Consider the following 72,089-nt stretch of genomic DNA (forward strand, 5'->3'; position numbering starts at 1 on the left):
GTTGAATTTAACGGTTTGTGAGAGAGCTAGCTTTGCTGATGGGCATTGCTAGCCCTGTGAATTTTGAAGATCTCATACTATGTAACTCGTTTCAGAAGGTTTAATTTTAAACGATATGATCCTGTCATTCTCATACATCTTACATAGTGAAATATTACATCATCTTATTCGACAGGTACTTGTGAGTCGTGAATCATACACACTCTTGATGTTGGTTCAGATGTGATGCCGTTTATAGTATCACGCAATCTCTCTATTGATTTACCTAAAGTCGATGTTGCTCGTCTACCGCATTCCTCCAGCATTTTCTTGGTGGCTTTACTTCATCTCCGTATCATCGTCATCTTCTTCTTCAGCTTTCAGTATTTTCTTCCCATTTCTTCGCCTAGAATTCAGCAAACAGAGATCTTGTGAAATTCATCTCGCTCTGCTACACCATGAGATCCACAGTGCTGCAGACATCGGAGCTCAGGTTGTTGCTGTGTTCCTCGACTTTCGAAAGGCATGTGATACTGTCCCACACTGAGAAAAATTCGAGCATATCGAGTATCGGACCAGATAGAACTCAACTTGTCGCTCCTAACAGAACCGTATTGATTTGTGTAAAGTCAAATTCGTTGGTGCCCCAAGGAAGTATGAAAGGACCCTTACTGTTTACAGTTTTTGTAAATAATGTAGTAGAAAGCGTCGGGTGCTCTTTAAGACTGTTCGCAGAGGATGTGGTTGTCTATTAGAAATAGCACTGCGAGAAGACAGTAATGATTTGCAGAATGACCTACAGAGGATTAATGAATGGTGTTGGTTCTGGCAGTTGACTTGAGTGTAAGCGAATGTAGCTTATTGCGCATGCATAGCAAAAGAAATCACTACCGTATAACTACAGTATCAATACAAACTGCTGGAAACAGTATGTAGCGTAAAAATATCTAAAAGGAACTATCCAGAGCGACCTCGAATGGAATGATTATATAAAACAAACAGTAGGAGAAGCAGATGCGAGACTGAGATTCAAAGGGAGAGTTTTAAGGAAATGTAACTCATCCACGAAAGAAGTGGCTTACAAGGCGGTAGTTCGACCGATTCTTGAGTATTATTCATCAATCTGAGACCATTACCAAGTATATCTAATAGGAGAGACAGAGAAAATCCAACGAAGAGCGATGAGTTTTGTCACGCTATCGTTTGGTCGTCGCGAGGGCATTACGGAGATGCTCAACAAACTCCAGTGCTGAAGCTACAAGAGAGGCGTCGTGTATCACAGAGAGGTTTGCTATAGATATGTCGAGACAGCACCTTCCGGAAGGACTCGGACAGCGTATTACTTCCTCCAACATACATCTCGTAAAATGAGCAAGACGAGAATTTTCTAGAAAATAGAGCCAATACAGAGGCTTGCCGACAATCATTCTTCCCATGCGCCATTCAAGAGTGGAACAGGTAAAGGGGGGAGGGGGGATCGGTAAGCGGTAGCAAAAGTATCTGCCGACACACACTGTGGGATGGCTTGCGGAGTACTGATGCACATGCAGATGCCTTATTCTCCTGTCGGAACGGTTCTCCCAGTCTCTCTAGTAGTTGAGATACGGGTCTAAATGCTCTTTCCAGTGTAGAGTCAGGAGCTTTAGCTTGTGTTTTTTAAGCAATGCCAATTGCCTGAAGACATTTCAACACCTGACTAAAGACTACTCTTCCGTCCAGTCGATCTGAGGGTGGCAACCTGGCCACCGCATTGCTCAGTCACAATAAGCAAACGTCAGCCTTTATAACGATACTTCAGCGTTAGGCGTTAGGTGTTACTGCGTCTTAAGTAGACTAACACCAGATGGACTAAGGTACTGTAGTTGGGAAACTGGTCATGCAAATATTGTTGCCTGGACGCGCTATGCACACAGCTGTACTACCTCTGTAATTACATTACACTGGTATTGGCTGGAGATGCAGTGTGCTATACGTTATATGTAGATGTTAGGTGTTAGTGGATCTTATTAAGTGTTCTAATACCAGATGGATGCCAGTTACTGGAAGGGGGAAGGCAGTACTCCCTCTGTAATAGATTTTATATTTCTCGCCAAGAGGCGAAATGTATTATGCGTTAAGCATTAGGTGTTACTGGCCCTTACACAGTGTTCTAACAGTAGATGGATTCCAGTTACAGGAGAGGGAGGTGAGAGCTGTATAACGTAATGTGGAGGGAAGATATAACGCATCATGTGTTAGCCATTAATCATGAGGCGTTACTGGTACATCATATGCTTTTTAGTTAGCTGAGGCGGGGGGGGGGGGGGGGGGGGTGTGGCCTGGAGACACTATATATTAACAGTTACAGACTATAATTAATACTGTGGGAAGACACAGCATGTTGTAATATTTCCTCCGCCATGATAGGAGGATGTATTTCTACGCCAGTCAACTTTTTGTGCGTTCTTATTACTACAGAATGACAATAGTGCCACATATGGTGAGTGATCAGTGATGGTCAGTGATCGATTTGCGTTATGCATTATACATTAGCCTTAAGGTGTTAGGCAATTAGCGTTACGCGTAATGCGTTACTTTGTAGAAAGCAAGTGATCACATAGGGGAAAAGATGACAACCCAATTCGACTTTCACAGAAATAATTTAACTTCACATTCATTTTTATGCATCTTGAATTCTCATAGAAATCTGTAATAATTGTACTTGCATGTTGAGACAGTATTTAGCGTGTTCAATTTAGCCTTTAGTATTTACTCGAGCGGGTGGAATATAAAGCTCATAACTGGTCTACTTCCATTATCTTGAATTTTTTATTCTGTACTATGGTTAGTTGGAGAAAAGGGGAGGGGGATTATAAAGCACACAATTCTTCTGTACGTAAATAATATATCATGACACCATATTTATGCTGGAAATAACATATGCCGACAATAATGCATATTTTTGAATTTCAAGCAAATAATCTTTGACTTTCAAGTGAAGGTTACGTAATTTCTACTGCATATCTGGTAGATCATTGAAGTACTACGTTCTGATTAGTTGCAAAGAAGAGAGGTAGAAGCGCGTAAAAGCACACAAAATAATGAATATATTTGATATTCAAGGAAATAATGAGACTTTCAAATTGGAGTTTCGTAATTTTTACGACATATATAGTGCCATTTTCTAATATTATACCTTGATTTGTTCGACAAAGAGGGGAGGGTGGAGTGGATTTGTATCCAAACAAGGAGAGGAGGACTTAAATTTTCATTGAGATAATTGGGCTATTTCCACCACCTTGGATTTTTAATACTACTCTGTGATTGGCTGGATATAAGGAGAGGGAAGACGACGGGAAGTGCGTGTAGCTTTCCCATTGACAAGGATGATGATGTAACTGATGACATCATGAGATCAAGGTCACTGATGAAGGCATTCATGACCTTGAGAAAGGGTCAGTGACTGTGTTCAAGATCAAATTGCACCAGAATGCCCAGGTAGTGTGTCTGTATGGATTCGAGTTGCAGCAGAGGTGGCGAAGCCTTATTACTGGCGTTGTAGATTAATTGTCTGGTAAGGTGACACATATTAGCTGTCGCCGATACCTCAGCTGATCCTAATCAGAGCAGAAACACGTTTTAAATGTCACTTGTCTCAGATAACGCGTTTTCGGTTACAGACAATATGGTGATACTAACTTCTACCGCAGTTCGAAGTATTCTTGAACGAAAAAATGTTTTCCGTTCGTCTATAAGCTATCGTTCCATTGTCAAGCAGTTTTGCATACACAGCGTAAAAAAGTAACCTGTTACATAAACCGCATTTATGCACATGAACAATTATACGAAATCTTCAATGTCAGTTATTCATAACGAGCAGTTTTTGAGGCTGATTTTGCAAGCATGTGTTTCGTTCCACCTTTTCCTCTTCGATCTGATAGTGTCTGCTTTCATGTCGATGACAGGGGACAAGTGTCTCATTATTAATTTCATTGGGATCTTGATGGCACGGGACTTCAAAAAGCTAGCAATTCATCAATAGGTATTTCTGCATATTTTCGTAGTTCAAATGAAATGACGAATCCTTTTGTTTTGGGTCTGTAATAAACAACTGTATCTATAGTCATTCATATCTCATTAATAAGGCTAGTGAATGTTTAAACGTGAAAGACATGAAGTTTTTGTACAAGACTGAGATTTGAACCCAAGTATGTGTTCTTCAGAGTTACCTTGAGAAATTAGGAATCTTGAGGAAAACAACTCAGTGATAGAACTTAACCGTTCCTGGAGGAACAAATCCTGTGAAATAGAAGATCCAAGTATTGAATCCCAGTCTGGCGCCAACAACTTCAACACCACAGGATCAAATAAAATAATTGTTTTGTTCAGTGATCTCGTATTTGATTGGTTCATAAAATAAAATAAAATTCGTTCTGTAAGCTACTCTAATTGGTCACGTAGTATCTGCGCCCCAGTCGATCTTCGAAGCATGCCGCGACTAGGCGTTCTTCACTTGGCTTTATCAGGTGTCCACTTCTACATCTTCCCTTGGCGTTATCAGGAGTCCATATCAACATCTCTACTCTGCAATCCACTGTGAATTCCACGGCAGAGAGGTACGTCCCATTGTACCCATTGTTAGAGCTTCTTCTCTTTCCTTTCAAGTGTGGGCTGCAGGAGGAATGATTGTTTAAATGTCTCCGTGGGCGCTGTAATTAATATAATCTTACCCTCACGATACCTATGTGAGCGACGTGTGGGGGATTTTAGGTAAGCTTTCCCGGCATAACTGAACTAACAACCTTCAAGAGTCTGCCAGTTGAGTTCTTTTAGCATCTCTGCAATACTCACCCATGAGTGAAACAAACCTGTGACAATTCGTACTGCCTTTCTCTGTACATAACCAGTATCCCCTATAAGTGTCGTTTGGTAAACGTCCCACACAACTGAACAATATCCTAGGATAGATTGCATGAGTGATTTGTAGAAAATCTCCTTTGTAGACTGATTGGATTTCCCTAGTATTCTATCAATAAACCGAAGTTTGCCACCTGCTTCACCCACGACCGAGCCTTCGTTATCGTTCCATTTCATATCCCTACAAAGTGTTACATCCAGGTATTCATATGACTTGACCGATTCCAACTGCGGATCATTGGTATTATAGCCATAGGATACTACATTTTTACATTTCGTGAAGTGCATAATTTAATATTTGTGAGCATTTGAAGCAAGCTGAAATCCTGTCAACATCTGACTGAATTTTTGTACAGATTCCTTCTTACAGTGCCTCAATATAGATGATAACATCAATGCGGAAAGTCTCAGGTAACTATTCATATTCTCCACAAGGACATTAATGTGCAACATGAACAGCAAGGATTCCAAAACATTTCCCTAGTGCGCTACCAATATTACTTCTACATCTGTTGATGACTCTCTGTACAAGATAACATGCTGTGTCCTCCCCACGAAGAAGTCCTCAACCCTGTCACAAATTTCGCTTGATTCTCCATATAATGGTACTTTTGATTACAACCGTAGTTTTGACACTGACTCAGATGCTTTACGGCAGTCTAGAAATATTGTATCTCCCTGACTACCTCGGTCCACGGCTTTCATTACGTTATGTGAGAAGAGTGTGAGTTGGATTTCACATGTTCGACGCTTTCGAACTTCATGCTGGTTGCCATGGAGGAGGTCATTCCGTTATGTTTGAAATCAGAATGTGTTCTCAGATTCTACAACAAACGGATGTCAAGGCTACTGGATGGTAATTTTTCGGATCGCTTCAGCTACTCCTCTTGTAGACAGGTGTCACTTGCGCTGTCCTCCAGCTACTGAGATCTACGATGATCGTAATTAGAAGAGGTGCTATCTCGGTCGCAAATTGAGTATAGAATCTGACAGTGATTCCATTGCGTTCTGGGGCTTTATTTAGTTTCAGTGATTTCAGTTTTTCTCAACACCAACGACACTAATAACTATTTCACTAATCCTTTCAGTGGTATGAAGATAAAGTTGAGGCAATGCTCCTATGTTTTCCTTTACAAAGGAACATTATCAAATGAAGTTAAGGATTTCAGTTTTTGCATTTATACCCTTAATATCAGCTCCTGTTTCGTCCGTGAGTGGCTGAACGCTGACTTTGGTGGCACTAATACCCTTTGCACAAAACCAGTATTTATTTCCTTTTTGCGAGAGATCTTTCGGGAGTATTGTGTTATGGTAATCAGTGAATGCTTCACGCATTACTCTCTTAACAGTCAAATGTTTTTCATTCAGCATCTGTTTATCTATAAACCTATGCTTTGTTTTACACCTATTAAGCAGTAATCTCTGTTTCTTCAGAAGTTCCTTTACAGTGACTGTATAATACGAAGGGTCCGTTTCATAATCAACTGTTCTACTGGGCACTTATCTACCCAGTGCATGGTCAACTATCCTTTTAAACATAAGCCAAAATTACTGTATATGTTCCTGTACTGGGCTAAGAGTTTCAAGTTCCTCATTGAGATATGACACTATTGCTTCTTTATTTAGTTTATTCCGACAGCTGTCGTCATCTGAACGGGACGGAGGATCGTGTAACTTAAGCACACCAGTCAGCTACCTGTGTAGTAGCCCTGATGTTAAGTTCACGCCTGACCTGTTTAGGGGCGACTTGACATTTTTCAATTTGTATGGAGCAAGACAACGAGATCATAGTCTAACTTGCCACAGAATTTTCGCAGTGCCTGCTTCAAGCCTTAAACTTGATTTAGAAACAGAGGGCCACGATCTGTTCTGTTGAAAATGCTGCATATTGTGTGCTTTGTTGAAGTCCTGCGAGCAAGGCTGGTCTTCTTAGCCTTCTCTGTCCGTCCATGAATGACTTCGGATTACAGACGACAGGCATCGTTTGTTCGAACGTGTCCCACAATCTGAAGTTGCTTACAATATGCTCTCTGAGTGGCAGCCGTGATAGTCTTTTCAATATGTTGAAAGATCAAGCATACACACTCAGTGCACATGCTGTTCCCTCCCATCCAGTGCTGTCATTTCCCTAAGGATTAGCATGATTCGCCGTACGTTTCAACTGCCGACGATCAGTAGACCCCAACCCTTTTGTGTTTGCCCCCGTCGACGCGGGACACTACACGTTTCTCAACAGGTGAACTGAGTCTCACTGGCTCATTTTTGGTTTAAGTGCAAGGCAGCACCTCGAACTTGCTGGCTGGAAGTTTTCCTTGGGCCCTAGCTACCCTGTGCAGGACGCCTGGAACTACCACTGAAACACCACTCACAGTAAAATGGGCGTGTCGTGAAAAATCCTGTACTTTCCGCAGAAGAGATCGCATCTTCAGGAGAGGATGATACCTGATGTACTTTTGTTATCTCTGGCACACGACCTTTGCTAGCTCTTCCCATACACACAGCATCCTCCTGTCGCTTAACAGTAGTCAGGTGGATCTGCAGCTGCTTACGGACAGCATTTAATAAATCCCGTGCACGACAACAGAAAACACGGTTGGGCTTCAGTGCGCTTGGTGAAATATTTCAATAAACAGAATTTGAATATAAACTAGACTTGTTCATTCTTTTTCATTTTTGGTTTCGATATGCTACAGTATTTTGGGGAACAATGATTAAATAACTTTCAACTGAGCTGCTTTATTTTATTTTAATTTGTGGATTCAATATGCTACAAGTATTACCAGTACCCTTTTAGAACTGAAGCGATTTACAGCCAAGACGAGAGGTCTTTTACGAGAACAGTGAAGCTTTGTATAAAACTTATTGTATCCCTGAAACGTTTTCCAGGTTAAAATACCTAAAAAATACTACAACAAATGTAGACAAAATACACTCGTTTTAAAAGAGGAAACTAATGTGACATGATATCGTAGATATTTACAGTAACTACGAATCATAAACACCTATTTACCACAAAGTAACTTATTCCCAACATTAGAAACATTCAAAAAGACACTTTTGCAAACGCACCCAGAAGTCTCAGAAATATACCAAATATGTAATGAAATTCTGGAACTAACGGTTTTGGACTGGGATATTGTGGAAAAAAGTTTCTAAAGCGCACAGGCTATGTTTACTATTGACGATTTGGTATTAAAAAGTATAGCACGAGTTTTGGTACGATACAATCAACAAGAAATACACGTTCAAATTCTACATCACTTTCGACCTATGTTTTTAGCACAATTTTATGTGATACATGTCATTTTATACCAAAGCAATGAAAATATCAAAAGTAGACTCTTGTACTTAAGTATAAGTAAACGAACCGTCGAATTAGTCTTCTTCTGCACTTACCTGATATTTGATGCCTTTTACGCTAGCGTTCCAAAGCTTCATTATGTCTCACTATATGCTGGTGTTTGTTGAAAGTGGCCGCTTCAGGTGACAACTAAACCCACGCGTTCACTAAACCAATATGGAATGTCAGTTTACATTTTTAGCCGACCGCGGTGGCCGAGCGGTTCTAGGAGCTTCAGTCTGGAACCGCGCGACTGCTACGGTCGCTGGTTCTAATCCTGCCTCAGACATGGATGGGCGTGCTGTCCTTAGGTTAGTTAGGTTTAAGTAGTTCTAAATTCTAGGGGACTGATGACCTCAGATGTTAAGTCCCATAGTGCTCAGAGCCATTTACATTTTTATTTTTATTTTATAAGGAGAAGCGTGTTAAGTAGGGAGCGAATGATGGCAACGACAAATTCCTTCGAAAGTTAGAAACAGTTAAACCAATCAGAATGCTAGATTCACATGTCGACATAATGATATACAGGTGGTAGGTAAAAAAACAAGTGTTCTATTCACTTCCTACTACAGATATTAGCAGGCATCTTACAACATTGAAAGTAGACAGTTGCATTCATCACGACAGCGAAAAGTTGTGAAAAGCGTCCTTATACACTGATGTGAATAAGTCGTATGATAGCGATATGCACATATGCAGATGGTGGTAGTATCGCGTATACAAGGTATAAAAGGGGAATTGATTGACAAAGCTTCCATCTGTACTCAGGTGATTCATGTGAAAAGGTTTCCGATGTTATTATGGCCGCACGAGGGGAATAAATAGACTCTGAACGCGGAATGGTAATTGGAGCTAACATAAGGGACATTCGATCCCAAAAATTGTTAGGGAATTCAATATTTCGAGATCCACAATGTCAAGAGTGTGCCGAGAATACCAAGTGTCAAGGATTGCCTCTCACCACGGACAAAGTAGTGGCCAATGGTCTTCACTTGACTACCTAGTGGAGCGCCGCTTGAATAGAGATGTTAGCGCAAACTGACAAGCAATACTGTGTGAAATAACTGCAGAAATCAAATTGGAATGTACGACGATCGTATCTGTTACGACAGTGCAGCGACTCCTGAATGTGCTTCCCGTGGCAGTTGTGGGAGCCCACCATGATCCACCAATCTACACCACCAATCCAACGCTCCGTGAGGTATGGATTCAGCCAACTCGTACTTCCGCCGCTCTGTCCGCCCAAAGCTGGTACAACCAACTCTTCCATCATGAAGAAAGGTCCCGCAGAAGACCAGACTTTGGAGGACAATACGCCAGTCTGTTCTCGCTGCTGACGCCCTAGATGCATAGTGCGCTATTGCAGAGAAAGAAAGCTGTCGAGGACAATTACTCCAAAAGACATCAAACATCACAACAGTCCATTTCAGGCCATTTAAATGCTGACTATTATAGTCGACTTGTGGACCGGAGCTCCTTACCAAATCCTGGACGAGATCGCTCCCCAACATGCCGCAGCCATTCCCCGTCGTCTACAGAGGTACCAGCAGCTAGTCTACTCGATAAATTCAGAAAAACTAAGCGAGGCGAAAGTCTATGAAGATGATGTCAGCACAGACGAAAATCCTACATGGACGACAGCTACTAAGAAGGCAAGAAACCTCAGTGTCTTTATCGACGAGCAGTCAGTTATTATTGCCAGCAAAAAGATGTTGCGTGATTCGAAAGCGATTTTGCTGGAGGCCGCAGATGGGAATTATGTCCAGTCGACGTGTGTTGCAGGAATAACTAACAATGGCAGAACACAGTCCTTCGAATTTGTCGTTTTAACAGAATGTAGTGATGATGCTGTTCTTCATAAGGACTTCTTGCTGTCATCACAAGGAATCGTGTACTGAGGAAGATCAACTGATGAAGTTATTCCGACAAGTGACTGTAACAGAGTTTGCTGTGCGTAGTTGTTAGCATTGAAGACGTTGTTATCCAGCCATCAACAAAGAGGTGAATTCCAGTAGTTAATCGGGATGCACAGTTAAGCTGTGAAACTTAAGTAGATTGCGTAAAGCTCTTCAGGCTCACAAAAGAAATCTAAATGCCAATGACATCGGTAGTTAAAGACAGCTTTGAATCACTAATTGTCACGAGCAGCCACAACTCATCCATAAAGGTATGTGGACAGGGACAGCCGAACGAGTACATCAAGGGCTGGTTGGTGTCACTGACGAAGAATGGTGCTCAGCTACCAACACAGACAATGAGGGAAAGAGGCTACTACCGAACTGCCTGGTCTGCTCGAGGAATAACGTTAGTCAGTAATAGCCATTCTGCACCAATTTTCGGATGTTTTCAAATCTGGAGTGATGAAAAGACAGACCAAGTGGTCCACGATAGAACACTGTGTCAAGACAAATCTAAAGACTTTAAATTCAACTAAATTATTCGGAATTACAATTACGAATGATTTCAATTGGAAAGATCACATACACAATGTTGTGGATAAAGCATACCAAAGACTACGATTTACTGCCACAACGCTTAGAAAATGCAACAGATCGACTAAAGAGACTGCGTACACCTCGCTTGTCTGCCCTCTTCTGGAGTACTGCTGAAACTAAAAATTTTTGTCTAGAGCAACATATGGAAGCATGTGCCACTGAACTTAAACTAAATGATGGCACTTTCATAATTGTAATAGTGTACAGGTCCCCCTCAGGGAATTTCCAGCGATTTCTAGAAAACTTGGATGCTTTGTTGTGCTATCTGTCAGACAAGGGGAAGAAAATTATCATTTGTGGGGATTTCAATGTTGATTCCCTGAAAGAGTGTAATAGGAAGAATGACCTTGTAGTATTACTCAGTTCTTTCAATTTGAGCTCCGTCATTGATTTTCCTACAAGGATAACAAAGAACAGCAGTACATTGATAGATAACTTTTTTATAGACCAAGTTAAGTTTAAGGACATAAATGCTTGTCCTGTTGAGAATGGTCTTTCAGATCATGGTGCACAGCTAGTTATAGTACATGACATAGCTCCATGAAGTATATCAAATCAGACTTTCAAAGCAGTGCGTTCAATTAACAATATAAACATTGCAAACTTTAGGGAAAGCCTACAGCAGCTAGACTGGGATGAAGTGTCTAAGGAACCCGATGCAAACTTGAAATATAACTTATTTCATGATACATTTTTAAGGGTATTTGAAAATTGTTTTCCCAAGAAAATAGTTAAACATAATTCCAAGAAAACATATAAAAAACCTTGGCTAACTAAAGTAATGAGAATAACTTGCAACCATAAAAGAGAACTGCATCTAACAGCAAGAGGGAGAACTGACCCCGAAATTGTTCAATATTATAAAAACTATTGGGCGGTACTAAGAAAAGTTATTAAAAAATCCGGAAGCATGTGTATCATGTCTGAGATCAGTAAATCTGATAATAAAATTAAAGCAATTTGGAATATTACTGAAAGGGAAACAGGGCAACCAAGAGCACAGGAAGACTTTAGTGCCATAAAACTGAATGACAAGTGTACTAACAAACAATCAGAAACTGAAAATATTTTCAATAATCATTTTTTAAATGTTGTGGAGAAAATAGGATCTAGATCTTCACTAGAAGAGGCAAGGCTACTAATAGAAGAGGCCATACCTGTGCAGTTTGAAACAACTGTAATTCCACCAACCTCTCCCTCTGAAATCAGTAAAATAATAAACTCACTGAAAAGTAAAAGCTCTTACGGAATTGATGGCATTTCCAGCAAGGTGCTTAAAGCTTGTTCCCCGCAGATAAGTAGGATTCTCAGCCACGTATGTAATAGCTCTTTGCAGCAGGGTGTTTTCCCCGACAGACTGAAATATGCCATTGTAAAACCATTGCATAAAAAGGGGGATACGTCGGATGTCAACAACTACCGCCCAACATCTCTTCTGACAGTTCTATCAAAAATTTTTGAGAAAGTAATGTATTCAAGAGTAGCCTCCCATATTTGTAAGAATAAAGTACCAACAAAATGTCAGTTTGGTTTTCAGAAAGGCTTTTCAATCGAAAATGCTATATATGTTTTCACTGATCAAATATTAAATGCTCTGAATAGCCGGACATCACCCATTGGTATTTTTTGTGATCTCTCAAAGGCCTTTGATTGTGTAAATCATGGAATTCTTTTAGGTAAGCTAAATCATTATGGTTTGAAGGGGGCAGTGCAGAAATGGTTTAATTCATACTTAACTGGAAGAATGCAGAAAGTTGAAATAAGTGGTTCATATAATGTTAAAACAACAGCTGATTCCTCAAACTAGGGGGGGGGGGGGGTCTATCAAGTACGGGGTCCCACAGGGTTCGGTCTTAGGTCCTTTACTGTTCTTGATATACATCAATGACTTACCATTCCACATTGATGAAGATGCAAAGTTAGTTCTTTTTGCTGATGATACAAGTATAGTAATAACATCCAGAAACCAAGAACTAAGTGATGTAATTGTAAATGATGTTTTTCAAAAAATTATTAAGTGGTTCTCAGCAAACGGACTCTCTTTAAATTTTGATAAAACACAGTATATACAGTTCTGTACAGTAAATGGCACAACTCCCGTAATAAATATAGACTTTGAACAGAAGTCTGTAGCTAAGGTAGAATTTTCAAAATTTTTAGGTGTGTCCATTGATGAGAGGTTAAACTGGAAGCAAGACATTGATGGTCTGCTGAAACGTATGAGTTCAGCTATGTGTACTATTAGGGTAATTGCAAATTTTGGTGATAAGAATCACAGTAAATTAGCTTACTATGCCTACTTTCATTCACTGCTTTCGTATGGCATCGTATTCTGGGGCAATTCATCGTTGAGTAGAAAAGTATTCATTGCTCAAAAACGTGTAATCAGAATAATTGCTGGAGCCCACCCATGGTCATCTTGCAGACATCTATTTAAGGATCTAGGGATCCTCACAGTAACCTCACAGTATATATATATTCACTTATGAAATTTGTTGTTAATAATACAACCCAGTTCAAAAGTAATAGCAGTGTGCATAGCTGTAACACCAGGAGAAAGGATGATCTTCACTATGCAGGGTTAAATCTGACTTTGGCAGAGAAAGGGGTAAATTATGCTGAAACAAAAGTCTTTGGTCACCTACCAAACAGCATCAAAAGCCTGACAGATAGCCAACTAACATTTAAAAATAAATTAAAAGAATTTCTAGATGACAACTCCTTCTACTCATTGGCTGAATTTTTAGATATAAATTAAAGGCGGAGGGGGGGGGGGGGGGAACAACTTAAACATTAGTGTGTCATGCAATATTTTGTGTAATGTAATATCTTGTACAGACATCTTTTATTAACCTGACACGTTCCACATCATTACGAAATGTCGTATCATGATCTGTGGAACAAGTATTAATTTAATCTAATCTAATATCTAATCTAATCTGTTGTGTGTGGGATCCGAATCAGATGGGACTGAGGAAGGACCTCTAAATATTTCACAGAAGGGCAGCGAAATAGAGGAGAGAGTGCAATGGACATGATGCGTGAATTGGGGTGGCGGTTCTAGGCAACCACTCTAATCCTGCCTCGGGCATGGATGTGTGTGATGTCCTTAGGTTAGTTAGGTTCAAGTAGTTCTAAGTTCTAGGGGACTGATGACCTCAGATGTAAAGTCCTATAGTGCTCAGAGCCATTTGAACCATTTGCAGTCATTAAAACGAAGGCGTTTTTTGTTGCGGCAGTATCTTCTTGCGAAATTTCAATATCCAACTTTCTCGTCAGAAAGCGAAAATATTCTGTTGGCTCCCACCTATATACCAAGAAATGATCATCATGATAAAATAAGAGAAACCCCCATAGAAAGATGTAAGTGCTCGTTTTTCCTGCGCTCTGTTAGAGGGTTGAAAGTTGAACCATAGAGAAATAGCTTGAAGTTGGTTCGATGAACCCTCTGGCATTCACTTAATTGTGAATTGCAGATTAATCATGCAGATGTAGATGTAGATCCCCGGCAGTTAGCCAGCGCCCACATAGACTGTCGCTGGCTGAACGAAGGATAGTGCAGGAGAAAGTGAAGAAGATTCTCTAAGGTGTCTTCGTTAAAGCATCAGAGAGTCCTTGCTCCTCTTCAGATGTCCTTGTGAACAAGAAGGACGGCACATGGAGTTTCTGCCTCGACTACTGAATACTCAACAAAATCGCGAAGGAAAATTTCTATCCATGGCCTCACAAGAAAGGCACCCTGGACTACTTCAAAGGAGCCAACTATGCCTATAATGACAAGCTGCTGGCGAAACGATGTTGACGGGAGTGACAGGGAAAGAATGCCTTCATAACTCCTGATGGACTCTGTGAAATTAGAGTTACGCCGTTTGGTCTATGTAATGCTCCAATCACCTTCGAACATATAATGAACACCCTGTTTCAATGCCTGAAATTTACAGTTTTTCTGTGCTAATTGGATGACATTTCCGTTTTTTGAATACATCTGAAGAACATCTAAGCCCACTAGCAACAATGTTGAAATGTGTTCAGACTTTAGTCCTTGTCTGAATGTGAGAAAATATTTCTTTTTCCAAAAATTAAAACGTTGTGGCACCTGTTGAATACCGACAGAGTTTATCTTGATCCAAAGAAAATATCAGAAGTCACAGGCTTTCAGTCTCCCTGCTATGTTCATGACGTAAACGTTTTCTCGGTGTGTGCTAGTAGTGCTGGCGATTTATAAAAGACTTGCGTATCAGTGTACATCCATTGCAAGAACTACTGCAAGGAGACGCCAAATTTTCCTGGAAAGACACACACGAAAGATATTTTCTTGTTCTTAAGGGGGTGCTAACATCTTCCCTGGTTCTAGCATTATAAGACTAAAATTTTGAGAAAGAGGTTCATATTGACCATATCAGTTTTGGGATACTAGCAGTACTTTTACTAGTTCAGGAAGGTGCGTAAAAGGTGATAACTTCAGTTCTAAGTGTTTTACTTCACTGACGAGTCTGCCTTCACACTTGAACTTGATAGTGTAACACCGTAAGTTACGTATCTTGGCGCCAACTCTGATACGCGATTTACTACACATATCAAAAAAAAGTCTTCTATCAACTCGGTTCCGCGAGTACTGGAACCTGCACAGAAAAGTTGAACAGAGATCAACAAAAACATCATTTCCGCCCTTTTTATTGCTCATGAAAACCACAAATTGCAAGTTGTACCACCATACCTCTAATTCCCAGTAGCACGTCCTCTTACATTAATGCATGCCTCTATTCGTCGTGGCATACTACCCACGAGTTTATCAAGGCACTGTTGGTCCAAATTGCCCCACTCCTCAACGGCGATTCGGCGTAGATCCCTCAGAGTGGTTGGTAGGTCACGTCGTTCATAATCAGCCCTTTCCAAACTATCCCAGTCATGTTCGATAGGGTTCGTGTCTGGAGAACATGCTGGCCACACTAGTCGAGCGATGTCGTTACCCTGAAGGAAGTCATTCACAAGATGTGAGCAATGGTGGCGCGAATTGTCGTCCATGAACACGAAAGCCTCGCCAATATGTTGCCGATATGGTTGCACTATCGGATGGGGTATGGCCTTCACTTATCGTACGACCGTCGGCGCCTTCCATGACCACCAGCGGCGTACGTCGGCCCCATATACTGCCACCCCAAAACAGCAGCGAACCTCCACCTTGCTGCACTACCTGGACGGTGTGCCTACGGCGTTCAGCCTGACCAGGTTGCCTCCAAATAGGTCTCCAACGATTGTCTGCTTGAAGGCATATGCGACACTCATAGGTGAAGAGAACGTGATGCCAATCCTGAGCGGTCCATTCGGTATGTTGTTGGGCCCATCTGTACCGCGCTGCATGGTGTCGTGGTTGCAAAGATGGACTTCGCCAAGGACGCCAGGAGGGACGATGCACATCATGCAGCCTATTGCGTACAATTTGAGTCGTAACACGACGTCCTGTGGCTGCACGAAAAGCATTATTCAACATGGTGGCGTTGCTGTCAGGGTTCCTCCGAGCCATAGTCTACATCTAAATCTACTTTTATACTCCGCAAGCCACCCAACGGTGTGTGGCGGACGGCACTTCACGTTCCACTGTCATTACCATCCTTTCCTGTTCCAGTCGTGTATGGTTCGCGGGAAGAACGACTGCTGGAAAGCCTCTGTACGCGCTCGAATCTCCCTAATTTTACATTCGTGATCTCCTCGGGACGTATAAGCAGGGGGAAGCAATATATTCGATACCTCATCCAGAAACGCACACTGTCGAAACCTGGGAGCAAGTCACACCGCGATGCAGAGTGCCTCTCTTGCAGACTCTGTCACTTGAGTTTGCTAAACGTATCCGTAACGCTATCACGCTTACCAAATAACCCTGTGACGAAACGCGCCGCTCTTCTTTGGATCTTCTCTATCTCCTCTGTTAACCCGACCTGATACGGATCCCACACTGATGAGCAATACTCAAATATAGGTCGAACGATTTGTTTTGTAAGCCACCTCCTTTGTTGATGGACTACATTTTCTAAGGACTCTTTCAGTGAATCTCAACCTGGTACCCGCCTTACCAACAATTAATTTTATATGATCATTCCACTTCAAATCGTTCCGCATGCATACTCCCAGATATTTTACAGAAGTAACTGCTACCAGTGTCTGTTCCGCTATCATATAATTATACAACTAAGGATCCTTCTTTCTATGTATTCTCAATACATTACATTTGTCTATGTTAAGGGTCAGTTGCCACTCCCTGCACCAAGTGCCTATCCGCGGCAGATCTTCTTGCATTTCGCTGCAATTTTCTAACGCTGCAACATGTCTGTATACTACAGCATCATCCGCGAAAAGCCGCATGGAACTCCCGACACTATCTACTAGGTCATATATATGTATTGTGAAAAGCAACGCTCCCATAACACTCCCCTGTGGCACGCCAGAGGTTACTTTAATGTCTGTAGACGTCTCTCCATTGAGAACAACTTGCTGTGTTCTGTTTGCTAAAAACTCTTCAATCCAGCCACACAGCTGGTCTGATAACCCGTAGGCTCTTACTTTGTGTATCAGGCGACAGTGCGGGAATGTATCGAACGCCTTCCGGAAGTCAAGGAAAATGGCATCTACCTGGGAGCCTGTATCTAATATTTTCTGGGTCTCATGAACAAATAAAGCGAGTTGGGTCTCACACGATCGCTGTTTCCGGAATCCATGTTGATTCCTACAGAGTAGATTCTGGGTGTCCAGAAATGACACGATACACGACCAAAAAACATGTTCTAAAATTCTACAACAGATTGATATCAGAGATATAGGTCTATAGTTTTGCGCATCTGTTCGACGACCCTTCTTGAAGACTGGGATTACCTGTGCCCTTTTTCAATCATTTGGAACCTTCCGTTCCTCTAGAGACTTTCGGTACACGGCTGTTACAAGGGGGCAAGTTCTTTCGCGTACTCTGTGTAGAATCGAATTGGTATCCCGTCAGGTCCAGTGGACTTTCCTCTGTTGAGGGATTTCAGTTGTTTTTCTATTCCTTGCACACTTATTTCGATGTCAGCCATTTTTTTCGTTTGTGCGAGGATTTAGGGGAGGAACTGCAGTGCGGTCTTCCTCCGTGAAACAGCTTTGGAAAAAGGTGTTTAGTATATAAGCTTTACGCGTGTCATTCTCTGTTTCAATGCCATAATCATCCCAGAGTGTCTGGATATGCTGTTTCGAGCCACTTACTGATTTAACGTAAGACCAGAACTTCCTAGGATTTACTGTCAAGTCGGTACATAGAATTTTACTTCCGAATTCACTGAACGCTTCACGCATAGCCCTCATTACGCTAACTTTGACATCGTTTAGCTTCTGTTTGTCTGAGAGGTTTTGGCTGCGTTTAAACTTTTTTGTTGAACCACGGTGGGTTTTTCCCGTCCCTCACAATTTTACTCGGCACGTACCTGTCTAAAACGCATTTTACGATTGCCTTGAACTTTTTCCATAAACACTCAACATTGTCAGTGTCGGAACAGAAATTTTCGTTTTGATCTGTTAGGTAGTCTGAAATCTGCCTTCTATTACTCTTGCTAAACAGATAAAACTTCCTCCCTTTTTTTATATTCCTATTTACTTCCATATTCAGGGATGCTGCAATGGCCTTATGATCATTGATTCCCTGTTCTGCACTTACAGAGTCGAAAAGTTCGGGTCTGTTTGTTATCAGTAGGTCCAAGATGATATCTCCACGAGTCGGTTCTCTGTTTAGTTGCTGGAGGTAATTTTCGGATAGTGCACTCAGTATAATGTCACGCGATGCTCTGTCCCTACCACCCGTCCTAAACATCTGAGTGTCCCAGTCTATATCTGGTAAATTAAAATCTCCACCTAAGACTATAACGTGCTGAGAAAATTTATGTGAAATGTATTCCAGATTTTCTCTCAGTTGTTCTGCCACTAATGCTGCTGAGTCGGGAGGTCGGTAAAAGGAGCCAATTATTAACCTAGCTCGGTTGTTGAGTGTAACCTCCACCCATAATAATTCACAGGAACTATCCACTTCTACTTCACTACACGATAAACTACTACTAACAGCGACAAACACGCCACCACCGGTTGCATGCAATCTATCCTTTCTAAGCACCGTCTGTGCCTTTGTAAAAATTTCGGCAGAATTTATCTCTGGCTTCACCCAGCTTTCCGTACCTATAACGATTTCAGCTTCGGTGCTTTCTATCAGCGCTTGAAGTTCCGGTGCATTACCAACGCAGCTTCGACAGTTTACAATTACAATACCGATTGCTGCTTGGTCCCCGCACCCTTTGAGGCTGTTGCCTTTTCTGTACTTGCCCGAGGCCATCTAACCTAAGAAAAACCCCAGTCCACGCCACACAACCCCTGCTACCCGTGTAGCCGCCTGCTGTGTGTAGTGGACTCCTGATCTATCCAGCGGAACCCGAAACCCCACCACCCTACGGCGCATGTCGAGGAAACTGCAGCCCACACGGTCGCAGAACCGTCTCAGCCTCTGATTCAGACCCTCCATCCATAGGTAGAAGTGATCCACTGCCGCAGTAGCCTTGGGCGGCCTGAGCGAGGCATGCCTTCGACAGTTTATGTCTCTGTGTCTCCTCCATGTCCGAACAACAATGCTTTGGTTCACTCCGAGACGCCTGGACATTTCGCTTGCTTAGAGCCCTTCCTGGCACAAAGTAACAATACGGACGCGATTGAACTGCGGTATTGACCGTCTAGGCATCGTTGAACTAGAGACAACACTAGCCGTGTACCTCATTCCTGGTGGAATGACTGGATCTGATTGGCTGTCGGACTCCCTCCGTCTAATAGGCGCTGCTCATGCATGGTTGTTTACATCTTTGGGCGGGTTTAGTGGCATCACTGAAGAGCCAAGGGACTGTGTCTGCGATACAATACCCACAGTCAACGTCTATCTTCAGGAGTTCTGAGAAAATGGTTGATGCAAAACTTTTTTTGATGCATGTATAATCTGTCTATGCTCAGGAACAACTTATGAGGAGTCGTCGCCTACCCGTCATCACCGGTTTCGTCCAAATTTATGATAAATGTAGGGCTTGGCTAGAAATGAAAGTGACAGGTGTGGGACTTCAAGATGGCCGAGCGTTTAAAACAAATCTTATGTTTGAAGATAGTCGGGAGAGACATGTGCTATTTATGGTAGCATAGTTTACAGGGAATGGTGTGCGCAGAGGAAAGATCGCAGAATGCTAATCAGAGGGTCGTGGGGTCCAGTTCTTGCTCGGATAACTATTTATCTTTTTACTTTCAATTTTTGCATTTTTTACACTGAAAAGAAGACAAATAATGCTGAGTTTATTTTATTTTTCGATATTTTCTCAAGAGGCATAAATGGAAAGGCAAACGAAATTTGAGACTGCAAATAAATTCCCAAGAAGTGATTGTACTTACAGCGTCCACGAGGACTTCGTAAAAAATATTTCATGAAGGGATTGTAATTAAAGAGTACAAGACTTCGTATTCTGTTAGTTTTATTTCGACCTTGGAGAAGACTGCACCAGATAGTCCATTGTAGATCACCAAGCTATCCTCCCAATGTTAGGCGAAATTTTGCATTGTGAGTGGTTTGCTGCAAACTGAGATGAGAGAGAGATCCTATTACAAATGTCAACCAAGTCTGCTTTTCTACAGAAACTTCAAAACAAGCACGTGTGGTGGTGCTAAGTTCCTATGGGACCAGACTACTGAGGTCATCGGTCCCTAGGTTTACACACTACTTAATCTAAATGAAACTAACTTACGCTAAGGACAACACCTGAGGACAACCCACGCCTGAGGGAGGATCCGAACCTCCGATTAGGGAGAGGGGGGAGGGGGGGGGAGCAACTTCACTTCATCAGATTTATAAAGTAGAGTTTCAGCAAGTTAAAGTATATAACAATAATTACTTACCAAATACCTGCTGTTATAATTTTACGAAAGCTGATGAAACGATTTTTGAAACTCTTACTGCTCGCAGCTCACCATGAAATCTGGAACGCTCTCGAATGGGCAGTGGGGGCCAGGTTGACTACCACTGAGCTAGGGTATCTTGAAGACGGGTTTACAACTATCTTCGTATATCACAAGAGTGTTTTGATAAACTGGAAACTAACCAAAGGGGGCACTGTCAAGTTCGCAGGGAAATGGGGAAAAACTGTAAAAGGACATTAGCGACTTTCTGAGATATTTTTCACTGTTAGTGGTTTCTTTCTGCATCTCGTAGAGGTCAAGTAAATTTTTCTATCTCAATGTTGCTGCCACATTTGAAGCAAACGACTAAATATATTAGTTACAAACATTAGGTATAAACAGTGACATAATTGAGTTTTGGATTAGTTTCCTTGTATCTCATCAAACTCTTCTCCTCTTCTTTCTTTCTCTGGCCTTTATCATGTACCCTCAATCTCTTCATCAGCTAACTTCTGTACAGCTTCTCGTAAACCTACCTGTGATGGCTTTTATGGCAAAAATTCAGATGATGATTCTTTTGCAGCAACTTCTCCAAACATAGCGTTCTGTTACTGAAAAATTCTTCTCATTTCTGACCCCACCGCGTTCTGATGTTGCGAAATTTCGGTCACCAGAGCCTCGTGGTTCTGGGAAATTTCAGTTTGCTGTAAGGACATATCATGTTTTTGTAAAATTTCAGTCTGCGCTGCAGACATAGTCACTTGCGCTGACGAAGTTTCGCCTGTGCATTGTAAAGCTACGGACACTGTTTTTACCTTTTTTTTATAATTTTCTTAGAAATTCAGTCAAGAGATCTGTCGTTTAACTTTCCTGAGTGGTGGATTATTCCACTGCAGGATTAAGGTCGACTGTGCTAGTCCAATTACGATGCACGTCAAGTTGTTTAGCTATTTTTACCATTACGGCAATTTAATAAATCGCTTTAAAATAAAGCTTTCCTCACTATTGGAATAACTAATAACAGTACTTATTCCAACGTATGTCCAATGACTGCCAACAATGATGGTTGCTTCGTAATAAGCCTGCAAAGGAAAACAATGTTTCAGTGCCTATGTCTGTCGTCACAGAGGACGCATTTAACTATCTAAGTACATAAAATCGTTAGTTACAGAGTATTTTTACACTAATATTTGCTTGAAGCTACCAGTCTGAACTTTGAATTACTCTGCTTGGTAACAAAAAAGTCGGTGTGAGGATATATAAACTTTCAAACTTGCGATTCCGCTCCACCGACGAAAATTCTTCTCCTTTCGGCGTGACACTCCTTTTGTTATTCTACTTCTACTCACAGTTATACGTATCACATCATTTATGAAACGATAAAATACATACACATTTAGTAAAAAAATACGTTAACAACTGTCAGTGGTCACCGGTTATAATGTGTAATGCATTTTTGCAAACAGAGTAAATGATATTACATTTGTCCCGATGGATAAGTGGGATAGGTTAGGGACACGAAAGTCGGCGAAGCGAAGTTGAACAAGTATAATTATTTACGTTTCCAAGAAATATTTTATTTTATTTTATAAAGAACATCGTCTTTTAGTTTCAGACAATACAATTTTTTATTTGTTTTGCCCTGTTACCGAATAGGTTGTAGTCAACCTTCAGAAAATCAGAATTCTCTTTCAGCCTGGAGCTTCCTTAATTACCAGGAACCAATCCTCTCTGTAGATTGGTGGTCTGTTGGAATGATTCTAGCTGTGTATGTTCACATACACATCAGACAACCATTTTCCACAAGCACACACAGACGCTCGAAACCCTAGTTGAAAAATGTAGGGTATGCAATGTAGTTCCTAATCCACATTAATTATGACGTCCCTCTGCTACCGAGTTTAGAGAAATCGATGTAGGTTAGGCTAGGGCAGAGGCGACATTTACTCGTGTAGTAAATTTGTGACGAGTTAGCTTTCTTACAGGAGAAATAGTCAAGTAGGCCAAAGGCACTTATTTCTCATTGTATCCGAACACGAGATGCTGAAAATATTGATGCTGGAGCGGGATTCGAACTCACATCTCTCTTTTCGCCGGGTTTGACCCCACTGACACGATGCAGTTTCATCGTTTCATTGTTGCCCCAAGATTCCTAACTCCTCAAGTCCCCATGAAGAGCGCGTGTCTCCGGTCGAATCGCCGTCTGGCACAGAAGTTTCCATCGGGTCATTTGAAGTTGCAGCATGCACACGCCAAAGTACAAGTGAAAAATTGTTATGATTTTAACACCTGCTCGCTTGTTTTCAACAACAACGATTGGTGCCGATTTCGAATCCCTGTCAGACACAGAACTTTTCGTCATGTCGTTTCAGGTTCAAACATGCCACCATTAGTTACTGATGAAAAAGGACATAACGATTCGATAGTCAATGGCTCTTCGTGTGTAGTCAACGACAATGGGTATGTGCTGTGTTCGACTCCCAGTCAGCAAAAAAACTGTACGTAATTATCGTTCACTTATTTGCAGTTCAGACGTGTGCACATCTCGCTACGGGTGAAACAAACCAATTTTAACGCCTATTCGTGACTAGACGTCAATGACGATAGGTGCTGGATTCAAATTCTGGCAGGTCAAAACTGTTTCGTCTCGTCATTTTCGTTTCACTCAGCTTGCTGGTGGTGAAAAATTGCGATTTCCAGCATTTAATTATGCTTAGTTAATAAATCGATTAGGTACTTGGTTCGAAACCCTGTCCAACACAAAACTTCATGCCGTGTCATTTCAAGTTTAATCCCGCGCACACTTTGTTACTTGTGACTGAAACCATATTTAAGGTCTTTCGTAATTACCTATCAGGAAAAAATAGTTAATGGATCGGAGTACCGGACCCCAGTCCAGTAAAAAAAAATATTCGTAAAGTAATTTCAAATTGAAACTTGCCTTCTGAGAAGTCATTTATTGTAATAAATTTGAGTTTAGTAGCGTAGTGGCGGCGTCGTCTCTAATAACGCGGTTTCCGGTTTTTGCATATTAATTGGCATCTGGAGTGATACGGGCCTGTTATCTCTTGCAGTAACCATTTTGTATAGTCAAACGACTGTACCCAAAAAAAGAGCAAAAGACCTGCAAGACAGTTACGTTATGTGAGTTGCATACAAACCAGGCGAAACGCAATTCAGGTGTTTCGGATGCTTTTGAGCATGACAGTAGATTGGGGCGCTTTTCAACTGCTGATTGATCAGAAACTGGTTAACCTATTCGATTGTTAAGATGTGTGAAGCAATAACATGGGCTAATTAGCCAAGGTTTTGAAAAAAAAGTCTTGTTTCTTTTCACTTGTTACGTTTCGATCATCCCCAGAATATCTAGTATGTAATTACTGCCGCAGCTCATACAAATCTTCTAATTTGTGTTGCAAGTCACTAATTTTTTAAATAAATCGTCACTTCCCAGGCAGTGTGGCGCTTTGATGCGGAATTAATTTACGCACTCGCCAATTTCAAAAGAAAAGTTTTACTGTAGCTTTGACTGAAGATGGTTTAGTCCAATTATATCATGTTAGTAATGCCCATACAAATATATATAGTTTTCTGTAAGCGAACTGAAAAACAAGACATTGTAGTTGCTACTACTACAAGCTTCTTTCGAAAGTGGATGACGACTGGGGTTGTCCGCGCTGTGTCGTAAATACACTGAAGAGCCAAAGAAATTGGTACACTTGCCTAATATCCTGTAGGGCCCCAGCGAGCACGCATAAGTGCCGCAACACGACGTGGCATGGACTCGACTAATGTCTGAAGTAGTGCTGGGGGAACTGACACCTTGAATCCTGCAGGGCTGTCTATAAATCCGTAAGGATACAAGGGGATAGAGATGTTTTCTGAACAGCACGTTGCAAGGCATCCCAGATACGCTCAATAACGTCAATGTCTGGGGCGTTTGGTGGCTAGTGGAAGCGTTTAAACTCAGAAGAATGTTCATGGAGCCACGCTGCAACAATTTTGGACGTGTAGGAGGTCACATTGCCCCGCTGGAATTGATCATCTCCGTCGGAATGCACAATGCACATGAATGGATGCAGGTGATCAGACAGGATGCTTAAGTAAGTGTCACCTGCCAGAGCCGTATTTAGACGTACCAGGTGTCCCATATCAACCCAACAGCACACGCCCTGCAGCGTTACAGAGCCTCCATCAGCTTGAACAGTCTACTGTTGACATGCAGGGTCCAGGATTCATGAGGTTGTCTCCGTACCCGTACACGTCCATCTGCTCGATACAATTTGAAACGAGACTCGTCCGGCCAGATAACATGATTCCAGTCATCAACAGTCCAGCGTCGGTGTTGACGTTCCCAGACAGGGGGTAAAGCTTTGTGTCGTGCAGTCATCAAGGGTACACGTGTCGGCCTTCTTCTCCAAAAGACCATATCGATGATGTTCCGTTGAATGGTTCGCACGCTGACACTTACTGATGGCCCAGCAGTAAAATCGGCAGCAATTTGAGGAAGGGTTGCACTTCTGTCACGTTGAACGACTTTTTTGAGTCGTCGTTGGGCCCGTTCTTGCAGGATGTTTTTCCGACCGCGGCGATGTCGGAGATTTAGTATTTTTTACCAGATTCCTGATATTCATGGTACTCTCCTGAAATGATCCTACGGGAAAATCCGCACTTCATAGTTACCTCGGAGGTGCTGTGTCCCATCGCTCTTGCGCCGGCTATAGCCTGCCGTTGTAGCAGCAGTAACCGATCTAAAAACTGGGCCAGACACTTGCTGTCTTCTGTAGTCGTTGCCGACATCTCTGTACTTGAATATGCATGCCTATACCAGTTTCTTCGGCGCTTCAGTGTAGTTTCCATAATTGGTACTGCCGTTCAGCTTGTTCTGGGATCTCTCTTCCTGGCGTGTGGTCACTGGCCCGTCTCGTCATCTGACTAATGTGAGGCGTTCTGGGAATGCATTCAGCTAATTAAATCGAAACAAACAATCTGTCTACATTAGGTAATCGATGAATGTGTCATGTAGAAGTAATACTTGTGCGTACTTGATATTTATTCCGGTAATTTATCTAAGATCCATATAGCATAAAATATCATAAAAAAGGAACGATAAACGAGTAACAATGTACGGTTCCCAAAAATGAACGATCATCAGTGAACTAGTTCCCAAAGATGAACGAGTGTGACCACCTCAATTGCTGATGTACTTTTAATAACAAGCGTTCTCGCTTCCCACGCCCGGGTTCCCGGGTTCGATTCCCGGCGGGGTCAGGGATTTTCTCTGCCTCGTGATGGCTGGGTGTTGTGTGATGTCCTTAGGTTAGTTAGGTTTAATTAGTTCTAAGTTCTAGGGGACTGATGACCATAGATGTTAAGTCCCATAGTGCTCAGAGCCATTTGAACCATTTTTTTAATAACAAACAGCGTAGTTTTAGCTGTTACGACTAACTGGTTCTGCCCGTCTACAATGTACAAGACAGTAGTAAACCTCATAATGGTGTGAAAAGGGAAAGATGATTCATCGTCGTGTGTATAACTCACCGGAATGGACTGGAATGAGGAAGGAAAGCGGCCAAGATAATTTCAGAGAATAGAGTCAGGCGTTTATTATAAGTAATGTAGGGAATCCACTGAGACCCTAATGTGCACGACCGCTCAGGCATTTGACTCCTGTATTGTACTAACAACAGCATCAGCATCGTTGGTTATAGGCGGTAAAAATTTCCGATACGTCCAAAAACTGTTGCAAACAATAAAAGATGAAATAAAGTATTGAGGTGCGAAGCAGTTAGTCGCTCTAGTAATATTTCAGCGCAGATTTTAATGAAGCTGAGTCAAATAAAAGCCTTATTTCTCACTCCGGAAGCAAAATACCGAGGGAGTACAATTTTCTGAGTCGTTGCGTTTATGACTTGGGGTGGAAGACGAGTAGCACTAAAAGAAAGTGTTTTATTTCATGCCGGAAGAAAAATCTGTGGTTCAGAGGCGAAATTCACAGCGTTGTGACACTCATTTCTTATGAGGGGTGGTTTTCTAAGCTTTCCCGCAAGGGACGACAAAATCGCCAGCAGACCACCTTCGTCGAGGTAATTTTTTGGGGTTTCACGGAAACAGGAGCTATCTATCCTGAGGAGCTGGAAAATGCGCCTAGGTGTAGCCTGACGAGAGTCATTATGTATCCATTTTTCTGAAAAGTTAATATCGCTTCTCACCACTGCGCAATCATGGCTGTGTCCACGAACGGGTAATCGATTTAAGCGCTACCAGAAAAATAAATGCAACTGTCGTAACAGAAGTAAACTGTGTGTGCTATGTAACTGTGACCATGTCTAAATAATCACGTTCATTATAGTAGACTGGTCTGCACAGACATGGAACTTGGAAAGTAGCAATGAGTATGCGAAAGTTAATAGTTAAGTTTCAGTGGAAGAGGTTAGCGCTGGTCCTGCATGTTTTAAAAGAGCCCAAGTGAAGGACAATGATAGGAAAAAGCAGGACGGAGGGGTTCCCCGTGAAACAGGTGCAATTACTGTTTCCTGAGTGACAAGCAGCGCTATCTAAAGCTACCTCTATGGCAAATTTATAGTCTGAACAACAATGTATAGTTAGTATGCACACTAACTTGATGTCTAGTGAGAATGTAGAGAAAACAGACACAATGTCGATGCGTAATTCTGCAAAGAGTCTCGCAAAAAACTGAAGCACGATCTCTCTTATTTGTTTTAAGAAGTATCATTAATTTACTTCTTTGTATAACGAACTACAAAGGTAAAGTTATTATGAACGCTGATTAATGTATATACAATAACCAGTAAGGTATCTTTAGATGGCCCTTGGGAACTGCTATCAACTGACACAATGATATTCTGGTTACACGTATTTCTTTAATCGTCAGTGTTCGGAAAACATATCCACGCAACAGAAGGAATAAAAACTTTTACATTATCAAACAATATTCAGTTACAGAGTTTTATTAATTCATTATTTTCCACATACTTGTGAATGTTTGCAGTTTTATTTGTACCATCTCTTATTACTGTAATTTAGTGATTGTGTTGCGTAAGGTGCAAAATAAAAAAGTTTTCCTAGCAGCAGAGGAGAAGCAATGTGGAGTGAATGTAAAATCTCCTATTTCGGTATAGACAGGCGTTTGTAGGGCCATTTTTGTAAAGTTTAATGATCCAATCTGCGATAAATCTTAAGTATTAAATTTATACCAACACTTTCAGCTTATTAGAGAGCATCTAATAAGGTTTTTCATTTTAAATCGGCCTGTTGGTTTGAAAGTTATTAATTTCATGTGATTTATAGTGACTGGTGTCACCGATTGCTCTAGGAGCTGGGAGCGGAGGTGGAAGTTGTAACCAATGAGAAATGAGAGTGCCAAGACGTTATGGGTTAGGGTATCAGGGCTGTTCGATGCTCTGAATGAAGATCTTGTTCTTGTGACGGTGAGGAAGGATTTGCATCTGGTATTGGCACAGTGAAGCTATGATGGAGAGATAATTTTCTGGACGCCATTGAGCCGCAGGTGCGTCATGTTCTGATATTGATAAATTACCCTTATGAAGCTGAGTTAGGATTTTGGAAAATTTCATTACATTTGTGATAAACTGTGGAGCAGTTCATCAATGAACTAATTACGAATTGTAATACTTCATTATTTGAACCCTCACTTCCTTCTGGCAACTACCGACTGTCAACCACAGCTATTTATTTTCCGTTAAATATGTAAATGTTTAATTTATAAACAATTCCAGTTCAAACTTAACTATTAATTGCCACGTAAAAGTGATTCACAATTACTCCAACCACATTTTGGCAACTTCTCAGCAATCGCATGTACAGTAAGTACCGGTATATAATTATATTTTATATAGGATAACTATATTTTATATTGTAACTTTTTCCGCCGACTTAGAATCGTATGTAGACTAATAGATAGACGAGTAAAGACTCACAAATTTCGACTGTTCACTTAGTTCCTCACCCTGATACAAGATAGCAGCAGTTTCTTTAAAAAAGGTACGACATGTTGCATCCTTGATTGGTACACATTGTGCTATGTCTTCACTCTAGCAAGCCTGTTAGTACTGTATTGGCTTAAACAATATTTATTCCCTTTGTCTCCAATTTTGAAAATATTTAGTTTAGTTTGGGAGACTTTATTAACTGCGCGAGGGAACTTCAAAAAGAAAGTTACACATTACAAAGGCAGGCCAAGTAACTCTTATTAAACGCTGCACTACACTTCAAAGTGAGACAGGTAAGTGACACTGTTTTTCGACGTAAACACAGGTCTCTATAAACCACGTTCCGAACGTTTTACCAACCGTTCAACTCCTTGAAAACAGAAATCAAGTATTCGCTCACGAAGCCATTCGACAACCGTCTTGTGAACATCCGCATCGTCAGGTGTTCTTTCCGTTTGCCAGGCTGTGTAAATCGCATGGTACTAAACCTTTTACTTCCATACCGGCATCACCCACTTCTATGAAGCCTTCGTCAAAATGTTGGCATCATTTCATATGGGCTGTACGTGACATTGCATTTGATCCCAATATCGCCAAACTTTCCGGTTAATCTGCGTACAATTTAGTCGTTTTTGTGCGCAAGCATCATACCGTGCCGCCAGCTTCAACCTTGAGAGTGCGTTTCAACTTGCCGCGCCAATTCAGTCGCACATTGTGATGCGCCTGTTAGCTGTACCGCTGCAGAACTGTGTCTGGAGCATGTACTCTCCTCTGACAATACGCCACTCTTGTTGTGTAACGGTCTTAATGTGAGAAAACACATGTAACTTACTTTGTGAAGACACTAGGTCCAAGGTTTTGTAAATATTAAACTTGTGAGATACTTACGTAACTTATGTTCTTACAAGATTAATTATGCACGATATTTAAGCACTATCACTTAGAAAATATGTTTCAGGGCCTTCTTGGTAGTGTTTTGGTGTAAGGAGATATGATGGTAGCACTTTTAAGTATTGTATACTTTTGAGTAGAATACATATGCCGATTTGGGATTTTACTCGTTTATTTTCTTTTTCAGATATAGCTATTGTGAGCAGTGAGTGCTTGGACATATGTGCGTAGACCTTGTGGGCGTTGCATATAGCATAATGGTGAAGCTGGTTTTATTTTGTACTCGTTGTATTAGAAAAAAGTTGAAGGTAGAACCATTCGTACAGTGAAATCAGAAACCTGTTCTTGTTTGCTATACTCGGCAGTATTTGTGAGGAAAATGTAAAACAGTTTGTTTACTTATTAAGTAGTTCAGTTCTTCGCTATTGAATCACTACATTCTAAATAAGCCCACTTAATTTTGATTTTGTTGACCAGCTGATACACCTTTTTACTGGCTACTATTCGATTTTAAAGCCTATTTGAGGCTATGTTCCACTGGGGTGAATAACGTTTATTCCATTTTGCATCTTTCTTTGAGCCTCTCTGTGTGAAATACTTTTCCTAGAAAGTGAGGATATCCTTCCATTTGTCATTATCGTATAAAATTTCCATGTTTTACAGTTTTATTATTAGTATGGACTGGGGGAGCTAAATATGTGTAACAGAGGCTCTCTGAATGACTAATTTCCGAAACAGGGCACGACTTAGGAAAAGGGTCAAAAAGGGCTTAGGAAATGGAGAGGAGGGAGGGGAATAGAAGAATGAAGGAGAGGAGAGAGAGTGAGTGGTGGAGAGGATAGGGGTGGCTGAGGAGAGTGGGAAAGCGGAGGAGGAGGGGGGGGGGTAAGAGGTGAAGGTAAAATTTTATCCAAGGTCACCTTCCCATCCCTACTGTTTTTGTTTCATATTTCAATCACCATTTTGTAGTCTCTCTCTGTGTCAACCATAGTTACTTTGCAGCTCGTACAGCCCGACTAAACTACTACTTTCAGTGTCTCAGTTTCTGACTAAACTCCCTCAGCAACTCCCCTTAATCTTCTTTAAGTCTATGACGATAAATGTAAACTGAGAAAGCATTTTCTTATTGGGCGTAAACAAAACATTATCATCAGTAAAGTAGAGCAGCGAAAGGAAAATATTCAATGTTAGACTGTGATAGAAATAGTGTTAAAACCAAACGTCTTCCAAAACTGAGCTGTTTCGTCTATGTCATGTTCTGATAGTACGAAAAATCTGTGTTCATTTGAAATACTACCTCTGTTGCTGAAAGCTCCCCACAAAGTTATTACCTGCATTTGTCTACAATAGTTAGCGGTCACAGATAATGATCCTTAACTCTCTTTTAATCTCAAAGAAAGAACAACATGCAATAAAACCGACTACAGGAGTATTCTTGGAAACAACACTACGTAGAAACTACTGAAAATAAAAAGGGAGGTTATGCGCTTCATCGAAGTGACAGGTAGTGTGACGAACATAAGAAAGGTGTATCGTTAGCTATTAGCATTTGGCTGTCAAAGTTCTAAAAGAGAAACGGCATTTTCTGTAACCTATTTACTTTATCAGCTTATGTCGATGTGAATGAAACGTAGGGAATTACTGCCACCTTGGAACAGAGATTGGCTAGACTTACAATGTATCAGACTTAACGCTGATTCGCCTCTCGCTAACTAGGATAGTGCACGCCACCCTTGTCTGACAGCCGCTACGAAACCGATAAGAGGCCAATGTAAAAATAAGTTAACACGCGAACGCCCTCTCATGCTACAACCTGCATCTTTCCACTTCACGCTATGATTTACTGCCCCAATTACGAACAAAACGCAAATGCACAGGACTATGAATAAATCTAAACGATATATGTCCGCCATCGGAAGAATTCGTGCAAACAAAATGATTGCTGTAGTCACAGCGGAATGTGATGGGCTAATTGTAACTGTTCATCCATCGTCGTTTACGCTTCTCGTGGTATAATATGACGCGAATGACTTCCATTCTACTGTATTACTATGGTGATTCTCATTGTAGTCCACCCCCAAGGTTATGATTCGTTTCTAGTGACTTAAACGTCGCTGGTGAACTGTTAAAATTTATTCTATCATCACCACCATTATATCCACCGACTTCGTTTTCTGTTTGGACACATTGCAGAAAGATTGTTGTCTAAATGTATACTAGCATCAAACATAGTCTTTCATTAGCCGAAGAAATTTTTGGGAATGTAGGTTTGGAGAGCAGCATTGTATGGTAGCGAATCATGGACACGTGGGAAAACTTGAAAAGAAGAGGATCGAATAGTCTGAGAATTGGTGCTGTAGAGGGATGTTGAAAATTAGGTGGACTGGTAAGGAAAGAAGTCGGCGAGGAGAGAGGCATATGGCGAACACAGACGACGAAGAGACAGGATGACATCCATGGTACTAGACCTAGAGGGATCTGTAGAGGGTAAAAACTATCGGGCAAGAAAGAGATAGGAATACATCCAACAAATAGTTGAGGATGTAGGGTATAGGTGCTACTGTAAGATGAAGAGTTTGGCACAAGAGAGGGATTCGTGCAGGCCGCATCAAACCAATCAGAAAATCGATGACTCCAAAAAAATTTGCTCACTTCCGCGTACTGTAACACTACTGCATATATTCACTTACTACAATTGTGTCCAAAATTAAAGCAACAAACGGAAATTTAGCTAGGTTGCATTTATTTTGCTTGCCATAAAACAGTACAACCAGGTGATAGTAAAGTAGAAGCAATATAAAGAATACAGAACGTAAACAATTGCAGCATGCATAGCTGTGGACAAAAACGTTTTTCGGCTTTTGCAACTTATAGGGTTTGCACACACATTCCGACAACTGGTTAATGTGCTCAGTATGGGGTTTGACCACCTCTGGCAGCAAAATCAAAACGAGTGTACGTCATTGTGGGCCGGGAGTTCCTCATTCAGGGAAGTTCGGACGCCGAGAGCTAGTACATATTGCATTCGTCGCAACAATGGGCGACTTTCGCGTCGAAGACGGGGATGAAATGATGATGAGGACAACACAACACCCAGTTCCTGAGCGGACAAAATCCCCTGCCCCAGCCGGGAATCGAACCCGGGCCCCTTCGCGTGGCATTCCGTTGCGCTGACCACTCAGCTAACGGTGGCATACAGCTCTGCCAGAAATACAGGCCTGACAACGACGGGGCATGCTGTGAATGATGTCATCAGCTTGATGTCGAGGAAATAACGCCCATTCTTCCGGCACAGCAGCTCGAAATCTTGGAGAGTGGTTGGTGGATACTGACGTGATGCAAGCCGTCTCTCTAATGCATCCCACACATGCTCTACGGTATTCAAATTGGGAGTGCGAGCAGGCCACACCATGCGTGTAATATCTTCCGTTTGCAAGAAAACATCAACCACCTGTGCTCTATGACGTCGAGTATTATCATCCATCAATACGAAGACTGAGCCCACAGAATCTCGCAACAACCGCTTGAGGTCCCAAGATCCCGTCACGATACCTGGCAGCAGTTAAACCTTGTCAATTCACCTATACTGTTTCATAAAGAGGGGTTCGAGTAGTAAACATAATCCCTGCCTAAAAATGGCTCTGTGCACTATGGGTCTTGCTGAGGTCATCAGTCCCCTAGAACGTAGAACTACTTAAACCTAACTAACCTAAGGACATCACACACATCCATGCCCGAGGCAGGATTCGAACCTGCGACCGTAGCGGTCACGCGGTTCCAGGCTGTAGCGCCTAGAACCGCTTGGACACCCGGCCGCCTAGACTGAGGGGAGGATACACGTATAAGCAAACGCACACACACACACACACACACACACGCACAAAAGAGAGAGAGAGTGGGAGAGGGAAGGGGGAGAGAGAGAGAAAGGGGGGAGGATCACTTAAGTTGTAAAGGTGCGGGAATATCAAAATGTTGTGACAATATTGAAGGAAGTTTACAGGCATCCAGCGTTTTGAAAAACTCCTGAGACGTGGCCTCTGGTCAATACCACTATTCATACCCACACTCTTCAAAAATTATTTTCATTCCTTTCTTTCAGGAGTGCTAGTTCTGCAAGGTTCGCAGGAGAGCTTCTGTAAAGTTTGGAAGGTAGGAGGCGAGGTACTGGCAGAATTGAAGTTGTGAGGACGGCGCGTGAGTCGTGCTTGGGTAGCTCAGTTGGTAGAGCACTTTCCCGCGAAAGACAAAGGTCCTGAGTTCGAGTCTCGTCTGGCACACAGTTTTAATCGGCCAGGAAGTTTCATATCAGCGCACACTCCGCTGCAGAATGAAAATCTCATTCTGGAAACATCCCCCAGGCTGTGGCTAAGCTATGTCTCCGCAATACCATTTCTTTCAGGAGTGCTAGTTCTGCAAGGTTCGCAGGAGAGCTTCTGTAAATCTTGGAAGGTAGGGGGCGAAGTACTGGCAGAATTGAAGCTGTGAGGACGGGGTGTGAGCCATGCTTGGGTAGCTCAGTTGGTAGAGCACTTTCCCGCGAAACGCAAAGGTCCCGATTTTGAGTCTCGGTCTGGCACACAGTTTTTATATGCCAGGAAGTTTCAAGCTCTTTCTAGATCTTCACAAACTTAGGCTAAATTTCCAATAATACATCACAAAGAACTATATGATAGAGTAGTATTTCACTTTATTCGTTTGAGCGAATCACGCCTAAAATGAATGCTAGAAGAAACTGTGTATAAAATTGTTTCACAAATGAATTTACGTTTCTGCGCAACCTGTGAAAATTTGACAAAAGGTTTTAAATGGATATCAATGTCTTCCATACACCAGAAGGTGAATTTTTCACATCGTAATCGTATGTGCTGACAAGAAAGTATATGTGATCATATGAGCGTCATATGATCCTTAAGAGGGAAAGGAAGAGAAGACTTAAAGATTCTGCGAATAGTTAGAGAGATTGATAAAAATCCTGAAACTTGAAATGTTCCAACTACTGTAAAATGTGATGATAAGCAAGTAGTGATATTTTAGTGACGCGCAAAAGGAAATACGTAATGGGCATAAAAAGTTTCTAATGCTATCTTATTCGAATAAATTCCTATAAAGTAATCTCACAGCACACATATTTATATAAATGAGCCCAACGGGAAGATAAAAGACTGCATATCTTAAAATAGCACAAGCACATAACCAAATAACTTCGTGAAAGCGACAAGCGGTAGTAATATGTGTTGGTTTCTCAGCTATAGCGGTCGGCATTTCAGTGAGCCTCTTTCACCAAAGATACATTCATCAGTTCACAGTGAATTCAATAATGAATCATCTGAGAACTCATTCGATAGAGCTCCAGCATCTCCCGTACAAGAAATAACAATAGTTCAGTGACACATTGTTGCCACACAAACACACCAGTGTTCAATAACACAGGAATCTATGTCGACTAACCTCATTCAGTTTTTGAAAAACTAAACTAGCTTGCAGAGAGATTATGCTAAAATCTATCAACTGCGTCTTCGATAAGGATTGCAAATTCAAGCAGTTAATTAAAATTTGTGCCACAGCTGAGATTTGAACTGGAATCTCCCGCCTAGTACACTGATGAGCCAACCACTGCGTCATCCTAGTGTTGTGGCTATCATATCTGCATGGACTACACAATCTCAATGCCCTTCCTAACATATGTTTTACACGTCATATGTCTCCAGGAAAATGAAATTCCATCAGATCTGTAGGTCACCTATGCCTCGCGTACAGGCATGATTTCCCCATTATGTGCAAAGCTGGGTTACTATTTCACTGTCAGAGAGCCTCCGCAGTATTGTCGATTTAAGAATGGGATAATGGGCTGAAGGTGTGTACTGAAGTTTGTGTTGGGGAGAGTACTGGACTTGTGTAGTCCATGCTACGATGCTACGACAGTGTAGTAGGGAGCAGATCTGCCAAGTAAGCAGGAGACCCGAGTTCGATACCCGGCTGTGGCAAAAATTCTAATCCATTGTTTCAGCTTCTATCCTTATCGGAGGTAAAGCTGAGACTCACATGTCTCCAGAGAAGTGCAATTCCATCAGATATATCAGCTGCTTCCAACCTTTCAGCATGATGTATAAACTTAATCATTTTAAGGACATTTAAGTATAGCATATGTACTGTAAGCATTTTCTAATAAATCATTATCAAACACGTGTTCTTAGTAATAAGTTGTATTATGCTTCATAAACCAGAACCAAAATTAGAATCTCAAGCTAAGGATCCCATTCATACCACTATTTGCAAAACCAGACTTTATCGTCGTAAATATAATCTTCTTCTTGTAACTTTTACTGTTGAATAATTTAATACAAATGATACAATAAGCTTAGAAATGGTGCAGTAATCAGCCTCCAAATACCTAAAACATGCAAACTCTTCAAGCCTACATCACTCCACGGCAACACACAGAATTATGCCAGCACATGTAACGATACACAAAGCCCACCTAACTCACCTCAAACTATAGAACAGTATCCATCGCTGTGAATAACTTGGCATGATCTCACACATCGTACGGACTGTTCAAAACAATTGGTCTTTGTCAAGTAGAAGTAATTCAGAACAGCTTGCTCCTTCAAATATAGCTTTTGAAACAGAGACACCCTAAACCTTAAAACTGTACACAAAACTTTGTGTAATGAGAATGGGCGTCTTCCTTTTGAGCAAGCCAGCACATTGCATTCTCAACCAGAAAGGCACGCTACTGGATGAGGGGCAGTCGCTCAATGAAGACAAAGTTTCTGATGTAGGAGTTGAGCAACGAATTTACGGAATCCTCTGAATCTATACATACTGAAGCTAGTTACGTTAATGCCTCAGGGCTAAATGTAAAATAAATATTTTAGATTTGTGAAGGAAAACAGATTGTGTGGAAACGGAAGAAGCAACAAACAGGTACCTTCCAAATTGACTAGTCTCTTACAGAGATTTTAATACACGATTAGATGATACATCAATACCAAAAATACTAGGAAATTAGATAACGATCATTCCATGGCACAAAAGACTAAAAATGCCTTGAAAGTGTAATTTCAAAAATAACAAATACTCCCCCTATTACAAAAAGTTTTGAGATTCCATTGCCATTTGTAACACAACAACCTTGACACAAGTTCACTACCTAACACTCCATGTTAACAACTGACTGTTCGAATGCACATATGTTCTTTACAGTTGATAGTTCAAGCTGCGACCGTAGTTACTGTGCTGATATAGTTTATATGGCTGGAATTAAATCACCCTCGGAACTTTTGGACAAACAAGATGTCCTATTCACATAGATTTTTTCACCAACACTAATGTTGTACAGTGGGATACCTGTCTAGAACAGTAAGTTGAAAGCCAAAATCAGTCATGTGCAGTTGTTCACAGGATGCGACATAGGTTCGCATCACTAACGGGGCCGCGATATGCGACGAATGTGGTGTCACCTGGGAAACAAACTCAGTCCCCCAATGTCTGGTTGGACTCGTCCAGCGACAGCAGTCGCTAAGAAGGTCGGTGGTAGTAAGATATCAGTTCGACTCTTGGGCACATCACTGCCTGATGCAGGGTACATAGCTAGTGGTCCCTTGAAAAATGATGACTGATGTTGACGATGGTGATTGAGCGACGATACTTCTCCTGATTACACGGTAGCAGCCACCTCTACAGTGGTCGCCGACTTTATGCCCTCTTCCTGGCGGTTTAACTGTCATTTGTCAGAATAGTGACTGTTTATTTCACATATAGTTTATGCTGTAGGAGCTTTCACCTTATGCACTGTCAGATCAAAAATATTCGACCGGGTACTCCTATTCACTACGGAGTTTGTTACCAAACATCAAGAGAGGCCTGTTGTCAGTAGAGACGCCGTAACAGCAGAATAGGCCGCCAGGAGAGCTCAGTGACTTCCAACATGAACTAGTCGCTGGATGCCACCTGCGTAACAAATCCACCAAGGATATTTCAACCTTTCTAAAGCTGCACAAGTCGACTCTTCATGTAATTGTGAGGTGAAAACACGAAGTAACAATCACAGCTATGTCAAGACTAGAGAGACGTCGCTTACCAACAGAGACCATCGAACACTACAGAGGGTGGTTGTAAAAATAGTATCAAATCAACGCAAGTAATCACTCGTGAGCTAAATGCTACCAGCACTTCAGCTAGCTCAGTTACTGCGTATAGAGAATTAAAAGGAGTGACGTAAAATCGTCAAGTGGCTCCTCATGAGGCTTAACACCTGAGGTGACGTGAGGAGCGTCGCCATTGGACAGTAGATGACTAGAAACGAGTGATTTGCTCTGATGAATCACGCTATACCCTGTGGCAATCTGATGGAAGGGTTTGGGTTTGGCATGTGCCTGTAAAAAGTTATTTGCCATCTTGTGTAGTGCTAACAGTGAAATACAGATGGGGTGGTCTAACGGTTTCTAGGTGTTTTTCGTACCCACGGTACGATCTCCTTAATGAGTTTAAGACAACGCTAACTGCGAAGCGATATAAACACATTTTGCAGCCTTGTGTATTGCTTAAGACTGAGGAACAGTTCTGAGAGTTTGTTGGTTGTATCAACATGACAATGACCCTCTCATAAAGCATCATCTGTGAGGCAGTGGTCTGTGGACAGTGACAGCCCTGAAATGCACTAGCCTGCCCAGACTCCCTATCTTAACCCAATGGAACACCTTCGCTCCAGACCTAGAGTTCAATAGCACCACTTTCTCTGGTTTCAGGTCCCAGTGGAACACCTTCGATAGGAGTTAAACTTCGATTTCATTCCAGACCCTAGAGTTCAGCATCACTACTTTCTCTGGTTTCGTGTCCTGAGAATGAATGGACTGCCATTCCTCGACAGACAGTCAGGGACCTCATTGAAAGTGCTCCAGTAGAATTCAAGTCGTCATAAAGGCGAAGAATGTACTCATTCCATTTTAATATCTATTATCATACCTGTGCGTCCGGATACTTTTGATCACATAGTTTACCACTAAGCACATTGTTCGTTATTAACAATGTGTACAATTCCTTGTGTTCACTGAATATAACATACCACTTTTGTCTGTTCAGGGAGGTTCTGCTTGTGTACCACTAGTGGACTCCAGTGTGGAGGTGCTGAGTTGGGATACTAGGGATAGAAATGACTTTCCGATGGTACAAGGATCAGGCTGTACGGGCTACGATGACCACCAAGAAGGTTACGTCGTGCCAGGAGTTGTCTCGATACCGATGGATGACGAAATTGCTCCATGCTGATGACATAATACTGTGCTCTTATCGTCTTGTCTAGAGAGGTGACCAGTATGTGATTTACGGAGTCGTTTTCGAGGAGTACATTTTCAGCAGAAGATATCTTGAATGGTAGATCCAGTAAGTAAAATTGAAATTACGTAACACTCACGGTTCCTTGTTATCGTTGTGGATAGCGAGAATGACTGGCTATAAATGTTGCAGTAAATGTTATTTAGTATCAATCGACTATCCAACAGCACTAAACGTTTCCCATCAGACGCCCTTGGTCGTAGTAAGTGGTGGTCGTGACGACCGGTTCCAAATTGGTGGTCCTACCTTTAAGGAGTGTGGGGGGGAGCGAGGATTTTCCGAGGAGTCTTTGTAAGAGCAGATTAATTTCAGGCGTCTCCGAGACAGTTTATAGTGCCATGGAAGGGTTTACTGTGATCCGTCTATTTGGTATTGGCACAGCTCATGTGTTCCTATTAAGGCATGGGATTGCCTATCGGACGTTAGTAGTAAGGTTTCTTCTTCTCACTAGACAAATAAATTTACCTAATGCTTTAGATGCCACCGGACATAGGCATCCGTACCTACAGTACGTTTCTTGTTTTCACTCTTTGGGTTACTAGCTTTAGTTTATTATTTGCACGCTATCGCATTGTCCTTTGTATCGTTGTTTAATCTTATCAGTTCACTTTTGATTATCCACTGTTTGGGCGGCTAGTGCCGTCGGTCTATTCTAATAAAGTTCTCTTGCCGCTACCAATATTCTGCGGAATGTTGGTCACAACAGAATATATGATAATACGAGGTCATACAAGAATAAGTACAGAGAGCGCACGAATTGTACAGGGTGATTATAATTAAAGTTAAACTTTCAAAACGCTGTAGAAATAACAACACTGGTCAGAATAACGTCAAATTGCAGAGGAATGTTATCGGAAAAGGGAAAAAAACGTATGGCAGAAGAAAAAAAATAGTGTGAAAATTGATTAATAGATGGCGCCGTATGTGTCAGAATACGTAAATGTAAACACCTGTCATGCGCACGACCCATTCAAGTAGTATAAACACGCCGTGTACACGGCTTTTCCTCATTTCGCGTCTGCGACGTTCGCCATGACTGTCTCAATACAGTATCGCGCTCTGCTTGTAAAGCTGTGTTACAAGAATGTTGACTGTGCACACGTCGCTCTGAAGAAACTCCGGACACTGATGGGTTTGAAAAAAGGCGTTATTTCGATGACTGCCGTGGGTGTGAAGAAAATGATTCAGAAATTTGAAAAGACGGGTTTTTTTGGTGTGCAACCTGTATTCGGAGGAAACAAATTGATTCGACGTCAGTGGAAACAGTGGCCACAGCAATGCAGGGGGTGACGAGTAGTGGTCTGCAAACGTGTAGTGCATGGAGAATCGCCCGAACATTGGACATACCCGTAAGCACGGTGCGTTAAATCCTACGAAACATCCTTCTATCCATTCAAAATTACCCATGCGCATGAGTTGGTTCCTGTTGACCTGCTAGCAAGAGAGACCTTTGCTGTAGAATTTTTTGCTCGTATGTAAGTGGACTATGATTGGGCGTTTAAGATTCTGTGGACAGACGAAGCCCACTTCCATCTGACAGGATATGTAACACACAGAATTGTCGAATATGGGCAACGGAAAATCCACACGCAATTCAGCCAGTACCACTTCATCCTGAAAAGGTCACTGTGTGGTGCGGGTTTACGGCATCAGTTATCATCCGGCCATATTTTTTCGAAGACACAGGTGGTTCCGGTCCTGTTATCTGCACCGCCACTGGTAAACACTATGAGTGTCTTCTGCTCAACCACGTCATTCCAGCTATCCGACAGCGTGGATGTGTGGATGGGATCATTTTTATGCAAGTTGGCGCACCTCCACACATAGCAAAACCAGTTAAGCAGCTGTTGAAGCACCACTTCGGAAATGCTAGAATTATCAGCCGCCATTTCCCTACAGCCTGGCCCTCCCGATCACCTGATCTTAATCCGTGTGACTTCTGGCTGTGGGACTGTCTGAAAGAGGTTATGTTGAGTGTTCCGACTGCAAACGTAGCTGCATTGAAGGAACGCATTGCGCAACACAATCTGAACGTGATCCCGGAAACACTTCCATCGGTTGTGGAACATGCTGTTTCTCGATTTCAACTTGTTGCAGAAAACGATGGACAGCATATTGAACACGTTTTGCGCTAGTTACATGGAAATTAATAATCCGAATTGATTTTGATTGGTGCTCTTTTGCAGTTTTTGGCGTCAGGACAGTTAAAAACCGATGTGGTTGATGCTTTTTATGGTGTTTTTTGGCTCAGGACAATTAAAAACCGATTTTTCCCATCCGATGTGATATGACCTTGCTGAGGTGGATGGGCTTACGTAACTAATCGTATCACCCTTGAACACCCATGCTCATTGAGAAGTACAGTTTGTTTAACGTCAGATGAACACCTTAGGCATTGTTGTATGATTCTTTTGTCATTTGTAGTCGACCACTATTAAATCATGATGCTTACAGCGCCATCTATTGCTACATTTTGCAACTATTTATGTTTCTTCTGCATATGTATTCCCCCTTCTCTGATAATATTCCGTTGCAATTTGACGTCATTCTAACTAGTGGTGTTATTTCTACACCGGTTTCAAAGTTTAACTTTAATTATAATCACCCTGTACATCTGAGCTCTAGCACACGTGGATACAAATCTTCCTGCTACTTTATGTACAAAGTCTCTTTTTGGAAATCATCTCATTATCAAAACACATCTTATGTGACAGAATTATACACACATAACGATTTAACAGAAATACTGCTAATTCTCAGTTTTAGCAAATAGTATAATCAAAGTATGTCCTGTGAATAAATTGTTACACACTGCTCAGGCGAGATGCTCATTATACCACAGAAACACATAGCAACCTGGCGCTAGACCTACAAACACTTGTGTAAGGATGTAGAGGAACACCATACGTCACCTCTAAAGCCTCTGTTTTCTGTGTCCGAACTGACATGGATACCAAGTACGTTGACAGAGTGGGGTGAAACCGTACATTTGCAGATCTGGGGCCACGTCCAAGGGCAAGGCACAGTAGCACTTAATGCATGAGACACAACAAGCCAAGTGAGTGAATACCTTTCAGGAACAACTGTCTTGGCCTTCCTACTGTTACAGATGACGTGCACCAGTAAAGACTGCTTTTGCAACAGTAATATGATTGGACAGAAAAAGAGCTTCAACTGGACTACGGGAGTAGGCAACCATTGCCAGTTCTGGAACAGTTAACCGAATTAAGGCCAATTAAGATCAATTAAGTTAGTTAAGATCGATTTGATTTTAATTGATTTGATCTTGACTTTGACCTCAACTGTGATGTTGATTTTAATTGAGACTTTTACCCCTATAGTAGGGAGGGGAGGAGAGCCCCTGCCTCCTTAATGATGTTGACAGTCATTTTGTATTAGCATAGAGCACTCGTGCTACTCTAAGAGCAGCAGCAGCAGCCATTTTGTACTCTACCACCACTCCAGATGTTGCAGCTCCAGTTATATATGGATGAAATCATTCTAGATTACCCCAGAGCGACTGTGCTACTCTAAGAGCTGACATTATTTTGTGTTACCGTTAATAGAAGAAGCAGCTGTAATTATACATGCATGAAATCATGATTGCTCTCTTTCTATGGTGGAAATGATCAGGCTTTCGAGTTGTTACGACTTCTCCACCACTTGTTAGCAGCAGACACAGTGGCTGCGCTAAAGACTGAAATGGCGTGGAGTTTTACAATTAATTATTGAACTTTCTTTACAATTTCTCCCTCATCGTCGCTGCCCAGCCCTGTGGATCCCTCCGCCTGGCTGCTGCCGTGTAGATTCTTCGGCAATGCACGCAACGCGCGCTACTGATTGCACTCGGGATCCTCAGGCCACCAGTGCTCCGCTGAAGCCAGGATGCTCTGTGGTTGAGATCAACTCGGCGCCGCTGTACGAGCACGCCCACGGATCCACGTTGCCATGAGGTCAGCTGCCGACGCCTGCTGCACCGGCGGTTGGGAAGCCGTCAGTCGCGATGTCTGTGAGGTCCCGTCATGGACGGACAACGCGCTGTGGGGCCGGGTTGCCGTGAAGTCCGGCCGTCAGTCCCCGGCGGCGCCTGTGACCAAGACAACGCTGCGGCTGGTCCTGCTGGAAGTTCTCGCTGTAGATAGTCTGCCATGGTGCCGACCGAACTCGGGCCGACCTCCATAGCTGAAGTTTATATCTGGCCGTGAATGGATGACTCCTGCGAGCTGGAACAGACTTCTGGAATTGTCACCTATTAAGATTGAACATTCGGACTTGGACCACGTCCATCCTCAGATGCGAACTGCTTCCTAATGGCTGCTGTCTGTTGCTGCCTGCGCTCCACTATTTATATCCGGCAGGAGGACGTTTTTTACCCTCGGTGTTAGCTTTTTGTTATTATTCCTGTAGTAAATTGCAGCGTAACTTGGCGTGCTGGCCTCACTTCCACTTACTCAGCACTCTCCAGACTTCGCTCAGCGCTCGGTCTGTGTGCGTCCTTGCGTCAGTCTGTTGGTAGACTGCTGCTGTCAGCAAGGCTATCTGTGCCTGCCTACTTCGCAATGCCTCAGTCGCTGGTGTGCCTCTGTTTTGCCATTCTCCATTGCGTGAAGCATCACTTACTACATGTGGCCGCAACAGAGTTTTTTGTAAATACGAACAAGGATATATAAAAAATAACTTCTGGTTTATCGATAATGTACATACAGTTTATTGATTTTTGAAAAATGTTTTAAGATTGTTTTCTAAACTTTTTAACACATTTTTAAAATATAACATTTACCCAAGAAATTGTGAATTTTTTAAAAAAATTGTGTTTCATGTTATTTATATCAGAGATGCTTTTTTAACAAAAAATGTTATCAACTTGTTGCAATAGATACTTTTCTCCTCTTCCCTCCCCTCCCATACCCTCCTTTAGGGTCATAAATCTCAAAGATATCAAAGTCATGGTCGAAGTCAAAGTCATGGTCAATGACAGATCGATTAAAGTAACGTGAGTCTTAATTAATGCAACCAGCCTTAATTGGCCTTAACTGGCTTAATAGTTGCAGAATGGCAGTTGTTCCCTCTTTATGACGTGTATGATCACACTCATGGATATCATCAGTTATGTTTAATCATGAAGATAAGAACACTTTCGCCTTTTGCAAGTGAAAGTTGATTTTGAGTAGCATACATGTTTCTCCTAGTCATGTTAGGCATCTTCAGTGGTGTTCAGTTCTGTGTCCTTTTCATGCAGCCATTTGTAATCCTATGCTATGTGCATCGATCAAGTTATAATTAGGAAGTTATTATTAGCAACCCAGGAAAATGGCAGCCAACATTAACATTATTATCACTTCCTGTCACTATCAAATACCTCTGCAGAACGTTGGGAGAGAAATCGTCCCGGTGTGGGCGACTTCTAGATAACAAAGGACACATCCTGGCTACATTCAACAGCAGACACTTTTCTTGGAGATTTCAGAATGGAGACTTTGATGATGGCCATGATGTGACTCCGCTTCTAACTCTATAACTCCGGACGTTCAGGTCTGGCTGCAGCCAAAAGACACTCATAGGCCACCACGTCGACGCCACCGCCAGGAAATGTGTTAGCCGATTCCAGCACAGCGCCACCAGTCAGAGCAAGCCAGCTAAACCACTTGCTGTGCCGCACTTCTGTCAAGGTCCACTTGCCTGTTCTGTAGGTCGATTAGCAGATAATTTTATAGCTGATAACTAGCACATTATTAGTTTATTTCACTAGTAACAATGGAAAGAGATCAAACATTTCAAGACATAACTAACTATACACATGAAAGAAATTTTGCATCACCCTGGTTCCCAGAACTCCTGAAGACAGACGTTGACTGAGGATATTGTATCACAGACACAGTCCCTTTGACTCTTCAGAGATGTCACTAAACCTACCCAAAGGTGTAAACAACCATGCGTGAGCAGCGCCTATTAGACGAAGGTAGTCCGACAGCCGATCAGTCCCAGTCATTCCACCAGGAAGGAGGTACACGGCTAGTGATCTCTGTAGTTTAACCATGCCTAGTCGGTCAATACCGCGGTTCGATCGCGTCTGAATTGTTACTTTGTGTCAGGAAGGGCTCTCAATAAGGGAGGTGTCCAGGCGTCTCGGAGTGAACCAAAGTGATGTTGTTCGGACATGGAGGAGATACAGAGAGACAGGAACTGTCGATGACATGCCTCGCTCAGTCCGCCCAATGGCTACTACAGCATTGGATGACCGCTACCTACGGATTATGGCTCGGAGGAACCCTGACAGCAACACCACCATGTTCAATAATACTTTCCCTGCAGCCGCAGTACGTCGTGTTACGACTCAAACTGTGCGCAATAGGCTGCATGATGCGCAACTTCACTCCCGACGTCCATGACGAGGTCCATCTTTGCAACCACGACACCATGCAGCACGGTACAGATGGGCACAGCAACATGCCGAATGGACCGCTCAGGATTGGCATCACCTTTCTTCGCCGACGAGTGTCGCATATCCCTACAACCAGACAATCGTGAGAGACGTGTTTGGAGGCAACCCAGTCAGGCTGATTGCCCGAGTGTCCAGTGAGTGCAGCAAGGTGGAGGTTCCCTGTTGTTTTGGGGTGGCATTATGTGGGGCCGACGTACGCCGCTGGTGGTCATGTACGATACATGAATGCCATCCTCCGACTGATAGCGCAACCTTATCGGCAGCGTATTGGTGAGGCATTCGCCTTCATGTACCACAATTCGCGCCCCCAACGTGCCCATCTTGTGAATGACTTCCTTCAGAATAACGACATCGCTTGACTAGAGTGGCCAGCATGTTATACAGACATGAACCCTATCGGTAGATTGGAAAGGGGTGTTTATGTACGACGTGACTCACCAACCACTCTGAGGGATCTACGCCGAATCGCCGTTGAGGTGTGGGACAATCTGGATCAACAGTGCCTTGATGAACTTGTGGATAGTGTGCCACCACGAATACAGCCATGCATCAATACAAGAGGACGGGCTACTGGGTATTAGAGGCACCGGTGTGTACAGCAATCTGGACAATCACCTCTGAAGGTCTCGCTGAATGGTGGTACAACATGCAGTGTGTGGTTTTCATGAGCAATAAAAAGGCCAGAAATAATTAGCTTGATCTCTATTCCAATTTTCTGTACAGGTTCAGGAACTCTAGGAACCGAGGTGATGTAAAACTTTTTTTGATGTGTGTATTTATAGTCATATATTTTTGTGTGTAGAAATCAATTTTGGAGTTATGTAATTATATTCTTGTTTCTACCACTTCAATGAAAATACATACATATACATATGCATATATACAATCTGTTCCTGGGTAACGACAAGCGCCGGCACTCAGATCAAGAACGATACAGCAGAGGGCTGTGAGACGCGGACGTCAGCCAATAGCACGCTGACTAGGACGTCATGACGACAGGAGCGGCACCCATACCAAGAGAAATAAAAGCGACGCTCCGCCTTGCCTCGGCGGCACTAGCAGATCCGGACTAGAGGAGAGCAGTAGAAGAGCCTCAGTGATACTTAAGATAACAGTGACTTATGGACTTGAGTGATTAGCCTGCATGGAAATGGTATCTATCAAAGGACATTGATTATTTGCGTGTCACCAATTGCTTGCGACTCATATATAGAAACGAAAGTAAAGCATTGTTAATTCAATTACTGTAACGAACTGCATTAATATGATTTGCTTGTGTGTTGTCTAACTTTCTGAGAAAACCCTTCCTAGGCACCCTATAAGACACGAGTAGGCAGGATCCCACATTGGCGACGATTCAAAAATTGGACCTGGGACTGTAGTAAGGAACGAAACAGAGATCTGGACTGAGACGTCTAGTGCGCTATCATCTACACTATGAGAACAGTTGACACAAATTGTATCTGGCGGGATGCTTGAATTTGAAAGCGTAACGCCCTGATTGGCAATCTCCAATGCTAGTTAACACGGAAACGGAGCAACGTATCGAATATTTTTCTTAACAACCTACCCGACAACGCTCTTACAAACTTTTCAGAGTGTTTCCGATCACCCTGAATATATACAGGGTGAATCAAAAGTAGCGCGACATATGACAATTCCGTTACTTGTGCAGATACCGAAAAAACGATAGAGGTCAAAACTGTTGAAAATACGTTGTTTCGCATCATGAGCTTCATTGTTGTGAGATAAGATTGACAATTTAGGTTAATTATTGGGCAACTTTATAATCTGACTGGAATCACCAACATAAAAATGTCCAAATGTGTGTGAAATCTTATGGGACTTAACTGCTAAGGTCATCAGTCCCTAAGCTTACACACTACTTAACCTAAATTATCCTAAGGATAAACACACACATCCATGCCCGAGGGAGGAGTCGAACCTCCGCCGGGACCAGCCGCACAGTCCATGACTGCAGCGCCAAAGACCGCTCGGGTAATCCCGCGCGGCTCACCAACTTAAATAAAATGACTGTCAAAATGGAACCATTTACGGCTTATCAATACAACTGACAATAGCAATAGCAAATTCACGGAGTACCAAACTGAAACAAATTAATGACACTTGAACTGCCATGTCCTGCAACTGCTCCACTTGGACACCACTGGAGAATTTTTTCACATTGATTGCCATTCTGTTGACGGCACGTCCGAACACGGTTCATATAACTCTTGCGCACTTGTTATCGCTACAATGCCTCCTCTGATGTTTTCCTACTGTTCAAATGGTTCAAATGGCTCTGAGCACTATGCGACTTGACTTCTGAGGTCATCAGTCGCCTAGAACTTAGAACTAATTAAACCTAACTAACCTAAGGACATAACACACATCCATGCCCGAGGCAGGATTCGAACCTGCGACCGCAGCGGTCACGCGGTTCCAGGCTGAAGCGCCTTTAACCGCACGGCCACACCGGCCGGCTTTCCTACTGTTCCTTCCTGTTACCGTACACTGCAGATTTGAGATGGTCCCAGAGGAAAATGTCAAGTGGTGTCAAATCAGGCAATCTAGGAGGTCATTCCAATGGACCCTTTCGACCTATTCAAAGCTCAGGACGACTTAATACAGCAATATGTGAGCCGTTCGTTCGAAATGCGTCGGTGTTTCACTTTGTTGAAAGAAAAACCCTCTCTTTGTACTAGGGGTAGATTATCCAAATAGTGCAAGAATGTCATCTCGATATGCTCTCTGTACAGTCCAGCAGTGGGTTTGTTGTCAAGAAATACCTTACCAGTGACAACATAGCCGCGTCTGCCACATCACACACTTAACCTTGAGTCAGGCTAATGATCAGGATCGACAGCAATGCATGGGTCCTCGGGTGCCCAATTAACAGTTTTACGTCTGTCCACTGTTCCGTTCAGATAGAAACAGATCTCATCGTTGAAATGAATATCAGGTTGAAGGTGTGGTTGGTGCGCTCGATTTTCTGTGAACCACTTACAAAACTCCATCTATCTGTGTCGTCCCCATCACGCCCATAGATAAAACGCACAGTATATGGATGGAAGTGTTTTCTGGATAACATCTTGGGCACGGATGCTAGGCTCATGCCGGATTTTTCTGCCTCTTTGCTTGTTTACCGTGTGGAGTGACTGTCAGTTAGTGCTCTACCTGAGGTTGTATGATCTGTTGCTGTACATAGCCGCCCGGAGTGTCGTTTGTCATGGATAATTCCTGTCGCGTTGAACCGATCCATTAAACAACCACTGGTTGCGTGATGTGAGGGTGGTTGATCTAGATGCCGTCTGTAACGTTCCTCTGCAGCTTCACACGGACTCACGCCTGCAGCAAGGATAAGAATTGTCTCCACCTTTCCTGAATTGTTTACGGGAACCTTGTTTTTGACTACTGGAAAGAAACAAAATACAACATTAAGGTTCTGATATAAAATGTAATTTCCAACAATTTTATTGTAAATCATTGAAAAATATGTAAATTCAACACCAAGGTTATGATTTAAAATGTATGTCCAACAATTTTGCTGTCTATCATTTTTTCGGTATCTGCACAAATACGGAGTTGTCCTACGTCGCTGCTGCTACGGTCGCAGGTTCGAATCCTGCCTCGGGAATCGATGTGTGTGATGTCCTGAGGTTAGTTGGGTTTAAGTAGTTCTAAGTCTTGGGGACTGAGGATCTCAAATCTTAAGTCCTATAGTGCTCAGAGCCATTTGAACCACTTTTTTGTCCTACGTCGCGCGACTTGTGACACCCCCCCCCCCCTCGCCCTACAGCATATGGGGCATACAACAACTTTCAGTAATCACATAGGTACCGGGGTTCACCAGCCGGAGTGGCCGTGCGGTTCTAGGCGCTACAGTCTGGAACCGCGAGACCGCTACGTTCGCAGGTTCGAATCCTGCCTCGGCCATGGTTGTGTGTAATGTCCTTAGGTCAGTTAGGTTTAAATACACTCCTGGAAATGGAAAATAGAACACATTGACACCGGTGTGTCAGACCCATCATACTTGCTCCGGACACTGCGAGAGGACTGTACAAGCAATGATCACACGCACGGCACAGCGGACACACCAGGAACCGCGGTGTTGGCCGTCGAATGGCGCTAGCTGCGCAGCATTTGTGCACCGCCGCCGTCAGTGTCAGCCAGTTTGCCGTGGCATACGGAGCTCCATCGCAGTCTTTAACACTGGTAGCATGCCGCGACAGCGTGGACGTGAACCGTATGTGCAGTAGACGGACTTTGAGCGAGGGCGTATAGTGGGCATGCGGGAGGCCGGGTGGACGTACCGCCGAATTGCTCAACACGTGGGGCGTGAGGTCTCCACAGTACATCGATGTTGTCGCCAGTGGTCGGCGGAAGGTGCACGTGCCCGTCGACCTGGGACCGGACCGCAGCGACGCACGGATGCACGCCAAGACCGTAGGATCCTACGCAGTGCCGTAGGGGACCGCACCGCCACTTCCCAGCAAATTAGGGACACTGTTGCTCCTGTGGTATCGGCGAGGACCATTCGCAATCGTCTCCATGAAGCTGGGCTACGGTCCCGCACACCGTTAGGCCGTCTTCCGCTCACGCCCCAACATCGTGCAGCCCGCCTCCAGTGGCGTCGCGACAGGCGTGAATGGAGGGACGAATGGAGACGTGTCGTCTTCAGCGATGAGAGTCGCTTCTGCCTTGGTGCCAATGATGGTCGTATGCGTGTTTGGCGCCGTGCAGGTGAGCGCCACAATCAGGACTGCATACGACCGAGGCACACAGGGCCAACACCCGGCATCATGGTGTGGGGAGCGATCTCCTACACTGGCCGTACACCACTGGTGATCGTCGAGGGGACACTGAATAGTGCACGGTACATCCAAACCGTCATCGAACCCATCGTTCTACCATTCCTAGACCGGCAAGGGAACTTGCTGTTCCAACAGGACAATGCACGTCCGCATGTATCCCGTGCCACCCAACGTGCTCTAGAAGGTGTAAGTCAACTACCCTGGCCAGCAAGATCTCCGGATCTGTCCCCCATTGAGCATGTTTGGGACTGGATGAAGCGTCGTCTCTTGCGGTCTGCACGTCCAGCACGGACGCTGGTCCAACTGAGGCGCCAGGTGGAAATGGCATGGCAAGCCGTTCCACAGGACAACATCCAGCATCTCTACGACCGTCTCCATGGGAGAATAGCAGCCTGCATTGCTGCGAAAGGTGGATATACACTGTACTAGTGCCGACATTGTGCATGCTCTGTTGCCTGTGTCTATGTGCCTGTGGTTCTGTCAGTGTGATCATGTGATGTATCTGACCCCAGGAATGTGTCAATAAAGTTTCCCCTTCCTGGGACAATGAATTCACGGTGTTCTTATTTCAATTTCCAGGAGTGTAGTTCTAGGTTCTAGGGGACCGATGACCTCAGTAGTCCCATAGTGCTCAGAGCCATTTGAACCATTTTTTTGTACCGGGGTTCGCAAACGCCAAGAGAGGGCGCCATGGTCTCGAGGGGCCGCTGTTTTTAATTGGGCCATGCATTCTCCCGGACCGACGTAATGTCGCACGTATTCGCATTCCTACGAGAGGTTCTGCCAGACATGCTGAATGATGTTCCCAGGCCGATTCGTCGCCACGTTTCATTCCAGCACGGCTGAGGCCCCGAGTATTCCAGCAGACAAGTGAGGGAACACCTGGCCGCTCGATTGGTCGCGGTAGGCCAGTTTCATGGCCACTACGATCACCCGATCTGTCTCCAATTTATTCTTTCCTGTCAGGGAATTTGAAGGTGCTTGAATATGAAACACGTGTTACATCGCTGGGGAGGACCTAGTTGGCAGGATTGTTGTGCCAGATGGACGTCTTCGAGATATACCAGGTATCTTTGAGAGGGCGCGCCTTTCAACGCAGCGTCGATGTCAGGCGTGTCTCGGTGCATCTGAATAAAACTTTGTGCATCTCCTAAAGTAGACGTCCATTTGTAGCATATGAAGAAATAACTGCGACGCCATTTAGTAGCCCTTAGTTCCTATGTGATTCTTCTTGTGTGCCAGATGTTCCAAGTCAGTTTGTAAACTTTTTTTTTAAATCAATCAGTATATAAACTTCTGAACACTTCTTATGATATCTGTGTGCTTCCTGTGAACTTAGAGCGCTTCTTAAACAAAGATTTTTCCAATACGGATGCTAAGCTATCAAAATGAATTTCCAAGGTTACATAGAATCTTCTGATATTTTGTCTGAGAACCATCCTACTATCTTGAGACGGACGGTGGAGACGTATGCCCGACTTATACTGCGGGTGAACACAGATCTTTGTAGCCACAGAAATCTCTGTCGTGCACCAGAGATACACTACCGGGAAGTGCTCTATAAGGGAAATCGTGTAGGATATCCTAATTTATAAACACTAGGCGTTATCCAACAGGAGCGTTGCGCCAAATTTATTTCAAATGCTAAATTCCACAATTCACCAATTTATCCAAGATAAAGCTGCCACCACAATAAAGTGAATCGTTTATCAGACGGATTCAATGGCTTGCACAATCGCCGAGCCTCAAACAGACGATTTAAACGTTAGGCTCTTCGCGTTTTCGCGGTCCGCGTTGTGACGTGTCTCAATGTCATGCGCGGTTGTCTTGTCGGCCAGTAGCAGACAGGTGTAGCCACTTATTTCTACTTAATGTTCTTGAGCAATTCATGTTGTTTGCCAGACTGACGATCTGGGAATTGCTTCTGGATAAGGCCGTCGGTCAATTGAAGAAATTACAGTTGCCGTGGCTAAGAATGCTGCACGCGATGTACGAGAAGTTGTGCGCGAGCTGTGGCACTACAGCTGAAAATTCCATGGTCCACTGTCCGAGAAGCGACCTTCCGGGCAGCAGTAGAGGAATCTCTAGTGCGGTTCCAGGCTGTTGTAAATGCAGATGATCGTGATATTAAGCAACTTTACTACATCTATATTTGTATTCTGCAAACTAGCGTGAGATGCATGGCAGAGGGTACGTCTATTGTAGCAGGTGTTAGGGTTTCTTACTGTTCCATTCACGTATGGAGCGTGAGAAGAATGATTGTTTGAATGCCTCTGTGCGTGCAGTAATTATTCTAACCGTATCCTTACGATCTCTGTGTGATCAATAGGTAGCAGATATATCCGTAGAGTAATCATTTCAAGCCAGTTCTTGAAACTTTATTAATAGACTTTCTCGAGATAGTTTATTCTGTCTTCAGGAGTATGCCACTTCAGTTAGTTCAGTATCTCTGTTACACTCTCCCACGGGTTAAACTAACCTGTCACCATTTGTGCTGCTCTTCTCTGTATACGTTCAATATCCCCGGTTAATTGTAACTGGTACGCGTCCCACACACTTAAGCAATATTCTAGGATGGGTCGCACGAGTGATTTGTGAGCAATCTCTTTTGTAGGTTGATTGCACTTCCCCAGTGCTACCAACCAACCGAAGTCTACGACCAGCTTTACCCACGACTGATCTTGTGTGATTGGTCCATTTCAAATTTCAACAACGTATTATAACCAGGTATTTGTATGAGCTGACCGATTCCAATGGTGACTCACTGATATTATAGTCATATGATACTACGCTTCTTCGTTTTGTGGAGTGCAAAATTGTGCATTTCTGAACATTTAGAGCAAGTTGCAAATGTCTGCACCATGTTGAAATCTTATCAAGATCTGACAATATTTATGCATCTTCCCCAGAGAGTACTTCATTATAGGTAACTGCCTAATCTGCAAAAAACCTGATTGTACTATTAATATTGTGTGAAAGGACATTAATATACAACATGGACAGCAAGGATGCCAACACACTTCCCTCAGGCACACCGGAAGTTACTTCTGCATCAGATAATGACTCTCCATCCAAGATTACATGCTGTGTCCTCCCTACCAAAAAGTCCTCAATCCAGTCTCAAATTTCACTTGATACCCTATGTGATCGTATTTTTGACAATAAGCGTAGATGCAGTACTGAGTCAAATGCGTTTTTGGGAAATCAAGAAACACTGCCTCTGCCTGGTTGCCTTCATTCAAATCTTTCGGTATGTCACGTGAGAAAAGGGTGAATTGGTTTTCACATGATCGATGTTTTCCAAAAACATGCTGTTTGGCATTGAGCAGGTCATTCTGTTCAAGATACCTCATTGTGTTTGAGATCAGATTCTACAACAAATCGATATCAAGGATACTGGACGGTAGTTTTGTGGATCACTTCTACCATCCTTCCTGTACACGGGTGCGACCTACGCCTTTTTCCAAGAACTGGGCACTATTTTTTGTTCGAGGGATCTACGCTCTAAATTATAGTTAGAAGATGGGCCAACTCAGCCGCAAATTCAGTATAGAATCTGTCAGGGATTCCATCGGGGCCTGGAGCTGTGTTGAATTTTAACGATTTTAACACCACTGACACTAATACTTATTTCATTCATCTTTCCAGTGGTACGAGAATTAAATTGAGGCAGTTCTCCTTGGTTTTTCTTCGTAAAGGAACGTTTGAAAACTGAGTTAAGCATCTCATCTTTTGCCTTGATACCCTCAATTTCAGTCCCTGTTTCATTCACTAGGGACTGGACACTAACTTTGGCGCCACCAACAGCCTTTACTTCACAATATTTTGATAAGATAGTCATTGAAGGCGTCGTGCATTGCTCTCTTGAGAGTCAAACGTTTTTCTTTCTACAGTCCTACGCTGTGTTTTACACCTGTTAAGCGCTAATCTTTGTGTATTTAGAAATTCCTTTACAGTGGATGTATACCACGGAGGTTCCTTGCCATTATGAACTGTTCTACGGGTACATATCTGTCCAGTGCGTGGTCTACTATTCTTTTAAACTGGAAGTAGAATTCCTCTACATGTTCCTCACCTGTGTTGGAAGTTTCAATTTCCTTACCGAGATACGACATTACTGATTTTTCTGATTTTTTTATCTAGTTTACTGAACATATATATCTTCTTGGTTTAGTTGTCCTTTGTGCTTCGGTAACCATTTTTGCCACAATCGCGCTATGGTCACTGATACTAGTTTCGATGTGGGCATTCTCAGAGACGTTATGTCCATTTGTTGGCATTAGATTCATCGTGAGCGGGGTTTCACACTATCTGCTCTAGATATTTCTCAGAAAAGATATTTAGTAATGCTTTACAGGATGTCTTATAATGCCCACCACTAACAAAACTGTAATTTACCCAAATAAATGTTGGATGTTTTGAGTCTCCACCAATGACTACAGTATGGTTCGAAAACTTACATTCAAATGAACCGAGGTTTTTTCTAAAGCTTTCGGTTGCACCAGAGATGAATTTGGTGGGCTATAGAAGGATCCAATTACCATTTTATGCCCACCCAGACACTGAGTCTTGCCCAGACAATCTCACATGCTGCTTCAGTTTCTATCTCAGTGGATTTGAGTTTTTTGTCTACAGTAACAAATACATAACCTCCATTTCCATTTGCCTATCCTTTCGATGTACGCTTAACTTTTCCCAAAAAATCTCACTCCAATGAATTCCAAGTTTCTACCAGATTTCTGTACCTAGTATTATGTGAGCTTCACTGCTTACCATGAGTGTTTCAAACTCTGGCACTTTGTTGCGAATGCTCCGACTGTTTACCGTTAGGGTTTTAATACCGTCACCTGTGGTAGGCATTTCCTTCGATTTCACACCGACACTTCTGGGTTTCCTGCAGCTGTCGTTATCTGGATTGTGTGGAGAGTCGCCTAATCCAAGAAACCTTTGTGTGCGCCCCAATACACAGTCAGCCACCCACGTAGCATCCTCTGATGTGTAGTGCACACCTGACTTATTTAGGGGAACCTACAGTTCTCAAAGGGCCACCATCAGTTCTGGGAACAATGCTGCAAATTGTGAGCTTCGTTGAAATTCCACGCCCAACGCTGGTCTTCTGAACCTTCTCTGCCAGTCGCTGGAATGGTCGAAGTATGACCTTGGAGCCCAGACGACAGGCATAATTTGTTTCAACGTTCGCCACAATCTGCAGTTGGTTGCACCCTGTTCCCTCAATGGCTGCTGGAATAGCCTCTTCAATATGTTGAATGAGGCTCCCAGGTATACACATGTTTGTAACATGGTACGCAACTAAACGAAATCTTCTAATGTGGAAAGTAAAAAGTGTTTCTTCCAAAGAATCCTCGTTAACCGCTTTTATGTCATCTCGTTTTCTCTGTAGAGCCAGTACCATGAGAAATAAGGCTAGGATGTTGTTTGGTGGGGGGTATCCTCTTTCTATAACACAAACTTCACGCAATTCATAAGTGGGTTCTTTATTCATGAACAAAGAGCTACTTAACTTTAAGTTTCCATGTGCTGTGGTACAAGCTCTCTTCTGTATAGTCCACATAGCCTCGATGCTATTGATGTAGGAGTCAGCTTTTGCTTCTGCGATACTGCAGAAAGGCTTGGCAAGAATGTAGCCAATGTGCAGAATTTCTGAGAATGTATGATTGCAAGAAGGTAGAGTCTGCGGACAGCCACGTGGGACTACCGAGAGGGAAGAATGTCATGTTCATCTTACTGCTTTGGAGCATCGTACTGCATTTGTAGCCTCAGTCTGACGAGCAGCTGGCACCGCAGTGACACGACAAACTACTACAAGATGCGAGACAGACGCCCTGTAACGTGCGTTCCACTGACCTCAAACCACTACCACTTCAGTAGTGTCAAGCGAGAGCTCACTGGAGGGCAGCTGGAGATCTGTTATGTTTTCAGATGAAGGCTGGTCCTACTTCGGTGGCTGTAATGGCCGTGTTTTGTTCAGAAGGAGGCCAGTTGAGAGCCTGCAACTAACCTGACTGCGCGCTAGGCACACTGGACCACACCTGGAGTTATGATCTTGGGCGCGATTTCGTATGATAGCGGGAACATTCTCGTGCTCATCCTACACACCCTGACTGCAAATTTGTACGTCCATCTTGTGATGCTATTCATGAACGGCATCCCAGGCGGCTTTTTCCGCACGATAACGTTCACCCAGATACCGATGTTGTAACCCAACGTACTCTGCAGTGTGTCGACATATTGCCTTGTTCTGCTCGATCACCAGGTCTGTCTCCAATCGAGCAGATGTGGGACATCATCGGACATCAGCTCCAGCATCAGCTACAAACATCATTAACCGTCCCTGTATTCACTGACCAAGTGCAACAGACGTGGAAGTTCACCCCACAAACTGACATCCGGCACCAGTACAAACTAATGCATGCGCGTTGTCATGCTTGCATTCTACATTCTGGCGGTTAAACCGGTTACTAATGTACCTCCATTTTACATTTGTAATGGGTTATCTCGCGCTCACATTAACCTAGACAAATTCATTCGCGAAATATCTTCACTCTACTTCAATTGTTTTATGGTGTCGCGATGTTCTTCCGTCAGTGTACATGTAGTGTCTTTCTCCGCGTACTACAGTATACAGGTGATCAAGCATAAAGTATCGTGGTAGAAGAGAGAAGCCGAAACATGTTTTCGTATTAATATATAAATAATTGGGATTTTCAAACTCACAGCATTGTTTAACATTAATTTCTTTCGCCTCCATCGTGGCTTTTACGACCTGAAAATACAACTTTGCATCGCGGTACAGGATCCATGTTACGTTTCAGTTCCCTCTGAACCTAGAAGTCGGAGGAAGCACGGGACCAAATATTTCGTTTGAAGTTAATCTTAGCTTCTTTACAACTTTTTGTCACAGACAATCACGTCAACTGCGTAATATGGGTACTGATACTATGTGCTTAGTCATTAATATTGAAGTGAACCTGTCATACCAAGGTCTCACCTAAAAGTTAATTCTGATTTCATGGATGATTCCTCATACAAGAAAACTGTGTTCAGCGTATCACTGAGCAGTTAAGCCAGTTGTAAACCTAGTATCACATCACATACGGACGAATTTTTATCAGGATACGTCGGGACAATATTGAACAGAAACCTTTCCGAAATGTTATGAACACGAAACTCGCTTGCCGTGACTCTAAATATTAAGAATATGAGCTACTTTCACGTGATCAATGTTTACGGGTGCCTGCCGTGACGTACACTATTTTTGTTCCATATCAGTCATTCCATTTGAACTCGAATAAGTTTCAGGGGCTTGTGTACATGTTGTTTACCAATTCCTGGCCCAAACTGTGTTTCTCGTCTTTCCTGCAGGGTCTCCCTTACGTGCTTTATGGAACAAAGTGACATTTATGCGCATCCTTTGCCGGTTTGCAACACACGACCTCTTTTGGATCAAGTGTTAGGAGGTGAGGAGGTATACAGTAACGTAGAACAGTCCCAAAGCAGACAAATCTTTATAGCATGCACGGCAGGCATAGAATCAGTGTGCTGTCATAATTTGTAGGTATTTGCAATTATTTTATGTTGTCTGTCAGAATATCAAGCTAACATCATTCAGGCGGCATGAACCGCACATTTTCTACGACCACTAGGGCTCCCAGAAGCATGTACGACAACGGTAGGCAAAATGTTCGTATCTGATTTTGTATGTCGTTTCAAACGTTCTCCCGAGCTGGAAATTTCGATCTTAACCTTTGTTAAAAATAGTGACCCACTACTTCTTACGAGTTGGAACATATTCCTCCGTGAACCCGACTCATTTCACTTAGTTATCCCTGTTCACCAAGTTGTAGTGTTAAAATATACAGCAGCGAACCTGGGGTTTTGCAACGATGTGTAGCGCACCGACCATATTCGACCAGATACACCCAAAGCCGAAAGTAGATTGAAGCAGCAGTAGCCGCAGCTAGTGCGGATCTTATGTCTTACAAAATACAGCGTGTTAGACAATTCTTGAATACATGTTGGTAACGCATGAAATGTATTCGCAGTCTTGAATATAGACAAACACCAGCTGTATAATGGCTACAATGTAAATTTTTGTTAGACCAGCGATAAGCGGGAAATCCGGGTTTGAGTCTCGGTCAGGCACAAATTTTAACTGTCGTCATTCCATTACGCAGCTGATGGTTGCCTACATTCGCAATTGCGAATATTTTCGTGTATTTCATAACGGCTGTTCTCACTGCAGTCTCACTGCAGTACTCACTGCATACATGTCCAAAGGAAGATTGCTTTAAAATTCGGAATAACACAAGCACTGCAATATCGTATGTTGGTAACGCGACCACTTTTACAAACAAGTGATTAGGGGGGGCCCACTACATCACATGTTTTACATTCACACTCGCTAATAGCCAAAGAAATTGCTCGTGTGCTCGTGGACGGGATGTCTTCAACCTCATGCAGTAAGGCCTCTTCGAATTCGGGTGCGCGGCATCTCCTTGGAGCACCACAGTCACGCCTGATGATGGTGAAGGCACACTTTCCCAAAGACGCTGCGTAACTGTGGCGAAAAGCTTATGCGATGGAGTCGGACGCTATGCAGAACGATCTTTATAATGGCCACGAACTGCTCTTCCATTTCCGTGAGCTTCGCCGTTCAGGAGAATCATGTGTGTGTATTCTGCAAATGTTTACTCAGTCATGTTGCTCTGATACTCAGACACATGACTGGGGCTCTAACCATGTCAGAGAGATAGGACAGACATCAAATGGTATTAGTCGATCCGACATAACCATCCTCCACCATGACTACCTCGTTGTATACCTACCTATAGTCCGTTTCAAACTGCGTAATTGTGTACGTGTCTTACTTGGCGCTACAGTGTTGGCACATCGCCTACCTGTCGGTTTAAACCGACATGCGAACATGGCGGATCACTTCACAAGTCCTTCATCAAGGAGCAGTATTGGAAGCTGGTGCCATCCGGTACGGCGGGTTCGCGAGATGCTCTGTCCACAGCTGATTTTAAATGACCAATGACTGAACTGTGGGAGACAGCGCTTTTTGCAGCCTGAATTTACACTGGTATCCTAACATAACCTCACTCTCTTGCTGTGCAATGTATCTGAGCAAACGGCTGTCAGCAACCTGTGGTGGAACCATTAATCACGCTCGCTTTGCTCACGGCTTTTAAAGTTGACCCCTACGCGCAAACTCAAGACAGAAGAAAATTAGTTTCGGCGCTGTTGTTTCTCGCTTTTTCTACGCGAGCTGATGCGATACCAACCGACGAGCAGTTCTGGTTGGAACTCATTTTCACGTTATAAGTGACGCAAGCAGATAAAAAAAAGAATGATAGGAAGAAAAATAAGAGCAATTAAGAAAGTCAATGTTGTTGTTGTTGTTGTGGTCTTCAGTCCTGAGACTGGTTTCATGCAGCTCTCCATGCTACTCTATCCTGTGCAAGCTACTTCATCTCCCAGTACTTACTGCAACCTACATCCTTCTGAATCTGCTTAGTGTATTCATCTCTTGGTCTCCCTCTACGATTTTTACCCTCCACGCTGCCCTCCAATGCTAAATTTGTGATTCCTTGATGCCTCAAAACATGTCCTACCAACCGGTCCCTTCTTCTAGTCAAGTTGTGCCACAAACTTCTCTTCTCCCAAATCCTATTCAATACCTCCTCATTAGTTACGTGATCTACCCACCTTATCTTCAGCATTCTTCTGTAGCACCACATTTCGAACGCTTCTATTCTCTTCTTGTCCAAACTAGTTATCGTCCATGTTTCACTTCCATACATGGCTACACTCCATACAAATACTTTCAGAAACGACTTCCTGACACTTAAATCTATACTCGATGTTAACAAATTTCTCTTCTTCAGAAACGATTTCCTTGCCATTGCCAGTCTACATTTTATATCCTTCTACTTCGACCATCATCAGTTATTTTACTCCCTAAATAGCAAAACTCCTTTACTACTTTAAGTGTCTCATTTCCTAATCTAATTCCCTCAGCATCACCCGATTTAATTTGACTACATTCCATTATCCTCGTTTTGCTTTTGTTGATGTTCATCTTATATCCTCCTTTCAAGACACTGTCCATTCCGTTCAACAGCTCTTCCAAGTCCTTTGCTGTATCTGACAGAATTACAATGTTATCGGCGAACCTCAAAGTTTTTACTTCTTCTCCATGAATTTTAGTACCTACTCCGAATTTTTCTTTTGTTTCCTTTACTGCTTGCTCAATATACAGATTGAATAACATCGGGAAGAGGCTACAACCCTGTCTCACTCCTTTCCCAACCACTGCTTCCCTTTCATGCCCCTCGACTCTTATAACTGCCATATGGTTTCTGTGCAAATTGTAAATAGCCTTTCGCTCCCTGTATTTTACCCCTGCCACCTTCAGAATTTGAAAGAGATTTTTCCAGTTAACATTGTCAAAAGCTTTCTCTAAGTCTACAAATGCTAGAAACGTAGGTTTGCCTTTTCTTAATCTTTCTTCTAAGGTAAGTCGTAAGGTTAGTATTGCCTCACGTGTTCCAACATTTCTACGGAATCCAAACTGATCTTCCCCGAGGTCCGCTTCTACCAGTTTTTCCATTCGTCTGTAAAGAATTCGCGTTAGTATTTTGCAGCTGTGACTTATTAAACTGTCAATACGAAAGTCAATACGATGATGAAAATGTTGCAACAAAATGTGTAAAATAAAATATTAGATTGAAACCAATTCATTGAAAATAATAATAATCAAAGTCATTTTCATGAAGATTTTAGAAAAAGAAAATAAGTTTGCTTGCCGATACTTGATCCTACATACTTTTACAGCACACACTGTGATGTTACCATTTTTTTGTTGGTTTTTACTGGAGTCTGAAGAATAAAAAATCGTGCTGTATTTTACCATTTTCTAAACTAGAAAATTTTCCTGGCGCCCAAAGGAAGGGTTGGGGCGAAGTGGTTAGGGGTCGTCGCAACCCGATGCCTGGCTACCACCTCCTGTTCCCACCCTCCAGGAGTCAAGGAAAGCGTAGGGAAAGTGGAGTAGAGGTACGACGAAAATTAATGGTTCCTTTATATATATCTTTACTTCTATTTACTTATTTATTTATTATTTTTTATTTTATTTTGATTAATTAACAGTAATACCACCGAAAATGGCAGGAATCCGACGTCGCGAAGAGGAAGGCGCTGCAAGATGTCAGACTTGTTTAGACTTTCGACGTACAGTTTTTCCGAAGAGAACATTCCGATGACCAAAGAACTTATCGGTTCTAAGTGTGAAAGAAGGGGGGATGAAGTCTGCATGACAGGAACACCCCAGCCTTGGGGTGGGTTAACGAAGACACGGCAAGGGAAATTGGAGAAAAATTGTCTGTTTTTTGGATTGCCGACAACTGCACAATGTCGTTCATTAAGGAACCGCGAAAAATCATGGATACTTTTCTCTCCATCACCAAACAAGCAGTGCGCTGAGTGTCCACTAATCTAGTTTACAGAGTTCGTCTTCCCTTACAGGAAGTATTCCGCGTCCGGAATGAGGAGCAGTTGAGTAGGTATCTGATCAGGAGTCGTACAGGTAACTGGGGACAACATCTGTCACACCAAGAACCAGACACCTCTTGCTGATCTGCACATCAGGCGATGCTCGTCTGTGACACAACGAGGTGTTTGCGAGGTAAATCGCGTGATGGTGTGACCGGCTTACTTGCTTCCCATTGACAGTAAGGTACCACGCAGACTGGACGCCAGTCTCAAGATAAAGAGCGCACACCGATCGCCAAACGGCATACCAGTCAACGTGGGGATGATTCCCCTCAGCTACATGCTGCCGAAGAAAGCCAGAGTTCGCCTTCGTACATGTCACATGCGCTGGCAGTATCGAAGTACAGATGGAGCTTAGGTCGAGGAAAAAAGTGGTGGAAGTAAAAGAAGGACGGCAGAACGTCCGGAAGTGGGATAGGTGCTGAGAGAGGGTGTGGTGCAAAGGCCTCCAGCAATACGCTGGTAAGGCACGTAGGACAACTGCGCCACAACACCATGTGAGAGCCAATGAAAAGGGCTATCGATCCGCCAGGCACATAATACAGACCTAAATCACCCCTGTAACGCGGAAAGGTGAGGGTCTCGAGCCCTGTATTGAATAGCAAGGCGTGACAAACAAATGAATCCAATGACGCTGACATGCGGCGGGTCAAGAATGGTGGAATAGGAAGCGTCCGTGCAACGTTGGGGGTTGGGGGGGTAGGGGGCTGGGGGTACGTGTCGTCAAATATACGTTCACATGTTGTATCCGTTGCCACAAGGCACAGCAAAATCCAAGCAAACACAGCCTGAAAGCATATAAATACCTAGCCATTTTGTACTAAAGTCACTTGTCCTAGTCACAGTCCTACTACCACAGAGCCGTGCTGGCTCGTATAGAGCCCTCTTTCGACCTCCTGGCGTGACCTTTCGCGCTTATGCTCCGCGCGTTACTTATGTGACCTGTTCTTGCTGGCTTGCTTGTATCGCCTATGGATGACTTTGGTGGGTAAACCTTGTGGCCGTTGGTTCTGTGTGCCCGGCTGCCGCATCGTAGTCGAGTGTTGCTCCGACCTCCATTGTTCTGTGTTGGCTTACTGCCTTGTTAGCGGCCAACTGTGTAATTTTGCTGGTGTCTCATTAACGTGAGCTTGATATCTATAAAAGGGTTTTGAGCGCAGCCTAGCTTTCAGGGTGTGTTGTGGAAGGGCTTGCTCATATTACGTATTCGTTTAAATACCTTATTAGTTCAAACTGTTCTTCTAGATACGTTTAAAAGGTTACATTTTTAAATTCTGTATTTATTATAGGCGTTACCTGTTTTTAATCATGTATGTTACTGGACTATGTTTTAGATGTCCTGGTGTGCATCAGCTGTGCACATTTGTTTACGTGTCAATGAGGTTACTGTACCTGTACTATTTAATGTGAGCATGATGGTGTGGACTTTCTGCCCTTACCGCTGTCCTAGTTCTATATTTAAGTATTATTATTCGAGTTCAGTACCTTCAGGCACAAATTTATGTAAATAAGGCCAATTTGAGTATGTATTGTATTGTTTCTTATTTCCCTATAGAAGTTCTGGTAATTTGAAGCCACTAGGGATTGGAGAGAAATAATATAGGACCTTTGATTAGGATATTTGGGCAGCACCCTCCTGTTACTTATTGTTGATATTTATGAATCAAGTGATTTCACTTATTTACCTTTGACATTTATATTTCTTCCTCAGGTGGAACTCATTGTGACTTCCTGTCTCCTGTGGCGATGGTGGCCGTTGTGTATTTACGCGAGCCTGGCACCGGAAGGGAGCGATAGTGATGGTTTAAATGGCTCTGAGAGCACTATGCGACTTAACATCTGAGGTCATCAGTCCCCTAGAACGTAGAACCACTTAAACCTAACTATCCTAAGAACATCACACACATTCATGCCCGAGGGAGGATTCGAACCTGCGACCGTAGCGGTCGCTCGGCTTCATACTGTAGCGCCTAGAACCGCACGGCCACTCCGGCCGGCGGCGATAGTGATGTGCAGTTTGTGTTGACGCCCTGCGGCATGGCTCTGGCGAGTGTTATAGTCGCCACCGTGGCGATCTGATTCCAGCTTCCCCTTCCATTGTCTTGGCAATTTGTTTGACGTCTTTCGACGTCAAACAAATTTGGTTTTAGTAATTATTCTGTATCTGTTCTGGGGACTTATCCATCTATTGTTAGCAAGATATCTAAACTGAATTTCTTGCCTCATTCCATTCTAAATTGGTCATAGTTAAATTATTTTGGGGGCGATTTCATTTAATTCTGGGGCGGGGAGTGTCTGTTCTTCCCTGAGCAATTCTATAACTGCCATCATAGATAGCTTGGGTTTTAAGGGAAAATGTTTTATGCTTAAGTTCAAAATGGTTCAAATGGATCTGAGCACTATGGGATTTCTGACGCCATCAGTCCCCTAGAACATAGGTTACTTAGGTTTAAGTAGTTCTAAGTTCTACTTAAACCTAACTAACCTAAGGACATCACACACATCCATGCCCATGGCAGGATTCGAACCTGCGACCGTAGTGGTCGCGCGGTTCCAGACTGTAGCGCCTAGAACCGCTCGGCCACCCCGGCCGGCTGTGCTTAAGTTTTTAAAAGATTTTTGTTTTACTTACATTGTAATTGTTTTTCTATTATTACGCAGGTGAACCTGGTAACTCATTGCAATTGATTGTGCTTCGTTGTCAATTATTTCACTGTCAGGTTAAACTGAATTATTCACATGAGTTCTTGTAATTGTCAGTAATTGCTAATTTCGACGTCAAACAAATTTGGTTTTAGTAATTATTCTGTATCTGTTCTGGGGACTAGTCCATCTATTGTTAGCAATACTTTTTATTGGCATTTTACTTTCTGCTTAGTAAAGCCATTTAGCACTTTAACTATTGTTAAACTCGAACTTTTCTTAAATCTATTTGCTAGTCATATTCTCTTGTTTTCTGGAACTTCTACCTGTGTGACTATATTCCCTTGTAACAAGTTTTATTCATCGTGTTTATTGATTGTTTAAAGGTTGCTTCTTCGTCTCAAAGCATGCTTGCAGTTTGAGTAGATAGGTTGTACAATCAGATTGGTAACCATCCAAACTAAACTTCGTCCGAGCAGGCCTTGGAATGCCCAACGGCACCGACCGGCCACCATGTCATCCTCAGTCCACAGGGTCGGCCGCGGTGGATGAGCAGTTCTAGGCGCTTCAGTCCGGAACCGCGTGACTGCTACGGTCGCAGGTTAGAATCCTGCCTCGGGCATGAATGTGTGTGATGTCCTTCAGTTAGTTAGGTCTAAGTAGTTCTAAGCTCTAGAGGACTGATGACCTCTGATGTTAAGTCCCATAGTGCCCAGAGCCATCATCAGTCCATAGGCGTCACTGGATGCCGACATAGAAGGGCATGCTGTCAACACACCGCTCCCCCGGCTGTATGTCAGTTTACGAGACCGCAGCCGCTACTACTTAGTCGAATAGGTTCTGAGTTTGCCTCGCATGGTCTGAGGGCTCGGCAGACCGGATGGTCACCCATACAATTGCTAGCCCAGCCCGACAGCGCTGGTCTGACGGGAACCGGTGAGTTTTTGTTGTTGTCTTCAGTCCTGAGACTGGTTTCATGCAGCTCTCCATGCTACTCTATCCTGTGCAAGCTTCTTCACCTCCCAGTACTTACTGCAACCTACATCATTCTGAATCTGCCTAATGTATTCATCTCTTGGTCTCCCTCTACGATTTTTACCCTCCATGGTGCCCTCCAATGCTAAATTTATGATCCTCTCATGCCTCAGAACATGTCCTACCAACCGGTCCCTTCTTCTTGTCAAGTTGTGCCACAAACTCCGCTTCTCCCCAGTTCTATTCAATACTTCCTCATTAGTTATGTGATCTACCCATCTAATCTCGAGCATTCTTCTGTAGCACCACATTTCGAATGCTTCTATTCCCTTCTTGTCCAAACTATTTATCGTCCATGTTTCACTTCCATACATGGCTACACTCCGTACAAATACTTTCAGAAACGACTTCCTGACACTTAAATCTATACTCGATGTTAACAAATTTCTCTTCTTCAGAAACGATTTCCTTGCCATTGCCAGTCTACATTTTATATCCTCTCTACTTCGACCATCATCAGTTATTTACTCCCTAAATAGCAAAACTCCTTTACTACTTTAAGTGTCTCATTTCCTAATCTAATTCCCTCAGCATCACCCGACTTCATTCGGCTACATTCCATTATCCTCGTTTTGCTTTTGTTGATGTTCATCTTACATCCTCCTTTCAAGACATTGTCCATTCCGTTCAACTGTTCTTCCAAGTCCTATTCTACCCCTACCCCAAGTCCTATTCTACCCCTGCCATCTTTAGAATTTGAAAGAGAGTATTCCAGTCAACATTGTCAAAAGCTTTCTCTAAGTCTACAAATTCAAGAGACGTAGGTTTGCCTTTCCTTAATCTATTTTCTAAGATAAGTCGTAGGGCCTGTATTGCCTCACGTGTTCCAACATTGCTGCGCAATCCAAACTGATCTTCCCCAAGGTCGGCTTCTACCAGTTTTTCCATTCGTCTGTAAAGAATTCGCGTTAGTATTTTGCAGCAGTGACTTATTAAACTGATAGTTCGGTAATTTTCACATCTGTCAACACCCGCTTTCCTTGGGATTGGAAATATTATATTCTTCTTGAAGGGTATTTCACCTGTCTCATACATCTTGCTCACCAGATGGTAGAGTTTTGTCAGGACTGACTCTCCCAAGGCCGTCAGTAGTTCCAATGGAATGTTGTCTACTCCCGGGGCCTTGTTTCGACTCAGCTCTTTCAGTGCTCTGTCAAACTCTTCACGCAGTATCGTGTCTTTCATCTCCATCTACATCCTCTTAAATTTCCATAATATTGTCCTCAAGTACATCGCCCTTGTATAGACCCTCTATATACTCCTTCCACCTTTCTGCATTCCCTTCTTTGCTTAGAACTGGGTTTCCATCTGAGCTCTTGATATTCATACAAGTGGCTCTCTTTTCTCCAAAGGTCTCTTTAATTTTCCTGTAGGCAGTATCTATCTTACCCCTAGTGAGATAAGCCTCTACATCCTTACATTTGTCCTCTAGCCATCCCTGCTTAGCCATTTTGCTTTTCCTGTCAATCTCATTTTTGAGACGTTTCTATTCCTTTTTGCCTGGTTCATTTATTGTGTTTTTATATTTCCTCCTTTCATGAATTAATTTCAAGATTTCTTCTGTTACCCAAGGATTTCTACTAGCCCTTGTCTTTTTACCTACTTGATCCTCTGTCGCCTTCACTACTTCATCCCTCAGAGCTACCCATTCTTCAACTGTATTTCTTTCCCCCATTCCTGTCAATTGTTCCCTTATGCCCTCCCTGAAACTCTATACTACCTCTGGTTTAGTCAGTTTGTTCAGGTCCCATCTCCTGAAATTCCCACCATTTTGCAGTTTCTTCAGTTTTAATCTACAGTTCATAACCAATAGACTGTGGACAGAGTCCACATCTGCTCCTGGAAATGTCTTACAATTTAAAACCTGGTTCCTAAATCTCTGTCTTACCATTATATAATCTGATACATTCTAGTAATTGGTAATAAATGTAGTTATTGTTGTTCAAGGAATGGATGATGTCTAATTGGAGCCCAGCCCTTTCACGCTCACCCGGTATCCTTTTGGTCCAGTATCCTGTGCATTCCAACCAGAGTTGCTGTGAGTGCTGTGACACTTGGGGATCTAGCTGGATTGCTGATCCAGGGCCACAGTTCAACTCTGCGCCAGGACAACCGGCCCTGAGATCATGGGACGCAGAGCAGTTTTTTTTTTTAAAGAAAAAGATGGGGCCCCTCCACGCCCGCACCAACGTGGTGACCAAACCAAAAGTTCTACTGTCACCTCCGTAAACATGTTAGTTTTCTAGTATGTGGATCACAGGATGCTGGGCTGTGATGTTGTCCGTGCGTCTGGGTAAGGCTACGCATTAACACGGTCCATCAGGTGATAGATAGTGGACGAAACGCGAGTGAGGGTAGCGATTTGAAGAGCAGAGGAAAAAAAAGTGCCATGGCTCCTGCCGTGGGAAAAAAACCTCTGCGACAGTGGGATGGGTAGTAAGAGCAGTAGTGGCTTACTAGCTGCGATAGTTCATGCAAGGTTGGATTAGTTAGTATAGGTATCATGCATCATTACCATGACAAGCGATGGCGATGTGTCCCAGTTGTTGCTGCTGCTGCATTCCTGGAACAATCAAGATCGTTATTCAGTAGTGGGAGATCGGCCATAGATCATCTCACTGTGTGGGGGATGTGTGGAGCTTGTTTGCATGCAATGTACGGTACGGCTTCCCTGTGTTGTGCCAGTTATTCGGCAGTGTATTCCAGCTGGATATCCAGTAATGGGTCTGATTAACAGGGGCTCGCCTGTGCCGTTATGTTTGCGTATGCTTGGCCATAGATGTTATGTCCTTACAAGTATGTCTTTTGGTCTTTTATGTTTCCATCTATGGTTGTGGTCGTAGTTTCCCAGATTCAGAATTAACGGGTTCTGCGAATGTCTGGAGTTTCTGTATAGTCTTGTGGTGAGTTTGTGGATTACCTCCGTGAGAGTCTCAAGTCGGTATTCCCGGTGAAGGTCCGCGATGCGTGAGTATCGTGGAGCATTGCTTATGATTTTGAGTACTTTGTTTTGTATGAGCTGCAGACGGCGCAGACGTGTATGCGCAGCGTATCCCCAGACAGGAGCTGCGTACGTCATCAGGGGTCTGATAAGTGTCATGTACATGGACCTCGACACCCTTCTGTTCAGTGTGCTTCGCCTGTTGAGCATAGGATAGAGCTGTTTGAGCCTCGCGCTAGCTCGGTTGGTCATGTGTTGTATGTGGTCCTCCCAGAGTAATTTCCGGTCCAGCCAGACACCGAGGTATTTGACTTTCTCGGGGAAACGTATTGGGCGTGCATGTAGAGTTATTGGTCTGCAGTAGCGGTGTTTGCGCAGTTGCTTCGGTCTTCTAGTGAACAGAACGGCTTCGCACATGTCGACGTTTACTCTAACACGCCATTTCTCCAACCAAGGCTCGGCCACTCTGAGTGCAGTCTGTAGGCGTGACGTAATGTTTGATGGTTTACAATCTTGCGCAAGGATGGCTGTGTCATCCGCGTAGATTGCCATCATTGTGTTGTGTGTGGTTGGGAGATCGTTTATGTAGAGGTTAAACAGCAGGGGCCCTAGGATGCTTCCCTGGCGTACTCTCGCGTGTATACCGTGTTGTGTTGATTGTTTTCCCTGCACGTCAGTGTTGAAACTCCTGTCTGTGAGGTATGAGTGTTGGACACAATGGAACTCCCTGACTCCGGAAAGCAGTGCGCCGGCCGTCAACGCCAGTCAGTGCTTCACGGCCGTTATGTCACCTGCCGTCGTCTGCTGGAGGGTTCAAGGGACGCAAGACGTGCTGTCGCACATGTGACCACAATCAGCCGTAACCACCGACAGCCTGAGTCGTCACTGGCAGAAGCGGTTGCATAACGCACCACTGCTCTGCCCGTGCAGAATTCAGTCAGCATTGTCAGCATTGCTGGTTGACGCACACACACAAACACACACACACACACACACACACACACACACACACACTTGAGGCATGAAATGTTGAAGCCACACTGTCGCTGTCTTTTATGAATCACAGTGCAATAAAGTAACTGCAACAGTGCCATAAAGTAACTGATCGACTGACGCCACACGGAATCCCCCTGCACCTTCGTTACACAAGACCACTCGAGATGGTGCGAATTCTTTTTGAACCTTAACGTTGGTGTTTTGCATCACGTATTGGGCAGCAGAGAATTTTCTCACATATTGGTGATATGAATAGGTCCTAGTGGAGGTAATGTGTGATTCCAGTCATTTTATGTTATGACGTGTACTCACTCTTTCAAGGACTTGTCAGCTTTACGTGGTGAAATGTAACTGCAGTGGTGTAAACGTCCAACACCTGTAATGTATATCGCAGCTATCTCAGCAAATATCAAGATGACAACCTAAGGGATGATATTTCTCGCTTTACATCATCTTTTATGTGCCAACGACAGAATTACTTCGTGATCTGCTGCTTCTGCCCTAATAATTACACTGCTGGCCATTAAAATTGCTACACCAGTAAGATGTGCTACAGACGCCAAATTGAACCGACAGGAAGAAGATGCTGTGATACGCAAATGATTAGCTTTTAAGAGCATTCACAGCATGTTGGCGCCGGTGACGACACCTACAACGTGCTGACACGAGGAAAGTTGCCAACAGATTTCTCATACACATACAGCAGTTGCCGGCGTTGCCTGGTGTAACGTGGTTGTGATGCCTCGTGTAAGGAGGAGAAATGCGTACCATGACGTTTCCGACTTTGATAAAGGTCGGTTTGCAGCCTATCGCAGTTGCGGTTTATTGTATCGCGACATTGCTGTTCGCGTTGGTCGAGATGCAATTACTGTTAGCAGTATATGGAATCGGTGGGTTCAGAAGGGTAATACGGAACGCCGTGCTGGATCCCAACGGCCTCGTATCACTAGCAGTCGAGATGACAGGCATATTATCCGCATCGATGTAACGGATCGTGCAACCACGTCTCGATCCCTCAGTCAACAGATGGGGACGTTTGGAAGACAACAACCATCTCCACGAACAGTTCGACGACGTTTGCAGCAGCATGGACTATCAGCTCGGAGACCATCGCTGCGGTTACCCCAGACAGGAGCGCCTGCGATGGTATACTCAACGACGAACCTGGGTGCACGATTGGCAAAACGTCATTTTTTCGGATGAATCCAGTTTCTGTTTACAGCATCATGATGGTCGCATCCGTGTTTGGCGACATCGCGGTGAACGCACATTGGAAACGTGTATTAATCTTCGCCATACTGGCGTGTCACCCGGCGTGATGGTAGGGGGTGCCATTGTTTACACGTCTAAGTCACCTCTTGTTCGCAATGACGTCACTTTGAACACTGGACGTTACATTTCAGATGTGTTACAACCCGTGGCTCTACCCTTCATTCGATCCCTGTGAAACCCTACATTTCAGCAGGGTAATGGACGACCGCATGTTGCAGGTCCTGTACGGGCCTTTCTGGATACAGAAAATCTTTGACTGCTGCCCTGGCCAGCACATTCTCCAGATCTCTCACCAACTGAAAACGTCTGGTCAATGGTAGCCGAGCAACTGGCTCGTCACAATACGCCAGTCACTACTCTTGATGAACTGTGACATCGTGTTGAAGCTGCATAGGCAGCTGTACCTGTACACGCCATCCAAGCTCTGTTTGACTCAATGCCCAGGTGTATCAAGGCCGTTATTAGCGCCAGACGGTTGTTCTGGGTACTGATTTCTCAGGATCTATGCACCCAAATTGCGTGGAAATGTAATCACATGTCAGTTCTAGTATAATATATTTGTCCAATGAATACCCGTTTATCATCTGCATTTCTTCTTGGTGTAGCAATTTTAATGGCCAGTAGTGTATACTGAATCATCAAAATTCTGGACTGCAAATGAGCAGTTACATAGAGGCAATAGGTTAGATTATAGAAGATTAACACTTTAGGTGGACTATGGTGCTGAACCACCAGTATTTAACTGGGACCATAAAACGCTTCTTTCACAAAAGTAAGTACCATGGGATGATTCTGTTCCGATGCTATCACTTTTATTTACACTAGCTACATTAATAAACACCACAGAAAATAATGTAGCGCACATCTGACAGAAATGAAAACAACCCTGCGTTTTATACGTATTCCTTTTAGATCGCAGCAAGGCCAAACCACTCAAAATAAAAGGAAGACCTTACTCTCTATTACTCGACAAAGCGGCTGCAGCGGGAAGTAATTTGGGCATGTGACTGGGTACAGTCGCGTTCCAGTTCAAAGTAGGGCGAGCAGGGGAAGTGTTTGAAGAAAATATTTACAGATAACGTCATTTAATTGATTGAGCATGAGAAGGAGAGAGACATGATGGCGTTTACGGGAAAAGCTGGCCTAATGTGTAACCAAAATGTTGAAACTGAGTAAGTCAGTGGTGTGCAAAGGGAACGATTTTGATAATGGGGATTTAAGCATGTAGATGCAAAGTACACGACGTAAAATAATGGATTGACGGCATGAACATGCGTGTCATGCAGTAATAATTGCGATATTAAGAGCAATAGAAAGAAAGACAGCCTTGGTGAAACTTCACAGCTCAAAATTTTAACTCATGGCTAGCACCCGCGCGGGATAGCAGCACGCTCTAACGCTCCTTGCCACTTTTCGCGCGGCTCCCCTTCCACCCCCCGCCCCCCCTCCCCTCTACACCGTCCGATGTTTGATGGTTCGAGTCCTCCCTCGGGCATGGGTGTGTATGTTGTCTGTGTGTTGTCCTTAGC

This window comes from Schistocerca americana, chromosome 3, assembly GCF_021461395.2.
Source record: "Schistocerca americana isolate TAMUIC-IGC-003095 chromosome 3, iqSchAmer2.1, whole genome shotgun sequence".
NCBI classification, from domain to species: Eukaryota; Metazoa; Arthropoda; class Insecta; order Orthoptera; family Acrididae; genus Schistocerca; species Schistocerca americana.